General features: G+C 33.4%; 3 protein-coding genes across 9 annotated transcripts; all 3 read right to left on the reverse strand.

Annotated features, from left to right (window-relative positions):
• Positions 1–13,820: 13,820 nt before the first annotated feature.
• LOC112286074 (phosphatidylinositol:ceramide inositolphosphotransferase) lies at positions 13,821–16,553 on the reverse strand. Of its 3 annotated transcripts, XM_090252658.1 has the most exons (3): positions 15,681–16,553; positions 14,633–15,467; positions 13,821–14,365 (listed from the first exon to the last, which is right to left on the reverse strand). In XM_090252658.1, the coding sequence occupies exons 1-2, from the start codon at positions 15,885–15,887 to the stop codon at positions 14,991–14,993; spliced, it is 684 nt and encodes a 227-aa protein (XP_090108784.1). In that variant the 5' UTR covers positions 15,888–16,553; the 3' UTR covers positions 13,821–14,365; positions 14,633–14,990. The 3 variants fall into 3 exon arrangements, with proteins under 3 accessions (XP_090108784.1, XP_090108783.1, XP_024383382.1); XM_090252657.1 differs by having other exon boundaries at positions 14,662–16,553; XM_024527614.3 differs by having other exon boundaries at positions 14,633–16,553.
• A 1,228-nt stretch (positions 16,554–17,781) lies between these two features.
• LOC112286075 (uncharacterized) lies at positions 17,782–20,436 on the reverse strand. Of its 2 annotated transcripts, none has more exons than XM_024527617.3 (4): positions 20,102–20,436; positions 19,325–19,443; positions 18,582–19,000; positions 17,782–18,386 (listed from the first exon to the last, which is right to left on the reverse strand). In XM_024527617.3, the coding sequence occupies exons 2-4, from the start codon at positions 19,425–19,427 to the stop codon at positions 18,201–18,203; spliced, it is 708 nt and encodes a 235-aa protein (XP_024383385.1). In that variant the 5' UTR covers positions 19,428–19,443; positions 20,102–20,436; the 3' UTR covers positions 17,782–18,200. The 2 variants fall into 2 exon arrangements, with proteins under 2 accessions (XP_024383385.1, XP_073392040.1); XM_073535939.2 differs by lacking the exon at positions 20,102–20,436 and adding an exon at positions 19,713–19,846.
• Positions 20,437–21,783: 1,347 nt separating this feature from the next.
• LOC112286005 (gamma-tubulin complex component 2) lies at positions 21,784–33,009 on the reverse strand. Of its 4 annotated transcripts, none has more exons than XM_024527479.3 (26): positions 32,143–33,009; positions 31,439–31,530; positions 31,029–31,188; positions 30,629–30,770; positions 30,363–30,466; positions 30,136–30,206; positions 29,722–29,770; positions 29,419–29,556; positions 29,172–29,303; positions 28,776–28,859; positions 28,389–28,487; positions 28,003–28,094; positions 27,438–27,510; positions 27,116–27,268; positions 26,593–26,712; positions 26,054–26,107; positions 25,756–25,839; positions 25,532–25,606; positions 24,997–25,146; positions 24,629–24,754; positions 24,233–24,343; positions 24,023–24,085; positions 23,730–23,804; positions 23,292–23,503; positions 22,911–23,032; positions 21,784–22,451 (listed from the first exon to the last, which is right to left on the reverse strand). In XM_024527479.3, the coding sequence occupies exons 1-25, from the start codon at positions 32,293–32,295 to the stop codon at positions 22,915–22,917; spliced, it is 2,730 nt and encodes a 909-aa protein (XP_024383247.1). In that variant the 5' UTR covers positions 32,296–33,009; the 3' UTR covers positions 21,784–22,451; positions 22,911–22,914. The 4 variants fall into 4 exon arrangements, with proteins under 4 accessions (XP_024383247.1, XP_024383246.1, XP_024383245.1 ...); XM_024527478.3 differs by having other exon boundaries at positions 21,784–22,738; XM_024527477.3 differs by lacking the exon at positions 21,784–22,451 and having other exon boundaries at positions 22,840–23,032.
• Positions 33,010–72,089: the final 39,080 nt, after the last annotated feature.

Below are 72,089 nucleotides of genomic sequence, written 5' to 3' on the forward strand. Positions count from 1 at the left end.
GCTATCAAATGATGGCAGGTCCGTGATGAAGTCCATAGAAATTGAAGACCATGGTCGACGTGGAATCAGCAATGGCTGTAGGAGTCCATAAGGGCGATGCTGAGGATTCTTGGATCTTGAACAGATGTCGCAGGAGAGGACAAAATCTTTCACATCCTTCCACATTTGGGGCCACAAAAAATCTCGAGAAATAGACTCCAAGGTCTTGTTGAATCCAAAATGTCCCGCAGCTGGAAAATCGTGGCGAGATTGAAGAACTCGGAGTCATGCTGGTCCTTTTGGGATATATAACCGCTCTTCAAAGTATAAAAGATCTCCCTCCACCTTGAACTTGTCGTCATTGGCACGTTGCTTAATATCAATGGCTACTGAATCTTCAATGGTTACAGCACGTACCTGATTCTGAAAGTCAGCATCAATTCGCATAATAGTAGCGCAAAGCTGAAATTGCTCTGGCTTCAACAATGTCATACATTGTTGATCAAACGCTGCTTCTCCAGCCTTTGGTACAAGATACGATCTCCTCTGTAAGGCATCAGATAGTCCTTGCTGCTTTTCAGGTCGATAAGTGATAATAAAATCGAACCTAAATAGCAACATACTCCATCGAGCTTCACGTCGATTTAAAACTCGAGTCGATATGAAATACTCCAAATTCTTGTGATCTGTATATATGGTCACTGGATGTACAGCTCCTTCAAGAAAGTGACGCCACTCTTGGAAAGAATCCACTATAGCAAGAAGTTCCTTATCGTGGATCTCATAATTGATTTCAGCAGCAGAGAACTTTTGAGAATAGAATGCAACTGGATGGAGCTTCTTATCTTCTCCCATATGTGAAAGTACAGCTCCCAAAGCAAAATCCGAAGCATCAGTTTCTAAATAGAAGGCCTTTGTAAAGTCTGGATGTATCAAGATTGGAGCCATAGTAAATGCGGTTTTCAGGTTTTGAAATACCTTCTCTGCTAGAGGTCCCCATTCCAGCTTATCCTTGCATGTCAATTGAGTGAGAGGAGCAGCAACTTGAGAGTAATTCTTGATAAAGATCCAATAGAAGTTGGCAAAACCAAGAAAGCATTGTACATCTCTAACCGTCTTCGAAACCTCCCAGGACTTGATTGCTTCCACCTTCTTGGGGTCCATCTTCAAGCCTTTCGTAGTCGCAACGAACTCCAAAAACTCCATCTCTATTTGGTGAAATAAACACTTCTCCAACTTGGCATATAGTCCTCGCTCACGTAGTTTCTCCAATACCAAATGAACGTGTTTTTCATGCTCTTCCTCATTTTTGGAGAATATCAAAATATCATCCAAATAGATGACAACAAAATCGTCAAGGTACTCTCGGAAAATGTCATTCATCATATGTTGAAAGATTGCTGGAGCATTAGTAAGACCAAAGGGCATGACATTATATTCAAAATGGCCATACCTTGTACGGAACGCTATCTTCCACTCATCTCCTTCCTTGATTCGTACGAGGTTGTAAGCTCCCCTTAGATCAATTTTTGTAAAGATCCTTCCACGTCCAAGTTATTCTAAGAGACCAGAAATCAAGGGTAACGGGTAATGATTCTTCTTTGTTACCTTGTTGAGGCCTCGATAGTCCACGCACATCCGCAACGAGCCATCTTTCTTCTTCACAAATAAGATGGGTGCTCCAGCTCACGATTTTGAATGACAGATGAAGTTCTTGGCTAGATTCTCGTCGATGTACTTCCGCAACTCTGCCAACTCCATCTGCGATAGATTGTAGATTGGGCCAAAAGGCGGTTGTGCTCCTTCCTGTAAGTCTATGGCGCAATCATATGGTCTGTGTTTCGGTAGCATGTCGGCATTTTTCTTTTGAAACACGTCTTTAAAATCCTTATATTGCTCCGGTATACTTGCTGTCGAGATCTTCTCTCCGGTAGTTGGAGCCGCATAAATGACAAACAGTGTGCCTCCCTTAAACAATCTTATAAATGCTCTTGCTCCAATAAATAAGGATTTCTCTATTCGAGGTTTTCTACTAGGCTTGCTCTTAGGTGGTTTTGTAGGAAAGGTCATCTTCTGCAACTTCCAATCTATGGATGGGTTATGTTTTTTCAACCAGGAAAGACCAAGAATAATAGGATTTGATGGGATTCTAATAATATTGAAAATAATATGACTATTATGGTCCTTAAACGTCACTTCTATAGGTTCTGATTCATGGATGACACTACCAGACAATAAAGGTCGTCCATCTATGACCTCAACGTGAACAGGTTTGGATTTTTGTACTAAAGGGATCTTATGACGCTTTGCAAATTCTTCATCTAAAAAACAAGCAGATGCTCCTTAATCTAATAATGCTAAGGTTCTTAGTTTCTGAGGGCCAATAAGCAAAGAGATTGTAAAACAAAGGGCAGGTTGAGCGGAAAGAAAGGAACCTGGTTGTTGTTGCGATATTTCACTGTCCAGCGGCACGGTTCCTATTGTGGCTGGGCATCCTCGTTTTCCTGAATAAACGCATCCCTAGCCTTGATAATATGTCGATTTTGCTTCTTGGGGCAGTTTCCAACTTTGTGGCCTTCTTCACCACAATACAAGCATAGACCTTTCTCCATACGCCGCTTTTTTTCTTCTAGAGTAAGACATTTGACACGTACAGCATCAATTTGCATGTCTTTTACCTCTGAATGTGAATTCACGCTGCTTGCCGACATAGTTGGGGTGTGGCAAACCCTATGTTGTCTTGAACGTTGGTCTTGGCGACGTTGGAATAGGCGGTTATCGCACTTCACAGCTTGGCTAATAGCTTCGTTGAGCGTTTGCGGATCAAGAAGAGTTAACAGCAAATCCTTCACATCGTCCCTTAAACCCCAATAGAATTGACTCAACAACGCTTCTTCGTTCCAATTGATATCGCATGCTAATTGCCTAAAGTCCGATGCATAGACTGATGTAGAACGCATCCCTTGTCATAGTGACCGGATCTTTGTTGTAGCCCATCGAACCTTGTCATGTTCACCAAATGCTTCCGCAAATGCCTCCAAAAAGGTTTCAAAGTTGTTTAGTATGGACGATCGTTTCTCAAATAAAGGAGCAAACCATGATAGAGCTTGTCTTGTAAGTAAGGTTCCAACAAGCCCAACACGTGACTCCTCCGTTGGATAGCGTTCGGGCTGTAAAACTGTTATCAACCTGATTTGGTTGACGATTCCTCGAAACTTGAAACGTGTACCATCGAACTTGTCCGGAAGGCTAACTCGGGGTTCCTTATGTTGTAGAACCAGCGGTGCTTGTCGAACGTGAGGCAAAGTTGTTTTTCCAAGTGTAGAAGTTTGAGGCTGGTGCAACCTAGATTGTGCCATCCTAAATGCTCCATCATTATGAAGCCTTGCCACGACTCCTTCAATCTCTGCAGTTCTTTGTGATAACGTAGCGAGGGCATTCATGATAGCATCTAACTTGGACTCTAAACTTTCCGTCATACTAATGTCTTGGCCCCCGACCATTCTAAGAGAAGGACAGAAATGACTCTACAAAAAGACAATATTGGTTTAGAGGAGGGTACTCCGCAACCTCTAAAATGCCTTAAGAGCTTCAAAAAAATGGATAATCCACTCTCTCCAAGAAGAATAAGACTCCAATATTGTAATAAAAGAAGTATCAGTTTAGAGGAGAGTAATCCGCAACCTCTAAAGTGCTAGTACACTTCCAAGCAGAGGGGTAATCTACACTCTAACAAAGAAGAAACTAGCTCTGATATCTGAGGTGAATGAAGTCTCCACAAACTGTCACGGACACAGAATACAGACTTGATATCTACCAAGAAGTTCAAGAAGAACTGGCAAGAACTAGATTAATCACATGAATACAAGAACAACACCAGAGAGGTTAGCTAGAGCTCCAAGAGATGTGTTGTCGAGACTGAAGAACTCTTCAGTCTCGATCCCAATATATACTCTTATTTAGGAAGCTTCTCAAGCAACTTCTACCAACTAGGAAGCTTCTAAAAGATTCCAGAGACTTGCTTCTAGAAGATTCTAGAAACTTATCTCTAGAAGGTTCTAAAGACTATGTCCCTAACATCTTCTACCAACTAAGAAGCTTCTAGAAGGTTCCTGAGACTTGCTTCTAGAAGGTTCTAGAAGCTTGTCTCTAGAAGGTTCTAGAAACTTGTCTCTAGAAGGTTCTAAGGACTATGTCCCTAAGAGACACATATTGGAGATCCTAAAGAATATTGCTATCTAACTTCTAATTAGATAGCATATGTAGAGGTAGGATTAAAGCCTTCTTCACTCTTATTAATGTTTTTCTAGTCTTTAATCTTATCTTAAGAGTCTCTAATTTTCTTGTCTTTATTGTAACTATTCTAATTTAAAATTATATTATCTTGGAGTAATTACTAATACTTTTTTAATGACATAAGAATATATCAATCTTTTGATTTTTTGTAATTCATGTCCATGATATTGTGAAAAGACTATTAGGTGATTATTCTTATTTTTTAAAAAAAATGAAGTACCTCACTTTTTTTTGTTATGGTTTAAAAGTTGCAAACTACCCACTTTAAAATTAAAATTATAGTTTCTTAATTATATCTTTTTTCCTAAAAAAAGTCGATTATTTTTCTTTTTTTAAAAAAATATTTGATATTAGAGGTTGCAGATTATTCTCTTCTAATTTGACTTATAGTTTTTTTAAATTATCTATGGAAGAAAAAATTATGAATGCTATATTTGGTAAAATTAAAAATAAATTTGTAATTATTACAAATCTTCATGAGCTTGCCAACTCTCTTAGGATAGAAATTTCACATATTTCTAATATCAACCTATACTTATAGAAGAAGTCAAAAATAAAATTTAAAATCTATACTAAAAAGTTGTACAATTGAAAGAAACAAGTAGATCAATTTAAAAATTAATTTTAAAAAGTCTTACTATTATAAATATATAAGAAGTAATAATTAGCATGTTAGAGAAGTTTAATTGACAACATTAAAATTTCAAAGTTTTCTACAAGAAAAGAAGCTCTATCTAAAGTTGCATCCTTCTCAATATTTTAATAGATTTATTTAAGTTTCATTCATTGGTGCACTTCTTTTTAGAATTTTTTTTCTTTTTATTTGCACCTTTAATATAAAAATTAAAAATTAATTTTTTTTTTAAAAAAAAAATCACAACTTTTCAATGGCCTACAATTCTTCATAAAAATATTTTTGGCCACATTTGAAGAAAATAATCAAGAAAAGATAGTAGAGATCAAAATTTTATTTTTACAATAGAGATCACGTTCAACCACCAAATATACTATCAAATTTTAAAATCTTGTTTGCAATGTGGATTGAAATGATAAAGCCTTCATCAATCAATTTTGAAATGAATTGAAAGATAATGTCAAAGATTTATTGTTGACAATGCCAAGAGTGAACTTATTGGAATAGTTTATTGTTTAAGCCATTGCATGTATCAATCAACTTTTTGAAAGATGCTAAGAGCAAAGATTTGGTTGAAGAAGCATAAAACAAGTCATGGCAATAACATCCAAGTTTTCAGAAGCTTATTCATGAAGTTTGGAATCTATGCAAATTGATATGGTATGCTTCAAATCTCATTGAGTAAAAAAAAGGCTTGACATCATGAAGAGGATTTGTACTTATATTGTAGAGAATCTAAATACATTACTTAAAATTTTCTAAAGAAGTAATACAATCATAAAATAAAGAGCATGATTGCTAAAAAGGATAATATGTTAAAAAATGAATGTATATAATAATAATAAGAATTGTGCAACTAGAACCTTGTACAATATCTAATAAATTTCATATTTGTTTTTGAAATCCCTCATCTTAATTTATAATAGATGTTTGTTTTAGACTAAAAATTTCAAAGTCTTTGCTTTATTAGATTCAAGAGCCTAAGCTTATTTTACAAATATAGACTTTGTTAAAAAAACATGAAATATCTTTAATCAAAAAAACAAAATATATGCATGTGAAAATCATAAATGGTCATTTATTATCTTTTAGAGATGTTTGCATAAAATTGTTCTTTTAGATGTAATAACTAATGGTCATGATAGCTTAATTATAACTAATATTATTAATTCTCTTTTTAATCCAATTATTTTATGTTTATTGTGGCTAAAGAAGTATAATCCTAAAATAGATTAAATTTCTTATAATTTTGATTTTTATAAAAATATAACCTTAACTTTTATTATTGAGGTAGAAATTCATAATTTTAATAAAACTAAATCCTTATTGGTTGATACAAGAGCTTTCATATATGTTGCAAAAGAAAGGTCAATTTTTGTTATTTATGTAAAATCCATTTTTGATGGTGGAAAGACTTCAAGTAGCATTCCAAGCAAGTATCAAGATTATGAAGACATTTTGTAGAAGAAAAATGTAGATTTACTTTGAAGCATCTATAATTGTTCAATTGATCTTCAAGAAGGAATTTAATTGCCACTTTGACAATCTATAGCATATTTTACAACAAATTGGCTATACTAAAGGAATATATTAATGAGAACCTAATTAAAAACTTCATATATCATTTAAAATCTCTTATTAGAGCTCTTGTCTTATTTGTGAAGAAAAAATACAAGTCACTTTGGATCTACTTAGACTATTAAGGACTTAATAAGGTTACCATCAATAATAGGTAGCTTTTAGTTTTGATATCAAAACTACTTGATTAACTCAATATTAAAATAAATCTATGAAGAGAATACAATCTAGTCAATATTAAAAAAAAGAAGATGAATAAAAGACTGCATTTCAAATCAAGTATGGATATTTTAAATATAAAGTCATGCTTTTGAACTCACAAATGTACTAATTACTTTTTAATATCTTATGAATGATATTTTTTAAGAATTTCTAAATATATATATTTTTAATTTAGAAAATATCTTAATCTATTCTAAAAATATAAAAAAGCATAAATTTAATATTTTTCATATATTAAAAAAATTTAAAGAAGCATGACTATATGTAAAGCTAAAAAATGTATGTATTTTATATTACTTAATTTGACTTATAGTATATCATTTCAAATGATGGCCTTATGATGGATCTTAAAAAAAATTAAACTATCATAAATTTAAAGATTTCAAAGATATTAAAAAATATCTATTATTTTTTGAATTTTGTGAATTATTATGAAATATTTATCAAAAATATTTCTAAAGATGTAGCTTTGTTCATATGTTTGATTTGTAAAGACAAACTTTTATGGAATAAAGAAGAAAAAAGTGACATTTAAAGCTATGAAGATAGCTTTTATTTTTGTACTAATATTATATTGCGTCAATTTTTTGAAGGAATTTTTTATAAAAATAAAGAAATCAAGCTTTTCTTTGAATGCAATATTATCATAAATGGAAGAAAATAGAAAATTTAGCTAATAGCTTTCCATTCAAGAAATATTTTAATAGTTAAGTTCAATTACAAGATTCGTAACAAAGAGTTTTTTATAATTAAAGAATCAATTCAAGAATAGTGTTATTATTTAGAAAGAACTTCTAGTCCATTCAATGTATATATAGATCATAAGAACTTTAAGTATTTTATGTTATTATATGTTTTAAATAATTGCTAATCCAATTGGAGCATATCTTCGGTAAGATTTGATTTTAAGATTTTTTATTATTTAAATAAAGAATAAGATTTGTCAAACACTCATTTGAGACATTTTTATCTTATACCAAAAAAAAGATACAACTTTTGATTAACAAAGAATAATTTTCTTGAAGCCAAAGCAATTCCATCTTCAATCAATAAAATCAACATTAACTATTGTTTCAATCTTTTTCAAGTAAGTTCAATCAAATATATCTTCCAATCTTCTAGTTTATGATTTTAAGCATAGTTCTTTTAAGTTTTATAATACTTTTAAATTTGAATTTAAAAATAATTTATTCTATTTTAAATAAAAATTATTTGTTCTTAAAATGAAGTATGATTATAAGCTCTTGAAGCTCATCACAACTTTCCAATTACAAGACATTTTAGATACAATGAGACTTTAAAGCCAATATCTAGAGATTTTTAGTGGCCACAAATGTAGAAGTTATTTAAAAACTTTGTACAGGTATGTGATATTTTTTTAAGATCAAAATTCCTTATTATTGATCTTATGGACTTCTTTAGTCATTACTTACATGTAAATAATCATAATCTTTTGTTTCCATGGATTTTACTATGAATCTTTTGATCTCAAGTTCTTATAATTTTATATTTATGATAGTAAATCATTTCACTAAAATGGCATATTTTATATTATATATAAAATCTATCAAAGATAAAGAAACATCTATTTTTTTTATAATATCTATTCCTATCATAGATTGCTAAAAGTTATAATATGTCATAAAAGAATCTAATTTGTATTAAAGATTTGAAAATCTTTTTTAAGATTTTGAAGGTGGACATAAAATCGTCTTTAATTTTCTAATCTCAAAATGATGGAAAAACAAAATAGTTGAATCAAGTTTTTGAGTAATATTTGTAATGTATTATTAATTACCATCAAAATGATTATACAATTTTTTTACCATTGATAAAGTTTACTTATAATAACATGATACATTTTTTTACTTCATAAATTTTTTTCTAATTATAATTAATATCCATAATTTGATAATTTTGAGTTTTTTAAAATTAATAATCATAAAGATTTAGAAAATTATTCATTTAAGTTACATGCAATAATGAAGATGCATTTGAAAGTTTCTCAAGAATGACAATAGATCAATGAAAATTCCTATTGTAATGAACAACCTTAATTCTATATTGGTGATAAGGTATGATTACTTTGTTATAATATCAAGACTATTTGTCTTTATGACAAGTTGGATTATAGTAGACTTAGATTTTTTTTCATATGTAAATTGCTTAATCTAATTGCTTATTGATTATATCTATCAAAGTCTATAAATATTTTTCTTATTTTTCACATATCTCTTTTTGAGTTATGTAAGACATTAGATATACCAGAAAGAAGACAAATGTCACATCTTCATATAGAAGTGGACAATAATAAAAAAATAAAAAATCAAAGAAGTTTTAAATTCAAGGCAATGAAAAAATAGGTTAGAATAGAATTTAGAAGGTAAAATAGAATTTGCAACAATAATTGACAAAAAAAAGCTCCTAAAATTTTTGGATGTTAGCTGCTATCTTTTGTCAACCTAGTTGTTGATTTTTTAGTAGCAATTTTTCTTTATTAAATTTTTTAATTGCTATAAAAATTATCTAATGTATAAACATTTAAGTCAAATTTCTCTCACCAATTTTTTTTTAATTGAACTATTAGATTTTTTTGGATTGCAAAAACCCTCATTGATCCTAAATTTCAAAAATTTAAGTTCCAAATTCAATAAAAATTTCATATCTTTCAAAGTAATCATTCAATTAATATCAAATTTATCAAAAAAAAAACATAAAACAACCACAAAAATAAATTTATAAACTTTCATTTATAAATTTAATACCATATTCATATAATCTTTAAATTTATAAACCACTTTTTATTTTTTAAAATCAAAAACCTCTAAATACATCTTTCACTTTGAAAAGGCATGAAAAACTCAATATGTATTAAAATCACTTAAAATTAATGCTTAAATAATTCTTTTAAAGTCTTCTCTCTAATTATATTTGAATATTAATATCTTTGAATATTAATTCTTAGTTTCTAAAGGAAATTTTTAATAAAAATTATTCTTAATTTTTTTAAAATATCTATATTGATTATTTATTTTATATACATTTATTTTCTTTATTTATGGTTCTATAAAATAAGTAGAAGTTTTCTATATAATAAGGCAATATTAATACTTATTAATTTTTACTATCTCTTTATTTATTTTCTATATTTATAAGATAATTTTATAAAATATTTTTATTTAAGATCTTCTATAATATTATCTTTTTTTTCCCTCTTTTATTTAATGGTTATGTTACAATACAACAATGTATTACACATGTTGGCCACTTATGGTAAAATTTGTGATGTGGTACATATATAAAATTAATTTTGTAAATTTGACACATGTCTTATAAATGGAACATGTGTCAAAGATCCTATAGAACATTACTATATAGCTTTTAGCTAGCCAATATATATGGAAGCAAGACTAAAGCCTTCTTCACTCTTATCAATGCTTTTTTAGTCTTTAGTCTTGTCTCAAGAGTCTCTAGTTTTCTTGTCTTTGGTAGAATTTAAGGTTTGATTTAAGATTTAAGATTTTATTAATATTTTATTAAGATTTGAGTAAGATCTGATTAATTTTATTTAAAATTTGATTAAGATTTATTTATGATTTTATTATGATTATATTATTTTAGTTAAGATTTATTTAAATTTTATTAATATTTAATTAGAATTTGATTAAGATTATATTAATCTTAATTTGAAGCTTATTTAGAAATTGTTGCCACACTCAAATGCACCGAGAATCTTATTTTAACAACTTACAATACTATTCTTATTTCAAACTTCTATTCCGCAATTCCCCTCCTCTTCCCACATTTGCCATTTTCACATCTATCGTTTCCACCTCCATCTTTATATTCCAATCTTTTCAATCCATTATTCATGTGCTAATTTACTTAAATGGCAGCCCTATTTAACATGTTCTTTTATAGGACCATGTGTTTTTGTGCTTTCTTTAAGAATTAATGAGTAAATTGAGCTCCTCTTTCTTTTCTTCAAGTTGGTTTTAGACATGCCATTGACTTGATCAAAGGCTAATATGATACACACCTAAACAATTCATCATATCAAGCACAAATACAAGAAACTCATTTTGCAAAAAAAACCTTGAAAAATTCTATTACAATCACTCAAAACATTGGATAAAGCATTCAAGTAGATCCATAACATCAATCATGGCAAAGAAACATATTGACATAAATCCACAAGCTTTATTTTTAAAGAAATTTATGAAAAATAATAAAATTCTTAATACATTCTTATGTTAATTAAAAAGAGTAGATATTTACTTAAAAGTACTATAAAATTAAAACTAGATAAATAAAAGTAGGTAGATTTTATAAAATCTATTTGGTGAAGCTTTTTAGAAGATTCATAGATGTAAAGTAAGTAGATTTTTTGATAAAATCTACCTACTTTTATTTTCTACCAAATACTTTTTATCTTAGTAATTAAGTATGCATGTGATATACTTTTCATATTATCATATTTACAAGATAATCTAATGAATGTTATAAATCTACAAAAGAAGACTTTAAACACGACTCATCTCCTAAAGAAGTGGATGAAGAAGAAGAAGAGCTAAATTTACTTACTTATTCTTGGACAGAAAGTGAACATAAAAACTTATACTTCTACAGAAGAATAGATTAAATGGTACAACTGTTTGAAAGAATTTGGATGAGAATGGCAAATGGAGAAGTTTATGATATGGAGATGGGAGAATTGAAATGAGAAATGGAAGGTACAGTGATAGGTGGATCAATTTAACTTTTATTAGAATAAATTTTATATTATCCTATATTTATCATCAAAATTTATTATAAAATAATATAATCTTTTACATATATTTTTTAAATAATCAAATAATTTATATAAGAAATGTAATTAATTTAATTTAATTTTTTATTATAATTATAATTATAAATTTTTTAAAGATATTTATTAATTATAAAATTTATATTAAAATAATGATATATTTTTAAAGCTATATATCAATATTTTAAATTCAATATAAGATTTATAACAATCTCTTATATAACCATAAGATTTTTCTAATGATTTCATAACAACCTTCATATAATGCATTGAGAATGTTTTTTGATATAGTACCCAATTTTAATAATATCACCAACTTCAAAAACTTTTTTTAAGGTCTTAATTCTATATATATATATATATATATATATATATATATATATATATATATATATATATATATATATATATATATATATACTACTATTTATTTAATTATTAACATGTTTATTTTGTAAATATTTATATTTATTTTGAAAACATTTATTTTTTTAAATGAAAGAATTATTAAATTCTTTTAAATGTTTTAGTGTTTAGATTAATATGTAAAAACTCTAAATAGATTTAAAATTTCTAATATCAAAGAAAATATTATTAAAAATATTTAATAAAATAATAATACTAATAAAAAATATATTATGTGAGTGAGTATTTGTAACAAATTCAAGAAAATAGTTGAAAAAATTTAAGTATAAGCTATCTTTGTCTTTCTTCTAGCAACTTTATAATATTGCAATAACTCCAGCTATAAGTGTTTTTTTGTATAACTATAATATTCTTTCTTTGGCTTCATATAATATTTTTCAAAGCAATTGCTATTTAGTGAACTTTTACACAAAATTTGGATATTTAAAAAAAATTGTAGAAGTTAGCTAAATAATAAGATAATAATTAGAAATGTTTTTTTTTTCAAAGCTTACATCAATAGAAATATTTTTACAACTAATCTAAGCAAAAAATTGTGAAAAAAATTAAATAATTTTATTTAAATTTTTTTGTATTTACTTTATAGATTTTTCAAATTGGATTTTTTTATTGAAAAATAGAAAGTGGATATTATTAAGACTCAAAATGTTTAAGCAAATAATTGGATTTGAAACATTTTACATTTGGATAATATTTATACCATTTTTTGATATTTTAATAGTAACCAAATTTTGTAATATTTTACAAATTTATTTTTAGTTTTAACAATTTTTGATATTTTTTCCTGAGTAAAAATATATATATATATATATATATATATCCTAATAGGTAGATCATTCAAATAGTGCAACAAAGGTGTGAGATTCAAAATTATACACACAAAGCTTGCAAATTGGCTTTAACTCCACCTCCACCCAGAACATTTCATAGATGTGATGGGAAGGGTAGTTAGAGATATCCATTTCACAAATTCTCATGACAACTTCACTTGCAATAGAATTGCATAATTTAGGGTCTTGATGCTTTACCCTAAGAGATCGAGAGCGTCGTTGACTGTTGCTTTCAGTGTGATTAGTGCTAAGCTAAGGAAGAAGTCACTTGGGATACGTGATTATTTTGAGTTTATGGGCCCAGTGCAAGCTGAACGCACACTTTCAATGTATCTGGCGGTGATGCTCTCCAGGACGACATTGCTTCTTTCGTGTAGTTTGCCATGATGACTCACTGTTCTCAACTTACGGCACATTTTTCATTAACTTTGCACTGCATCTTGAGTCCACTGAAACACCTTCTGTGTTGCTTCTCCTTCATTTTTCACCATTTCTCGTAACTGTCAACATTCGAACTTTCAATTGAATGCCACAAACTGTAAGGCCCAGCAACGTGGATTTCGTCATTGGAAGGAGATTAAATTTGTCCAAACTGCTTTGGAGATAACCAAATGTAGGAATTTGAAGATCGATGGTGAATGCTTTTGACAAGTTCAGTGTTTGCCTTTCTAGAGCTGGGTATGACTTTCTCGGTCGCACGAAGGCATTAGCAAATTATCAATACTGTTAAGGTATTCTATACCGCGATTCAATTAGAATGAGTCGAAGATTAATCGTACTCTCATTTACCTTCTTGTAGGTTGCAACCAGTGGCATTACAACTGCTTGTTTCGAAATGTCTGCGTACTGTGTCGTTCATTTGTGAACGAAACAATTCTTAGTCGATGTGGGTTATTCACTACTATGTTACAAGTCAACTACAGATGTTAATTCAGCATGAGAATGAATGCATCTGGAACGCCATTGTTTCCATACCTATCCTCCAGGTTTACTGCCAAGATTAGGCTCAACTGACCCTTGCAATGGTAGGGAAACTGATAAGAAAATATGCACGTAAAAACTCTTCTCCCATTAAATCCTCTTTCCAAATGGAATACAGAATAAGGTTTCGTCCAAATTGCAAACAGCAGTTTGCTAAACCAGAAAATCGAGAGGTCACAGCACTACACAATCTAAAAGTATGAGCGCAACACTAATTCCATCCACAAATAGTGAAAATGTCCATCACAACAGTATTTCATAATGTGTGCTCGGAACTTTCTGATCATTCTTGATCGTGACAACCTTCAAAGGCTCTTTCTAGGATTCAAGATGACAAGAACTGCCCCAGTACTGATTACACCAAAAGAAGACCGTCGTTAACAACTAATCTCTACAAATCTTGTAAGCGCAGTCAATGTCCACCATCACAGTTCACATTGTCGCCAAATCGTCATGATTGAGCTCAGAAGAGAAATACATTGTAGATGAAGATCTGAGATTTGATTACCGATAAAAATAAAAATAAAAACAAACTCCACAGATCTCCCTTCATGGCGTTATAGGTGTCGAAGGCACATCGACTTGTGTATGGTTCTTCTTCCAAACCCCTAACTGCCAGATTCAAAAAATGTAGCTGTTAGAAGAACATTATCAGGTGAGTGGAAAAGGAAAATCAGAACCATGAGAACTCTCGTATATCGACCTGCACAGCTGTGCACAGAAATATTGACATGTTACACAAGCCCGTTCTCAAATAGAGAACACTGACTTAATAAAACGAACACTAGCGTGATACCAATACCACAGCTAGGGATTTGTTGGAGCTAGTGGTAAGAGCATTCTTAGACTGTCCGATTGGGATACAGGAACAAGACATACCTCAAAATGCAAGAACGAACGAAGATCACCTCAGGAGTAGTGATTTTCAGAAGGTTGGTTTGTCCTCATCCTATCGCCTTACACTGGCCTCTCCTCGTGATTAAACAAGGGAGGCCATGGCAGATCAGGAAGAATAGTCCTCTTGCCGGATTCCGCTGACTGAGAAGAAAAATCACCAACAATGGAGGACTGAACTACGCCAGTTTCACGTATACCTTCTGGGTTCTCCAAAAAGTGACAAATACACACAATCAAGGAGCAGTCAAAAACACTTCTTCTCACCACCACGCTCCTAAGGGAGCTCGGGTTACGACTACAAACACATCCGCTTATATCGAACCCTTGGTTTTGTCGATCATTATTCTTCAACACTTCCATTTTCGGCACTGCCGTTCAGCAACTTCTCCTCTTTATTGCGGCCATCCTTGCCAATCTTGACGACCATTGGCAGGAGGGGAGGTCCATTGCTTGTTGGTACACGCTCACCCATTACGGCATCAGCCAAGCGCCGATCCACGTAAAAAAACACAAAATACACGGTGAACCAAGCCACGACGATATCTACAGAGTAATGCTTGTGCGAGGCTATGATGAGAAGGCTCAAAGCAACCATCGTCAGAAATGCAACAAATTTCATCCATTGTCTCGTCCCGTACTTCACATAGGAGTGGAAGAACGTCAATGCGAATGTCATGTGTGAGGAGAATATTAAGTCTCCACATCCATATATCACTCCATATGGAAAATTCAAGAGTAATACATCTTTGACGTTCTTCGGGGGCGGCAAGATAGCCGTTGGCTGACCCTCGTGACAATGATAGTTTGGCCCAGGCAACTGCGTCACCATAAACGACGCCATTCTCAAACACTGGCAGATCACTAGACACATAAGCACTCTGACCCACAGCAGTGCAGTGTAAAATCGCTTATTGTAAAATACGAAAGGGTGGAATGACCACAGAAGAAAAGAAACAAAAACGAGAGTGAAAAGAGATTCGCTTATGTGCGCATTCTTTTTTCCAAGTTCCGGGAGGTACTCGAAACCAACATCGTGAAGCAACGGTCCCGGATGGTGTTGATAATGTGCGATACGTGCACCAACTCCATGTACATACTGAAACAGCAGCCCTCCAATAATCAACTTCCAATTCTCCAACAGTAGCAACCATTCCACTGAGAGCTCCATGATCCCTCTCTTCCATAATTTTGAAACTTCCCGTGTTACATAGGTTGGCAATCCCATAATCCCCATCATCTTTTCTACGAAACCAAACAATCGTCTGTTTGAATCGAGAATAGCTCCCCGTCCTCCCACAGAACCCTAACCCACACACATCGCAGTATTCACCGAGTCTATTCAAATCAAACCTCTATGCTATATTCCCTCTTTTCTTCACACATGACCGCGCAACTTTAAACGACTAAGGCATTCTCCATCATAGACTTGAGGGCTAAGTGTCTTAGCTTAAAGAACGAGGTCGCACATCGAAGTGTTGGCGTACGTAGAGCAAGCGATCCACATGGGTCGGTCTCTTTCTCGCACACGCAACTGACCCAAACCTCCACCAAAAACTCACACATCAAACAAACCACTTCCGTGTGATCCAACACGGCAAATCAACCACGGCTTACTGTTGCAGGAGGTCAAGCTATATACCTTGCAAAGAACTGGAGTTCTGTAAACTTTTTTATGGCGTTACAGCTTAACTTCGGGCTGTAAAAAGGGGGTCTCACGTTGGATTACCAGCAGTAACCTCAATCGGATTCAGGACGAGGGCTGCCGTTAAATTCTGAACAGGACGAAGAGTTCTGGGAAGCTGAAAGTTGAACAGTTATAAGGTCGGATTCACACTTGAGCTCTCCGCCTCCCAGAAAAAGAATCCTACTGTCCCAGCTTCATGGGGGCGGCAGGTTAGTTCGGCCCCTTACTCGGACAGTATCATGGCAACTCGTTCTGGACACCAACCTTCTGAAAGTTCGGCTAACGTTTGTGGCTTCCACTGGGACAGCTTGCAAGGACATCTGGGGCCAGGTTCTTTTTTTAATTAACTCGTCATTCGGAGGGAATGTTGCACTAAGAGGACAAACCTGGCAGTTGAAAGCAAGCCATGAATTGATGGTTTACTTTCCGAGTCTACTTTTTCTAAGTTTGAAACCATCTTCTATTGCTTTTATTAACCCTCATGCAATTCTCGCACAAAAACTCTAGGACAGTAAACTTTTCAAAGGCGCTTCAGATCTCAATTGGTCTAGGTCCTTCGCACCTACGGATTTATTCCTCGAGCGCAGGAAACGACTCGATGAAGTTCTTACTGCAGTCGCTGGAATACTGCAAGTGTTGCGAAAGGTCTGCAACGCATTGCTACAGACGGTTCCTACTAAAAGATGACATATTTGTATGATTTAACGGAAGTTTACCAAGTAGCGTCTAAGAACAAAGCAATGATCAGAGAGGGCGGGAACCTTCGGGGTGGTTAATGAGCTTAATCAGCCAGACATGGAGAGGGAGCTTCACAGCACGGTCAACCCCTCGTTTGAACAACACAAAGTTCTTCACAAAGGAGACGGCATCGTTGGGTCATGTCAATAATTTTGCTGTAACCATATTGAATGCTTTTAGTCACTGAAAGCAGATCGTGCCCTAGCACTTCTAGTCAATCATGATCGATTTGAGAAACATCTCGTACGAACAGCAGGCCACAAGTTTCCACATTAGGTTCCAACTCTCGAATGGCACGATCCGTCGTGATTGAGGGCTTACACAAATTTCAAACTCCTACAGCAACTCGAGTAGAAAACGACCGCTGAACAGTAGGCAGCTCCGCTTGCGTGCTGCAACATAACTCTAGTACGTAATATGCAATAAAAGTAGACTCTGTCAGACTCGGTAATGAACAACTGTCAGAAGAATACTGGAACTGGTAAAAACCACTAACTATTCGCAAATAGTGTACAATTTGGAGTAAGAACACATCTATGTGCAAACCTGTGATGACAAGACAAAATTTTGGCGATAGTGATGTGAGATGCACTGACATATTAACAGCTTAAAAAAGTGTATTCCAAGTCAGACTAAATACCCACTCTTTCAGGCAATTTAAGCTGACACCATTGGGCCCGCTAGGTACGAAACAAGGTCACTCAGACAATTCCAGGTAAGAAGAGCAGAAAAGTCATGTTGATATGTTTGAAATAAACAGTGAGTTAACAGTCATCTAAACACTGACATCAACGGCTCTTCGTGTTTACAAGTTAGGACTATCAACTGTGCTGTATTGCATAATATGTACATTAGAAGCACCTTCTTGATAGATTGATCGAAAGATAAATAAACATTAATCTAAGAGCTTAATGGATGGAAGCTTGTGGAATGACAGGCAATGGCTTATGAAGAGCAGAGAATAGCAGCAACCTGACCAGTGACAGTTGGTTACTTAACTTGGTAACCTGTTGACAATGTTAAAATTAAGTTCTGCTGAGATCCTAGGCAAAGCCCATCCTGGAATCATTATGTTCGCATCAGGCTCACTACGCACAGCATCCATTGCGATGGTGAAGCGAAGTACATTCAAAGCTCCTCAGCATTCTCTTTCTGATCTGTTACTGTGCTTCCTGTGACGAAGTCCTTGACTTCCAAAAGGATCAACTGACCTGCTTTGGCTATATCATAAGACATAAGCGCGATCCTGCTTCCAACCCAACTTCCTACTTGACTACCAATAAGATATCCAACTCGTCCCAGTTTATCCTCTCCCTGGACATGACAAAGAATTATCAGCCCTACTAATGATAACTACCCACACAAGAACCACAGACAAGAGAGAAAACTTAAGGTTTTACACAGGGTTTTTACTCAGCTTGAAGCACCAGGTTCTATATATATATATATATACATACTGAACATTGAATGGAAGCGAAAGTAAAGGCACATTACGATCATGATGATTACCAGTAAACCGCCCCACCAAGTCCCACAAAGCGTGCCAGTTGCCCGCATTACGACCTCCGCTATACTCCCCCCATAGTAAAGAACCTCTAAAGAATCCCAGGCAGCTGCGAAGAGAGGTCCAGAGATTCTTCGGGCTTGTCTGGACCTGTCCTTCGCAAAAGCTTTTGCAATACTTTCAGCTTTCCTCTTGGCTTCTGACATTCCCAATCCATCTGAAATTGCGGATTGCAAAGCAACATGGTATGCCTTTTGCTTTGATCGTTCAACTATACTTGTGCGAAGATTATTAGTGTAGAATTTTGAGCTTATTTTCACTGCACATGTTAACGAACCAAAGCCGAGGTTAAAGCAGTCTCCAAAATCATCCTTGCCGGTCTTCGAAGCAACCTCATCTCCAAATTCTCTTCGCGCTTCTTTGGCTGAGCACAAGAAACACCAAATGCCACTGAATGTAAGTTGTGCAGTAGAAACCTGCAACAGCTACCAGATCAATTTTCTACTCAAATAAGAGTCAACGAAGAGTCCAAAGCGTCATGAAACATGCAAGTGAGACAACTTGAAATAAAATAACGCATTTGATATACAACAACATTTTAACATCAACAAGCAATGGTGATAAAAGTCGAAAGCAGAGATTGCCTAGTCAGAGGTTCTACAGAAAAGGAATAACAAGGACCAAGTCTGCCTAGCTCATCTTAACAGCGCTGGAGTGAGGAGTATATTAAAAGGTAGCAGTTACACGCCTCCTAGGTGCAGAAGAATAAAACCAACAACAAACGCCAGCCCTAAACCAAAATTCCTCAACCGCTGTGGCTTGGCCTGCGTTTGAACGGGTGTCTGGGCCATGTTTCCTTCCTCCTCTCTGTGATAATAGCAGCAGCTTCGAACGTCAGAATATGGAGAAATGGTCTCTGGTGAAGTACAACTTGAAAATAATCCAAGCTCAGAAAAGAAGATCTATAGTGCTGATAAATAAAACCCCATTATTCGTGATTGGATCAGGAAAGAAATTCATGACAAATTAAAGTGACTCGTCACATAAATAAAAACCGAAAGGTTTATTTTTCTGAAGGGGACATGAAGCTGCCAAAATCCTTTAAGAGATTTATGCTGAAGAGCACAATCTGATACCAGTAATAGCTCAAATTACTAAGACCACAGACACGCCTCTGAATTGCTCCATTATGATACGCTTATGTTCATATAATTTTCGTGTAACATAAACCTTCGCCTGAGAAACCAACAACCAAGCATCTATCCAATCCTGCAACATGAAGATCAGGACTGTTTTGCAAGGTCCGACAAGGACGACCACGTATTAAGCCAAGAGAAATGCCAGCAGTGCGGAATTCTGGCTCCATTAAATCAACGTTAGTTAGTGACCGTTTCAGAACCAAGAATTCACGACTCTAGCACTGTCAATGAGCAGAAAACAACAATCATGTAACTAAAAACCACTCGTAGAGTTCAAAATCCCTAAGTATTCAGAAATTGAATCAAACACGAAACAAGAAACATACCAAAATCTCACAGATGATTTTTCGGTCCAGACGCCTTACGACATCAGCGCAATACCACCACAGAAACCTCCAACGTTCGCAGCTTCACCACGTAAAGCGCCGCTAGGATACGTTCCAAACACGCTGCAGAATTTTGCGGTTTTGGTCACAAACAGCACTTGAAATCATCATGGCCCAAACCTGCCCAAACAACACTAGCAAAACTCCTCCGTCGACCTCAAGCTCTCGGAAAATCGAATCGAGACATGAAAAGTCTCGAAAGAAATGAGGAGGACATTACGAATGCAGCATCGACGTGGCAATTGGTGCATGCGATGTGCAAATCGGAGCGGCGTGAATCCAAAATCGGCTGAGGAATGGCACCACCACAGCGTATTGGATGGACAGAATTATTGCGTATTGGATGGACAGAATTCTTGCAGGATTAATGTTTTGTCACTTTCATCCAAATAATAATCAACTCTTAATTATTATGTAAAGCAATCTTAGTGACTTCCTTCTTCATGTTTTGAGTAGAATTAAGGCTCTTTGCTTCGAGAGCAGTGTTTTCAAGGAAGTTGTTGATGTGTTATATAAGTATTTTTATATTGAAGAAAGAATTTATCAACACAAAAATTAAAATTGTTCTTAAATCTACAGTTGAGATTTTTGTTTTGTAATCCAATTATATTATTTTTAATTGCAATTTTTTTCTATTTTTATTAAAATGAGTATATTTTTTGTGTGCAAATCTTTCTCCTTTCATCAAAAATAATATTAACGATCTTTAATAAAGCATGTAATAGATGTTTTTTTTTATTCTTATTACAAATCTTCTACTTGTAAAATTTTTTTTATGTCAAAATCAACAACTCTCACTGTAAAATAAATAAAAAATAATAATAACAAAAAATTTTCAATTTTTTTTTTTGAAAGCTTATTTAAATTGATAACTAAAACACTATCAATGTTTGTGGTACCAAGAGTACTAGTTTTGATCATAAATTTGTTTTGTTTTGTTTTGTTTTTTTTTTTTTTTTTTTAAATAATTGAATGTCTCTTAATTTTAATATTCTTGTTAAAATCCTAAAAATTAGGACAAAAAATGCAAAATGTATTTTAATTACTTATTATAAATTAAACTTTGTATTTGAAATCAAGCAGATTTAAAAATAAATACTTTAAATCATTAGGGTTAGAATAAATAAGATTAACTAGTTTTGGAGATTGTTAATATATATGTGTATATATATATATATATATATAACTAAAATTATTTACATTCACTAACAATTTAAGTTCATCTTATACTCAAAATTACATTGGACTTGAACTTCAAAATTATACACAATTAAGTATATGCCAAGAATATTGGTATGTAGATTCAAATGTTAATGCAAGAATTAAGACTATAATAAATGAATTACTTTGACTAGTAAGCTTTTAAAATTGATAGTTTAAAAATATAATCATACAGTTGAATTTTGTGAAATTTGACTAAATTTTCAAGAGATAATATTAGTTTTTTATTTAAATTTTAATGTTAAATGTAAATATTGCCTTTATGCATTGTGTTCAACACTAAAAAGCACAATATAATCATAGAGAGATCTTCAAAATCATTTATCCATCTTCTTTATTAAGATGCAACTCCCATGCATTTGTGTAAATGTTGAATTAATAGAATTACATATCTCATTGACTTTAGTGTGCAATAAAAACGTGTAGATGCCTTTATTCAAACATTAACACATCAACAGTATTACATTCATATTTCTATAAAAACGGTATTTTTGAATTTTCCAAAACATTGCAAAATCACAATGATAGGAACAAAGTAGTCACCATTTTGAAAGCCCCGAGTCCTGAGGGCGTCAATACCGAAAGCTTTTGAAGAACCAGAACAACGTGGAGAATGAAACTCACCACCGTTGGAAACATCTCCACTGCCAATTTCAGAGCCAAGGTCAGAGCGAATCAGCCTGCCTTACATGCTGATACAAGATACGCGGATGATACTTGGGTGCATAGATATACATGGAGAATGGGCCAACACAAGGAGGAGTTCCACACCGTTTATAGAGAACCTCAATTTAGAAGGCTTCAAAACCTGTGAGGCCTACGATACACGCGAAACCCAACAGTTAAAACTGCCAGATGGGTTCTGCCTCGGACGACCGGAAACTGACTGTTGTAAGAAGTCGAAGGCACGTGCACACTCTGCGGATCTCAAGTTCTGACAACTTGAGGTTCTCAACGTGGGTTACAAAGTGGGATGCAGGCGCTCTTCTGAGAGGGACTCGACCCAAGTTGCTTGATGACTTGAACTGCAAGTTTGCACGATGACCGATGTCAAGTATTCTTGCAAGTCCTGGATGTGACGAACCACGCTCTTCAGAATATCACCATGTTTTACTGGACGTCACATATTGTGGAAGTGGACAAAAATGATTCAAATCTTTGGGTCTCGACTAGCTCGTATCATGATTTTACTTCGGCGGATGCGTCACTGTCGCGAGCTCCTAATATATCTAATTGGCAGAACCAAAGGACAAGCCGATTTGTTCTAAAAGCTCCGAGACATTGGTGCAAGTCTTTCCATGAGGAACTTCAAGTTAGCTGGGACTGCGACCAGTGGCTAGCCGTGCGAGAAAAGATCTAGAGCGGGAATTAGAGATCAAATCAGTCTCTACATTGAAAAATGCATATCTTGTTTGTTATCATAAAAGATTTACCATCTCATTCATGAAAGAAAAAAATAACTATCATAAAATGGAATCTGCATTGTATAAAGAAGTTTGTACATTTTCAAGTCATTCATTTGAAGTACCTAGTCATGCAACACCTTGCAAGCCTTGGGCAAGATGTGCTAAACACGGCTCACTTTGTGACACGTTGCTCAACAACACCACTAATAGTTTAAGTTCCTTGAAAAACTCTTCGTCGATTTTCCTGCACGAGTAAAGCATGCTCTTAAACTCAAACAACAACAACAACCAGCAGCTGATAGCCCCAAATTCGAGAAAACCATGAATGAAGGCATGGTAAAATTCTCTATCAAGTGCATGATTGTCTAATACGTGAATGATAAGCCTCCAACGTGCAGAATCTCCTTGAGTAAATTCTCATGAGTAGACCCAGCATTTGAAGTACAGTAAGCAAAATTGTTTATAAGATCACACAAATGATATCGAGGAACATGTCATCTTACCCTATTGTCATCTTGAAATTGCTGTCTTCAGCTGCTTGCCTAGCATGCATAGGATATTCAATTCTTCCTCGCCTCTCCTTGTAACCTTTCTTTGATTTATTGTTCGTGGAACTTGATTGCTGAAAATTTTCGTTCTGGCGGAATAGTGCTGGGATCAACCACTGAGTTGCAGTTGCATATTTCAGACAAATAAACTTCAGCTTGTCCACTTTCTGTAAATGAACACATAATTAGAGCAGTATCAACACACCAATACAAAGTAGTAGAAAGTTTCAAAAGCTTAAGAAAAAAGCTTCATATTTACAGAGTAGTGAACTCAGAAAGGGTTGAACTCAAGAATGTTGCTCGCGTTTCTCTTGAGGTTGCATTCTAACGCACAGTCGGCATTTATTGGATAGAAGGTAGCGTTAAAACAAATAGCACACTGAGGACACGCACCTTCAAGATCTGAGGCCATAAAAGTGTGCACTGTCTCAGACACTTCTCCAAGAATGCGTCATGATGCTGCATAACCTACAGCCAGAAAAAACACGTAAAAGGTTGGTATTCTACCTTGCACTCCAGATATTGATGTGTGTCAAGTTCCAAACCGTTCAAACCGAAGTCTTAAATAACAATATAAGTATACATCACAAAAAAAGTTTTACACTTGCGAAACTCAAGCCCATAAAAAATTTAGGTTGATCATCAGCATCTTTAACGTATAAAAACAGAGCACTTTGAACACTCACTTCATCAATACTTTTGGCATTTAAAAGCTGACCATGCATTATGTGCCAGTTCGGCTCCAGAACCTGCAATCAATCCAAAGTTTAGTGCTGGACATAATATGCATTGGAGAAAATACTGGACATGCGGTCACGTTGAAAACGATCTCTCTGCCCCGAGTCACATGATCATTCTCATAACTAGACCCAGTGTTAAATGATGGTTTCACACACCTCAAATGTCATGTAGTGCTGGAAAGTCTGCAGAAAGTGGAGCATCCGTTGACAAACGACATAGGATCGAGATATAGCAGTTCCCAAGGTATTGACTGTGCGCACTGTAGACTGATATAAAAGAACAACAAAAAGCCCAGATATTAATTCACAATTGCTACACTTGACAGCAGGTCCATCACTAGAGCCAGAGTCCACAAAACGAAAGCACGTCACTCTCAGGGAGGCCAAAATTCTCACTATATTTATCGAGTTTGATGCAGAAAAATTCTCAAGTACACAAATATCCTGGACACAGATAATCATGCAGCTGCCATATGCTTTCTTTTTATTTTAAAAATCAGCATAGGTTGTGCGGGGATATGCTAAGTGATTAAGATAATGAATGCTGACTACCTGGTGCTTTTGCCACGTTGCACACAACTGACGTTCCACATGCTTGCAATGAAAAATATGTCGAAATATGAGCTGATACTTTGTCAGTGCTTTTCTGGAGACGACTAATGACAAAGGCCATTTAACCTGCCAATCTCACGATACTTAGGCTCCTTTCTAAGGCTACAGAAAATAAGATAGATAAAGTTAAAAAAATATATAGATCTTGCGTATCTTCTTAGTCCTTGCAAGTCTCAATCTCATAGCTGCTAACAGATTGAACAAGAAGTTCTCAAATGCACCTGCCATTATTATTCTCTCTAGTGCACGCAGAGCGAAATAACAGATTATCGCTGGCTTGTGTGTTCCCAAGTGTGAAAGTAAGTTACCTTGTATTCTAGAGTGAATGTCTCTAATCCGGTCGTGCTTCCACTGGCGAGCCCTGGTGCGTTGGCACTTTCTGTAGGGCCTGTATGCTGAGAAGTGACCGTTCCATTGCGCACGATGTTATGCAGCTGCGTCATGAGACTTAACTCTTCCTGCAGTCACGAGAGTAACACCACAACAAATAAAATGCATGCACGGTTGCAAATTAATAATAGTGCATCGCATAGTGTCAAACCAGTTTTTGAGAAGATGGGAATGCCGTAAAGGCTTGTTTACTGGGTGTCTGGAGTCGCTTGGTGATGAAATAGTTTCCCTAGGGAAAGCAACGATAACAATCCTATTTAAGATCATAATCAGAATAACACATGCAGAGATACAAAGGGTTTCCAGATAGCAGGTTTGCACATTTTGTATACAATTCCCAACAGCAAGGTCGGACTTCAGTCTGAAGTCTTTTTAAGAGATAACGAGGCAGCAGGCACTTTCAGTCTAGGGCCAATATAAACAAGTCATATTAAAAGAGAGATATGATCTCACAATGCTGCATGTGAGGTCTTCATGATATGGATCTGAAGCCGCAACTGATGTTCGTAGAGCCAACTCCAACAGAGACTGTCCACCAAGTAAAACGATGTAATCTTAAGTAAGACGAAGTTAAGAACCAAAACCAAGGACAAAAAACAGACAAACTATGGCATGATAGTGATGATATTTCCTCTTAACGCTTATCACATTCAAGTTTAGAAGAATGAAGAGCACACCTGCAATTTCTCAACAGACATTGCTGATGGCTTCCTTGTAAGCTCATCTTTTGCTGTGTCCATAAAGTGAACAAGAAAGTCACCCTGCGCTTGAACAAATCCAATACAAATGCAAAGTTGTCAGTTGATGATTAATAAATGCAATAGGTACAAGCACAAGAGAGGAAGCTCCCCCTTGTAGAACAAACTTGAAAAAGAGTAAAACTCAATACAATATAAAAAGAAAAACGCATTTGCACGAGTCTTCGTGAAAATTCTAGAGCCGCTTTCACTAGGTTACGATGACTAATTTATGTACCTGATCAACAAAAAAGTAGTGTTTGATAGATCGAAGCCGTCCAATTAAGTCAAACTGCACGGAAAAGTCGTGTATAAGATCCAAAAGAAAGCTATCAAGCAAATAACGGAAAGGCCACTGGGGAAATTGCACTCTACTATAACTAACCAACACCAGACTACTCTAATCCATTTAAGAGGGTATTGAATTATGATCACTCATACAGGTACATACACAAGTGTAAACTCTAACTCTATCGAATTTGACAACTTCAAAAGGAAAACAAAACTTCAGCGATGTTTAAAAATAATTTAGTAATCTAGTAATTTGTTATCTGCAGCTGTTTCTAAAATCACTACGCAGAATTTTCCAATTAATGACACCCATATCAATATTTCATCGTCCATGTTGTTCTTTTTTTTTGAAATAAAATATAAGTTTTGGACTTGCCACCCATCTACTTCTACGCTGTTGAAGTTACCATGCAATAACTTTCAGAGTTCATTCTAATTCGGTAGTTTACTAAAACTACACGAATACTAAATGGACATTTTATGCACCTTATTTTTTATCAGGTTGAGAAGTTCTGCACTCGCAAAATCATGTGCGACATTTATACGTTCTAAGACTTGCTGCTGAGCATGCCCACTCGATGATGGGCCATTCTCTCCCGAAGGTACCTGCAGCATTTACTTTTTCAATATAAACTCATTCATACCACTTTTCATGATTGAACCGATGCAATCTTGTACCACGAGAAGCCATCCAAACCGACGGAGAGTACTCAATGGATTCTTATATGGTACTTAGGAATGATGCTACTAGCAAAAGTACCTACAATAGGACTCGAGCAGAAGACAATTGAACTGGTGGCGGTCCCACAGATCGCCTACCAATGCATCAAAGAACTACAGTATGGCTGACGAGCTTGGCAAGAAATAATCTAGACAATTCAGTACTATGTTAGTATGAAGAAAAGAGTCAAGAAAATTGTAAAAACCCTAGAACGTAAATTACGGGTGGAAAACCCTCATGGCCTCGTAGCATGTTGTTATATTGGTATGAGAGCGACAAGATAAAAACCTGAACAATGTGACCACACTCGCGCATGGCATTCAAGTATTTCCCAGTGGTAAGGATGGTTTTAGCATAGCTCGTAATGAATCCAGGAATCTCTTGCCGTAGACTATAACGCTGTTGCCAATATGTAGCATAGTAGTCCTGGCTTAAACTTTCCTGAAATTGCAACATTCACCAAGTAAAGCCTTGAATTACATCCTGTAAGGTTAGCAGATAAGAAAGCATATTTGGGGGAAATAAGATGCTCTAAGACAGCGCTGCAAGAACCGCTTCAACAGCTGTTAAGACTCCATTACTGTTTTGAACAGAATAAAAGCACGCAAACCTTCTGCAATGATTTATTTTCGTTGATCAAGAATTCACCATAGGGGTCATCAATCACGCCTTCGTAAACCCATCTACAATGTACCACCACATGAGGTTAGAAAACCACCAGATAAACATTTGCTACAAAAGTACACTAATTGTTAGGTTGTTTAGTACACAAGCCAATTGCATGATTTCTGCAAGACGAATTTCACGACATAGTGTACCCAAGCTAAGAAGATATACCGATGTGCTAACTTCACAATAGACTTCAAAGGACCGAGACTTTGTAATGTATACTCTTTTGGTCATTTTAAATTGACTCTTCAATACAACAATGTCAACAAATACCGTTCTTATTCTGGTACAGAAAGGTTAACTTAAAACCCTATTGGGGAGAGAGAGAGAGAGAGAGAGAGCAACTTCTCGGGTCCCTTCTAAAATCCCATGATGACGCTTGTGTAGAAAAATGAATTAGAGTAACCTTTGCTATTTTATGTGTTCCAATTAATACACATCATCACAAGTACTGTAGCCCAAAGTAACTACCAAAACTAATGTATTTTTGAACAAAGACACATTACCTTTCCAATATTCTGAAGTAAGGAGTGCTAGCTGCATGGATCAGCTTCTGAAGCAATGACCTAGCTGAGTTGTCGCCAGCCATGGCTATCGCCTGCTTCATGCCAAATATATAAGACACAAATAGACGCAAAGACACGCAGTCAGACAACTACAGCGATAATAGACAACCACTAACGATCTATCAGCACGTTTAAGTAGATGGACAAGAATCAGAATAAAAAGAGTGAAGAATTTCGTGACTATTGTATATACTTCAATTACCGTCATTTACATGTTATCACTCAAAATGTTTTACATCTTTGACCAAAAGAAAGATTATATATATATATGTATAGAGAGAGAGAGAGAGAGAGAGAGAGAATAAATGATTGAATGAAGACTTCACCTGCTTCTGCAGCAGATTGAGCATTGTTGCACCAGATGCATGCTGCACAATCGCTCTCTGGACTGCCGTAGAAAGAACTTGCATAGCAGCAACCATAGGCTGAAGAGAAATCATAGATTAAGTTAGAAGTCACTTCAAAACTTGTGTATTATTTAGATTACAGGGGTGTTGGCGTTGGAAATAATATGATCACAGCAAATCAGATAAGATTGCTATTTCTGAGGCAAACGTCGCGTTGTATAACTACATGAAATTCAAATTCCGGTTGATCTGATATAGCTTACACACTAACTCCGTGCGCTATATTAATGTAAAGATATCCCAGAAGAAAGAATAACCTATCATATAGTACACGTAATACTTGCTATGGTTAAAGTTAGCACTAACCTGACAGAAAAACCACAAGCCTTGAAGGGAAAGACGACCTAATCGATATTGATGCTCAAGCTGCGCGGTCATGGCGTGATAATCCTACAAATAAGGACATGAGTTGGTTAGTGTTGCATGACATCTCTCAACACAACAGCCCAATTCAAAAGGTTTAAGGTTTATGTAATAATGAACTGTACGAAACTGCCACATACTTCAGGATTTCATTCAGTGCTTTCATAAATTTGAGAACCTGAACTAATCAATATTTGGAAATTGGTCTCTTATCTACTGGAAGAAAAGGTTCTGCGTTTCACATACAAAACAAAATCCAATGATGAGAGTTAAGATTATTATTTCATGTCAGAAATTAACAAACATGCTTCAAAAGTGCAAGATGATCATGGTAGCAACCTGTAAGATAGCTCTTAGTGCCGCCGCAAATGCGTGATTGACCAATCCATGTTTGAAATGCGATCGAGCTTCTGCAAATTGGCTAACTACAACATAATTTTCACACAAGGGAAGAATCCTTTTGGCCAAATCCTGCACATCAATGGTATGAATATGTTATTAAATATACGTGCAACTGATAACAAAAAAGGAAACATTGGTACAACTCTTGCAGCAATAGTACGACGAAATTAGTGAGAGGTCTTACACTTAAAGAAGCATCCAAAGTTGGATCCAGTTGATAGGAAAAGGAGTTTCCTTCTTTGTGCCAACCCCTTCGCGCAAATACATATTTACCCTCAATCCCAACAATTGCAGAAAGCAAGTCCTCTATCACCAGTAGCTCCTGTCATATGAAAGAAAAAGAGTGTTATTCTTGTGGGACCGAAGTCAAGCATTTATAATCACTAAAATACTAAAGGAGTGATCGACCCACTCAATTTCTGAATATGAACCTGATCAACTAGAGAAAAAAATGGGTCTCTCCGATTTCTAATCCTATTACACTAACCTGGACATAGGGTGAAAAGCTGGAAAGCGGCTTGATTGTTTCCCTATGACTGCAACATACAAATAAATGTATCAGGAATGTACTACGATCAGGAAGATTTGATATAGAAAAAGTACTAACTGCATGTCAATGTACAAGATGCAAGAGTTATCTTGATGTCACTGCATCGAAACACAGATATGGTCTGCATTGAATATGCTGCCACATGCTGAGTAACAGCTCACAATAGAATTCACCTCGATTACTAGTGCAGATCGAAGGATAAAGAGACATTGATAAAATAAGTAAAATGTAATGAGCCCAATGCCATGCGCCTATTGCGTCGTATGTATTCACAACGTCATTCTCTTCCCTTTCTTCTCTACATGTCCTAACACGCTGTTATTTTTATGAGACCTAGGAGGAAGAAAGTACCTGTTTGCTTCTTTCTCGAGGTGAATAGACTTGGAAGTTGGACTCCGCCTTGTGCTATTCGGTGTACTGCTCTGTCAGAATTAAGAAAAAATATAATGAACATGAATCTACTGAGTCGAAAACCTGATGAAAATAAGTCAGAAAAGTAGGTCATTTCCGAGAAATACTACAATCGCCGTTGCATGTGAAAAGGTGAATGTGACCAAGCAAGATTGAGTAAACTATACCTGGGGAAATAGTTGACCAGTAAGATAAGGTCTATCAATATTCCACCTAGGAGTAGCTGGATAGGATACGCCCTCTATAAGTGACTTCGGTACATCGAGAATTTCTGCAGACACATCATCTCAACTGACTTCATACTTTGCACATCCTCTTAGCTTCATGGGTTTTGACGGGTTGCACTTATTGGTATCAACATGTTAAGAACAGGAATATAAACCAGCACTAAAAACAAAGGCAAAAAATCGACTGTCAATGTGATGCAACATACTTTCAGATCGTATAGAAATCCAGCTGGCAGATCCAGCCTGACCGCCATCGTCAATGCTCAGCCTCCGCTGACTAGAACCAGGGACAGACTTAAATATGTTCTCAGCTTCTCTCATTTTCTTTGACGGCAAGCTCTCATCAAGCTGAAAATTGGGTGCATATGAATGAGAGAAAACGACCTTGATAAGTTAGAAACAAAAGCACGCATCGACGGAAAGTGCACAAAAATGAAGTTGTATTTTCAAACAAATTAATCCAAGGTTTCGCAACCATTGCAAGCCAGCCATCCATATCCAAGCATCTGCAGACACAACATAAGTAGCAAAAGTTTGCCCATGGGCTTTCAAATTCAATATCGATCGGAAAAAGAATTCAATGAAAAGCACGTTCGTGATTATTACCTCCGATGATGCATATCCAGAAAAATCCGGAGTACGAGGTTCGGCAATATCTTGATCCAAGGAGGGTTCTGGACCCTGATCTTTTGACAGAAGCTCCTTCAAAGAGGGCTCTGAAATAATCTGACCAACCAGCCAAATGTACCTATCAATACCCTGCACCCTGAAGATGAAAAAAGAGAGGATCAAAGAGAGCAGTTAAAAAAGCATTTAGAGGGAATGTTCAAGCTACTTACTCAGGTATGTAAAACCATTTGTACTAGATAGAGCTGAAGTAGAGAAAGAATGTCACAATTATCAAACAATGAAATCCATGTCTCTATGACCTCAAAGCAGACTCCACAGCACCCATAGAGTCCTGGCATAACCCCCCGAAATATCATCCTGCTAATTGAAGAGATAGCAAACAATACCCAGCATCCTTTAGTTCCTCGATCTTCTGAATTAACCTCTGCGGGTGTTGGGATGAAGCCAGAAGTATTCTTTGCTCTTGCAAAAGCTGAAGCTGCGATAACAAACCAACCCACGTTAAGAGGCAACAAACATTGACTTTCTCTCCAACCTAACTGCTATACCAGCTGCTTCTGGGGACAAGATAAACAGGCAACACCATAAGGAAAATTAAATAAAACGAAACCTCATTCACTAGCCCTATCAAATTAATCGTGCGAAATACACACAAACGTTTGCAATCCAGGACAGTAATGACTAGACGTGTTGGATTTTCTCCCGGCTTCCAGTACTATATCCCTATTCCCTTGATATAATTTATAATCACGCATTTGCTTCCCACAGTGTCGCGTTGGGCAAGGTGACGTGATCGCAAGCATCATGATACAACTCCGACAATTCAATCGAAGTCTCCAATGGAAATAACTATTTTATTCACACACAAATTAAAATAAGGATTATACAGCGGGTGGTAGCTAACATGAACTGGACTTCAGACAGTGTTCAACAAGAAGCTTCAATATCATATGAAAAAAAGAGACCCCATTCATGCTCTGAAAACAATAGATTTTAGTTTTTTTTAATTTTTAATTTTTAATTTATTCTTTTAATCAAATAACACGGAATGAGTTCATCATGAATGCAGGTGAACGGAGTCGAATAAAACCTTAGGCAAAGAATGCGACGACGCGCCCTGCAATGTGGGCCAAAGGTCCTGCAGATTGTCATGGAATAATGCCGCCGTCCGTGACCTATCTTTGCAAACTCGGACGAGCTCCTCCAGTAGCTCAATCGGTTTCTTTGACTCGCCTTGATCCATATTGATTGCCACTCCCGCACTCTTTCTAAGCTTACGCCCTCCTCACCCCGTCACTTCGAACTGCACTCTCAACAAAATCCCGCCCTCACACAGCATCGTCTTTCTCCATACCTCCGAAATTCAACCTAACCAAGACAGAGATATGACACAATACTCAAATCTCACTCATTCCACTCCAACAGATTCTTGCCCTCCACTAGTTACTCCACATCACGAATCCTCATAAATAACGATTCTTCTTTCGGCCAAGAATTCAACGTGCTTATCACCATCCAACATCTCCCAACTGGCGAAAACCTTAATGCACCTCAACTTAAGGCTCACAGAAACCCGAAGAATCAACCTCACGATACCCTTCACCGCCAGAAATTTCTTCACAAACACCCTTCACAAACATCCTAATAAGCCACACCAAATTAATCGACGCAGCTAGATTACAGTCGCCGGGGAAACAAATCTTCTCGTGAACTTGGAAACACCACGCCGACTGGGAACACTACTTCCGCAAGCATTGACGGAATTTCCGGATGCAAAATTCAAAAAATAAAGTACGATAAAATAAGAACTAAACTGCAGCCTTCTCCGATGACTTGAACAAACGCTTAAATTGAACAGAAGACTCAGAGATGGTAGTGTGACTCAATTCTTCGCTGCGAGATCTGGCAATCGCTCTGCTACTCACTCCGAGAACTGAAAAAAACAACAAATGTGTCCTCCGTTTGTTTCAACTTGGATGAATCCCCTCCTTCGTTCAACACACTTTTTACGACATTCGTTCAACTCAGTGAAGTCGTATAGAGCGCGGTCGTAGAAGTCGTGGTAATGGAGCCACATAAATGTGGCAGTTACCAGCTCATTAGCCGATCAATTTGATGCTGGTTTGAAGCGTCGTGCAGATTCGGCCGATAGAACAGAAGTTTGGGCGGTGCATGAGATTTTATCGACTTCATAGCCGATTTTGGGTCTGTACCTTGGGAGGTTAATTTTTCGACTTGGTCTCGAAGAAGAAGACAGTCGGAGTTTTGAAAAGTTACAACGAACTTTGCTCGCTTGTCCTGCGAAGTGCATAAGCAGATTACGATCTAAACCTCCACTTGGAAATTTCCTTTTGATTTTAGGACCATGATTAGATCGTCTCGACTCTGTTGTGATCAGAATACTCTTGTATTTCTAGTGTGAAGGCCAGAACACCGTGCGTGAAGTAAATAATTGTCATTTTCATCCAGAGTTCTGTTTTGAGATGGCTCCCTTCTATTAGAACTTAGGTATGTAGGGTTTGTAAATATAACGTAAGCTCTATTCAAGTAAATAAAAAGCATAAATTGTGCATATTAAAAATATGTTTGATACATGAGGTTTTATTGTATGTATTAAAAATGTATTTGATATATGAGGTTTTAAGTCGTCAAGTCGGGTGCACCTAGGGCAGTTGCACCTTTTTAGATGAACATGCCATTTTGTTCTATAAAAACCATCAGTTTAAGTTAACTACTTTTTCTAATATGCCCAATTAAATTGATTGTGGTGCAAGACTAGTTCTTCTCCAAGCATGCCAATCAATGATAATTGAAGGATGAATTTTGGTCTTGTCAACGGCTTTGTAAAAATATCAACCTTATGTCAATAATAGAACAATATTTAAAGGAGATTTTTTGGATTTTAGTAAGTTGTTGAATGTCATAGTAGAATAATATTTGAAGGAATTTTTTTGGCTTTTAGTGAGTTATTGAATGAAATGATAAAAAATAGCAATGTGTTTTGTGTGAGAGAGAAATTTTGTAGTGCTAATGAGAACCAAAGCAAATTGATTATCATAAAGGATTACAGTTGTGGAATTAAGGTGAGTATGTTGCTGAATATTATGAAGCAGGTAGCAAAGCTAGATAGCTTTCAAAGGCAAAAGTGGCCATGGCTATGTATTTTGCCTCTATGTTGGAAAGCACAACCAATCGTTGGTACATTGAGCACTTATTGATTATATCTTTAGAGAACAAGAAAATATAATCCAAAGTAGATTGACATTTATCTACTTTTCTAACCTAATCTGTATCAATATATCCAAAGAGAGGTTTTGGCAAAGCATTAATATAATGATATTTTAGGATATAAGTGAGTGTGCTACAAATTTATTAAAATGAATGCTTGTAGACTTAAATGAGTGGCTCATCTAAGTTGTGCATATACTAAGATAATATGCTAATCACAAAAAATAGATTGAAATGAGTATAAATACTTGCCTAATTAATAGAACTAACAACATTGGCATAAAGAAAAGATAGAAGTTGAGCTATAACAATAGTTTGGAATAGGCAGTCTATTGCATAGAGTTTTATTCTTAGAGCAAGAAAAGTGGATAGTAGCCAAGCATCTATAAAGTCAAACTCAATAAGTATTTAGGTCAAGTACAAACTTTGACAAATGCATAATCAATCTTAAGTGATATTTTGAGTGACTTGTAAGCTTAAAATATGATAAACATTACTTAAATCTAAAAATAAAACTCTAAAATGGAATTGAACTTTGATAAATTTTAGCAATTTAAGATTATTGCTTGCATGCATAGTATTACAAATATAAATATTTATCCTATCACTTACTTATATGATTAAATAAAAGTAAATAAAATTAGATTTATTTCAATATATTTTCTAAAGCAGCTTTCTAAAAGCTTCATAGATGCTGCTTTGACTTTACATGTATTTATAGTTGATTGGTAAGTTAGAAACTTGGTCAATAAGTTAACTATGTATTAGTAGCTTGTGAAATAAGCTAATTATATAGTATATATATATAAAACTTGCTTTGTAAGTGTCAAGGACAAGAACTCGATGAAAGCTAAAGAGTAAGTGAGACTTTTCTCAAAAAGAAATAGGACAAAATAGAAATATGTATATTAAGAAAGAAACTGGAATGGCTATTGCCAAAATACAAGAAAACTAGAGACCCTTGAAACTAGACTAGAAGCAAGAAAGGAGTTGACAAGAGTGAAGAGGGCTTCACTCTTGCCTCTATATATACTATCTAACTAGAAGCCACATGGCGATGTTCTATAAGACCTCCAATATATGTTGACTTTCTAGGCCACATGCCTTTGCTTACAAGGCAAGTTTTCTATGGATGGACCACGTAGTTAGCTTGTTCTTTAAGCTTCCAACATGTGTGGCACATGGCTAACTTGTTGACCAAGTTTCTAGCCTAAAAGTCAACTATAGACTCCTATAAAGTCAAAGCAGCGTCTATGAAGCTTCTAAGAAGCTTCTCTAGAAGATATTACACAATTAACCTACTTTTATCTACTTTTACATACTTTTATCTATTCATATAGGTAATTATATGTATGTTCGTGACATTACCCCCCCTTCTAGGGACGAGTTCCACGAGGAGCGGTGATTATATATTGAGAAAATCTAATATGCGGCGAATTGTATTTGCTACATACTCTGATCTTTGTTCTCTTCGAAGATAGTTGATGGGTCCTCTTAGCCATCGATAGTGTCCCATTCCAGGGCGAGAAGACCACCCTGTTATTTGATCACTGTTGAGGCCTTCATAACTTCCTTCAAATAATATATTTGAAACACCATCAGGAGTCGTTCCTATCTCCAATAATATCACCAAACATCGAGAATCTCTTCTAAGGTCGTGATACCAAATGCGTTGTATCTCACCATCTATTCGAGGAAGAACATGTCGTTCTTGAGGATCTTCATCTCGGTTGCGTCGTCTTGAAGGTTGTGACAATCGCAATGTCTCATCCGGTAAGTCAGCAAACGAAGGTTCTTGAGTTGAATCCGCTGGTTGTTGGCTCTCCATCTAATTAGCGTCACAAATGCAAAGAAGTTACAAACAAGGATAGGAAATTGAATGTTATCTTGCCTCAATCTTGTCTCTTTTATAAGAGAGGTTTTCATCTTGGTTTTGATGGATGTCGTTGATGAAAAACTTTGACTTTAGCTGATGCATTTGCTAGATTCCTGGATGGCTCCCATGTGCGCTCACTAATATCATATCCGCGCCAATGAACAAGATATTCCAGCTTATTTCGGCGCCGCCTTGAGTCTAATATCTCTTCCACCTCAAATTCTTCATTATTATCTACTTCTATAGGAGGCGGTGGCATTTGTCTTCTTCCTTGTATATCCACTGTCTTATATGGTTCAAGAAGAGACACGTGGAATACAGGATGGATCTTCATTGACTCCGGTAGATGTAACCGATATGCAATTGGGTTGATCTGTTCAGAAACAGAAAAAGGGCCAAGCCTACGATAGTCCAATTTGTCACAAGGTCGAGTGGTCTTGATATTGCGACGAAGTAGCCATACCTTATCACCCACGTTGAGTTGTGGTTGCTCTTTACGATATACATCTGCATTTATCTTTTGTCGTTCTTGAGCTTTCTTCAACTGCGCCTTCATTATTGCATGTAACTTTGACAACCGATTTGCCATATCTTCTGCTGCAGGATTATCAACTTTTGAAAAATCAAAAGTATCAAGTCGTGGATGATAGCCATAATTGGCAAAGAAAGGTGTTTGTTGCGTGGAAGAATGTACTGTATTATTATAAGCAAACTCTGCCAATGGCAGAAAGATTGTCCAATCATCTTGTTGGTAGTTGATGGTACACCTTAAATATTGTTCCAAGACTTGGTTTACGCGCTCTGTTTGTCCATCAGTTTGAGGATGGAAAGCTGAAAATAGCTTTATGTCCACTTTTAAAATCTTGAAAAGAGTCCTCCAGAATCTCGACACAAATTGAGTTCCCCTATCCGATATGATATCTTTAGGTAATCCATGATAGCGATAGATATTATCAATGAAAAGCTTAGCTGTTTCTTCACCTGTGATAGATTTTGTACATGGCATAAAATGTGCCATCTTGGTGAAACGATCTACTATTACAAATATAGAATCATAAGATCTTGAGTTTGGAAGATCTGTGATGAAATCCATAGAAACAGAAGACCATGGTTGTTCTGGTATAGGTAATGGCTGAAGAAGTCCGTAAGGTCGATGTCGAGGAATTTTTGATCTTGAACAAATATCACATGATTGTACAAAGTCTTTGACTGACTTCCACATTTGTGGCCACCAAAAATCTCTTGATATGAGTTCCAGAGTCTTATTATATCCAAAGTGACCTGCTGCTGGAAAGTCATGACGTGCTTGAAGAACACACAAACGTGCTTTTCCTTCTGGAACATATAGGCGTCCTTCAAAATATAATAGATTATTCTTGAACTCGAACTTAGAAGAATCATGAGACTTGGAAGAATTATTCTCGATATCATGAACAAGAGGGTCTGAGGACATACTGGACTGGATTTGCTTGAGAAAAGTTGAATCAACAGTCAGTGTTGATTTCACTGCTCGGAGATGAAATTGCTCCGGTTTCAAGAGGACCGTTCTTTGTTGCTCAAAAGCTGCATCTCCTTCTTTTGGTACAAAATAAGAACGTCTAGACAGGGCATCGGACAAACCTTGTTGTTTTCCTGGCCGATAAGTGATAATGAACTCGAATCTTGACAAAGACATACTCCAACGAGCTTGACGACGATTCAACACGCGTGCTGACATGAAATACTCGAGGTTCTTGTGATCTGTATACACAGTGACTGGACTAGAAGCACCTTCTAGATAATGACGCCATTCTTGAAAAGAATCCACGATTGCAAGAAGTTCTTTATCGTGGATCTCATAATTGATCTCGGCTGCTGAGAATTTTCTTGAATGAAAAGCTATCGGATGAAGTTTGTCATCTGTTCCCATTTGTGATAAAACTGCACCCAAGGCAAAATCCGATGCGTCTGTTTCCATAAAAAATACCTTGGAAAAGTCAACACCATATAAGACTGGTGCAGAGACAAACGATGTCTTCAAGGCTTCAAATGCTGCTTCCGCTTCTTGATTCCATTGGAATTTATCTTTACTAGTCAAGCATGTAAGTGGAGCTGCAACTCGTGAGAAGTCTTTGATGAAGATCCGATAGTAATTGGCAAATCCCAAGAAACATTGGACATCTCTTACAGTCTTTGGAATCTTCCAATCCATGATTGTTTGGACTTTCTTAGAATCCATCATAAGACCATCATTTGAAATGATGTATCCTAAAAAGTCAACTTGAGTAGTGTGAAATACACACTTTTCTATCTTGGCGTACAATCCTGCATCTCTAAGTTTTTGTAATACTTGACGAACATGTATTTCATGTTCTTCAACATTCTTAGAATAAATCAGGATATCGTCTAGGTAGCAGACGACAAAATTGTCTAAGAATTCACGAAATACATCATTCATGAGATGTTGAAAAGCAGCTTGTGCATTCGTGAGTCCAAAAGGCATGACATTGTATTCAAAGTGTCCGTACCTGGTTCAAAACGCAGTCTTCCATTCATCTCCTTCTTTGATCCGTACTAGATTATATGCTCCTCTTAGATCTATTTTTGTATAGATCTTAGCTTGATTTAACTGGTCAAGGAGTCCTGATATCAAAGGTAATGGATACCTGTTCTTGATTGTGATCTTGTTGAGTCCTCGATAGTCAACACACATTCGTAAAGATCCATCTTTTTTCTTTACGAATAAAATTGGAGCTCCTCCTGGAGATTTTGAATGGCGTATGAAATTCTTTGCTAAATTCTCGTCAATATATGTCTTGAGTTCAGCCAACTCATCTTGCGATAAACTGTAAATTGGTCCAAATGGTGGCTGAGTTCCTTCCTTGAGATCGATTGAACAATCGTATGGACGATGCTCAGGAAGTATATCTGCATTCTTTTTCTCAAAAACGTCTTGATAATCCTGATATTGACTTGGAATGCCACTTGAAGTCTTTACGCTTTCAGAAATAGGTGCAGTATAAATAGCAAAAGTTGATCCTTCTTTTGATGCGTGTATAAATGCTTTTGTACCTATAAGTGCGGGTTTTACTATACTAGACTCATGGTTTTTTACTTGATTAATAGAACTGTTACTAATGCTCTGAGGAAAATCAAGTTTACGAGAAATCCAATCTATTTGAGGATTATACTTTTCTAACCATGATAAGCCTAAAATTACTGGATTAGAGGGAGATCTAATTATATTAAAAATTACGCAACTACTATGACCATTTATTACTACATCTACAGGAAGTGTTTCGTGAGTTACATCTCCAGAAGACAACGGACGACCATCTATGACTTCTACGTGTACAGGTTTAGTTTTTTGTATTAATGATATTCTATGACATCTAGCAAATTCTTCATCTAAAAAACAAGCTGAGGCTCCTGAATCTATCAAGGCAGAGGCTTTGTAATTATTAGGTCCTAAACGCACATCTATTATAAAACAAGGAGATGGTTCTGAGGAGAGGATAGGACCTTCATTAGAAGTTGTACAAGATTCCAGCCGCACGGTCCCTATTGTAGCTGGACGTACTCGTTTTCCGACATACTGTCTTCTTTGACAGCCGTACTCCTCATTTTGTAGTTACGTCGCTTCTTTGGACAATGTTGAGCAGTGTGCTTAGGTTCTCCACAATATAAGCACAATCCTTCTTGTCGACGACAAGACTTTTCTTGCTTAGTAAGAGGTTTGAAACGTACCGCATCAATTTGCATATCCTCTACTTCTGAAGGTATGTGTTGAGGAGACGTCGATGTTGCCATTGAATTGTAGTAACGTTGAGGCCCACTTGTGCGACTCTCGGATCAAAATTCAAAAAGTCGATTGTCGCACTTCACAGCAAAGTCAATTGCTTGACTCAATGTTTGAGGATCAGGTAAATTAAGCATCAATTTCTTTACCTCATATTGTAATCCGTAGAGAAATTGACTCACAAGTGCGGCATCATCCCACTTGATATCAGTTGCAAGTTGTCGAAATTACGAAGCATATAATGTTACTGATCGATTGCCTTGTCGCAAAATACGGATCTTGTTGGTTGCAACACGAATTGCATCATGTTCTCCAAACATGGATCGAAACTCCGCCAAAAAAGCCTCCAGATTATCCAATATTGGATCTCGTCGTTCAAGAAAAGATGAAAACCATGACAATGCTGAACCTGAAAGAAGTGTACCAATGAATCTAACTTGTGACCCTGGAGTTAGATAGCTCTAGGGTTGAAGTTCAATCACTAATTGGACCTGATTGATGAATCCTCGAAACTTGGATCTGGTACCATCAAACTTCTCGGGCAAGGCCACTCTCGGTTCTCTAACACTCGAAGGGTGTTCCATTCTGGGAGAAGGGACATGGTTTGGTGCAGATGTTGAAGCAGCCCCAATCATCTCTATATCTTCACTTCCTACCATTCTTGTTACTCCTTGTGGTGGTAAATTGAGTTGATGCATCGCAAGCATTAACTCCCTCAATTGTTCTTGCATCTGTGCCATTGCACTCTTCATTTCAACAAGCTCTGCCATAGTAGCACTTAGAAAAGAGAAGATGTCTAATAACGCTCAAAACAAATAGAAGAGAGGAATTGATAACAAAGAAAATACTAAGAACAATATCAGTTTAAAAGAGGGTAATCCGCAACTTCTAATGCGCTTATGTCTTATCAAGAAAAAAGGGTAATCCACTCTTAATCAAGAAAAGACAAAGCTCTGATATTGTAAGTGTACTCTTGTCAATCTGTCAAGGACAAGAACTCGATGAAAGCTAAAGAGTAAGTGAGACTTTTCTCAAAAAAAAATAGGACAAAATAGAAATATGTATATTAAGAAAGAAACTGGAATGGCTATTGCCAAAATACAAGAAAACTAGAGACCCTTGAAACTAGACTAGAAGCAAGAAAGGAGTTGACAAGAGTGAAGAGGGCTTCACTCTTGCCTCTATATATACTATCTAACTAGAAGCCACATGGCGATGTTCTATAAGACCTCCAATATATGTTGACTTTCTAGGCCACATGCCTTTGCTTACAAGGCAAGTTTTTTATGGATGGACCACGTAGTTAGCTTGTTCTTTAAGCTTCCAACATGTGTGGTACATGGCTAACTTGTTGACCAAGTTTCTAGCCTAAAAGTCAACTATAGACTCCTATAAAGTCAAAGCAGCGTCTATGAAGCTTCTAAGAAGCTTCTCTAGAAGATATTACACAATTAACCTACTTTTATCTACTTTTACATACTTTTATCTATTCATATAGGTAATTATATGTATGTCCGTGACAGTAAGTTAAGATACGTGTCTTGCAAAGTCAACTCATTTTGAAGGTCCTATAGGACATCGCCACATAATTCCTACTTAAGAGTATATATGGAGGCAAGAGTGAAGCCTTCTTTACTCTTGTCAATGTATTTTTAGTCCTTAGTCTTATTTCAAGACTTTCTAGTCTTTTTGAGTATTATAAGAGTGTATTGGCATTTTAGTTTTTTGAAGTTTATGACTTTGATAATTTGATAAGAATGCTAATTTATTATTCTTATCTTATTTTAGAAGTGAGTGGACTATCCTACTTCTATTATTGTATTTTAAAGCTTGAAGATTATCCACTTTTAAATAAACTATTGAGTTTTCTAATATTATTTTTTTTTTCGAAAAAAACAAATTATGCCACTTTGTGGAAATTTTCATTTTATATTAGAGGTTGTAGATTATTCTCTTCTAATTTGACTTGTGGATTTATTAAGATATTTGAAATAGAAGGAAAAATCATAGATGCTACACTCAATAGAAATAAGAATAAATTTAAAACTATTATAGATCTTCACAAACTTGTCAACACTCTTAAAGTGGAAATTTCATGCATTAGTAGCACCAACCATATAAACACTAATCCTATGCCTATGGATGAAGTTCAAAATTTAAGTTAAGAAATTATGTAGTTGAAAGAAGCAAGTTGATTGACTTCACAACCAAATCCAAAAAGTTTTGCTTCTATAAGTATGACAAGGATACAGATTAGTATGACTAGTAAGTTTGATAGAATGAGATGAAAATTTCAAGGAATTTTACAACAAGTAAATTTCTATTTAAGCTTGTATCCCTTCCAATATCCTAATAGATTTACTCAAGCTAAATTCATAGGTATATTTTTATTTAAAAGTACTCTTTCTTGATTTGTACCATTAATAGAAAAAAATTCATAATTCTTTTATGATTTGAATTCATTCCTAAAAGTATTTATAGCTACATTTGGTGATAGTAATTGAAAAAGAATAGTGGAAATCAAGCTCTTATCTTTATGATAAGGATCACAGTTAGCTACCACATATGTTGCTAAATTCTAAAATCTTGCTTGCAACATGGATTAGAATAATAAAGCCCTCATTAATTAATTTTGATATAGATTGAAGGATAAGGTTAAAGATTTTTTTATTAATATTATCAAAAGCATAAACTTTGGAAGAATTTATTGTTCAAGCCATTACATGCAAAAATCAATTATTTAAAAGATATCAAAAATAAAATTTTGGCTAGAAAAATACAAGCAAAGTAATGATATTAACTTTCAAGTTTTCATGAATATATATGTCAAGGTTGAAACCAATGTAAATTAATACAATACATTTTAAATCTCTTACTAAGGAAAAAAAGATTTGACGTTATTAAGAAGATTTGTGCTTATATTGTAAAAAAACTAAGAATATTACTCAATATTATCCAAAGAAGCAATACAATTACAAAATAACAAGCACAATTATTAAAGAAGACAATATGCCAAAAAACAAGTTTCTTTAGCTACAATAGTAATCGTACTACTGAAATCATATACAACATTTAGTAAAGGTCTTATCTTCTTCTCACATTCTTCACCTTGTTTTATAATAGATGTATGTTTAGGACATAAAAAATTATAAAATCTTTACATTATTAGATTCAAGAGCCTCAGCATATTTTATAATTAAAGACTTTGTCAAAAAATAAGAAATATTTTTAGACAAGAATTCTAAATTTGTACATATAAAAGTCATAGATGATCATTTTTTATCTTCTAAACATGTTACTCATGAGATTATTTCTTTAGATGTAACAATTAAAGATCATAATACTACAATAATATTCAATATGATTAGATCTCCTTGTAATCCAATTATTTTAGCATTATTGTGGTTAAAAAAGTATAATCCTCAAATAGATTGGATTTGTTACAACTTTAATTTTTTTTTATAATTTGATCTAAAATTTTGATAGTGAAGTAGAAATAAATAAGCCTAGTATATCCAAACCATTACAAGTAGGTGCAAGAGCTTTCATGCATACAGTAAAAGAAAGGTCATCTTTTGCTATATGTATTACATCCATTTTTTATTGATAAAAGACATCAAGTGGTATTCCTAGCCAATATGAAGATTTTTAGGATGTTTTTGAAAAGAAAAATACAAATATTCTTCCTAAGCATCAATCCTATGATTCTTCAATTGATTTATAAGAAAGAGCTCAACAACCATTCAAATTGATCTACAGCTTCTTCCGAAATGAATTGGTTGCATTAAAGGAGTACATTAATATGAATTTGGCTAAAAACTGCATAGTCTATTTGAAATCTCCGGTAACAACTTCTATCTTATTTATTAAGAAAAAAGATGGATTATGGCGGATATGTGTAGACTAATGAAGACTTAACAAGATCACCATCAAGAATAGATATCCCTTACCTTTGATTTTAAGACTTTCTGACCACTTCAATTAAGCAAAGGTCTATATAAAAACAGATATATGAAGAGCATACAATGTGGTCTGTATCAAAAAAAGAAATGAATAGAAGATTGGTTTTTAAACTAGGTATAGACATATTGAATATAATATAATGTCTTTTGGATTCACAAATGCATCAATTACTTTTCAACATCTTATGAATGTTGTCTTTATGAATTGCTTGATGATTTTATTGTTAGTTATTTAGACGACATTCTAATCTACTCTAAAAATATAAAAGAACATGTATTTCATGTTTGTTGTATATTACAAAAACTTAGAGATGTAAGATTATAGAAAAAACTAAAAAGTATTTATTCCATATTACTTAAGTTGATTTTTTAGGATACATTATTTTCAATAAAATATTAATGATGGATCGTAAGAAAGATCATACTATCATAGATTGGAAGGTCCCAAAAATAGTTAGAGATATACAATATTTTTTTGGATTTGCCAATTATTATCAAATCTTCATTAAGAAATTTTTTTAAGTTGTAATTTCTTTTATATACTTAACATGTAATATCATGGATATATATATTTATTCTAATATTTATCTATATGATTAAGTAGAAGTAGATAAAACTATATTTATTTCAATATATTAATTGAAAGAGCTTCCTAGAAGCTTTATAGATGTTGCTTTGACTTTATATATATTTATAATTGATTGGTAGATTAGATACTTGATCAATAAGTCAACCACATATTAATAGCTTACAAAATAAGCTAACTATATGGCATACATATAAAAAACTTGCATTATAAGTTAAGATATGTATCTTTCAAAGTCAACATGTTTTGGAGGTCCTATAAAACATTGCCATGTAGTTCTTAATTAAGAGTATATATGGAGGCAAGAGTAAAGCTATCTTCACCCTTGTCAATGCCTTTCTAGTTCTTAGTCTTATTTAAAGATTTTTTAGTTTTCTTATGTTTGGTAATTGTCATTCTAATTTAATACTATATCATCTTTGAGTGATTTTTTAGTTCTTTTGAATAACACTAGAGTGTATTGAAGTTTTATTTTTTCAAGATCCATATCCTTGATAGTTTGATAAAAGTGCTAATTTATTATTTCTATCTTATTTGAATAGTGAGTTGATTATTCTACTTCTATTATTATATTTTGAAGGTTGCAAATTATCCACTTCTAAAAAAACAATCTTATTTTTTAATACTAATTTTTTCTTTAAAGAAAGTGGATTATCTCTTTTTGTGGGAATTTTCATTTGATAATAGAGGTTGCAAATTATCCTCTTCTAATTTAACTTTTGAATTTGTTTGAGTTACCTATGGAAGGAAAGATTATAGATGCTACTTTCAATAGAAGTAAGAATAAATTTGCAACTATTATAGATCTTCATGAGCTTGTTAACTCTCTAAGAGTAGAAATCTTGTGTATTTCTAATATGAATCATGGATGTACTATTCTTATGCTTATAAAAAAAAATCCAAATCTGCGTCAAGAAATTATGTACTTAAAAAAAGCAAGTAGATCAATCTCACAACAAAATTTAAGAAGTTTTCTTTTATAAGTATGATAGGAACAAGGATTAATATGTTTGAAAAGTTTGATAGAACAAGATCAAAATTTTGAAGATTTTTGCAATAAGTCAAGTTGTATTTAAAGTTACATTTCTTCCAATACCTTGATGGATTTATTCAAGTAGGATTTATAGGTGCATTTCTATTAGAAAGTATTTTTTCTTAGTTTGTACCTTTAATAGAAAGGATTCATTACTTATTTATGATTTAAATTCATTTCAAGAATTATTTATGGCTATATTTGAAAAAAATGATTAAAAAAGAGTAACAAAGATCAAACTTTTATTTTACGACAAAGATCACAATCAACCACCATATATGCTGCTGAATTCCAAAACCTAATTTGCAATATGGACTAGAATAGAAAAGCCTTATTAATCAATTGCAATATGGATTGAAGGATAATGTCAAAGATTTTTTTATTGACAATGTCAAAAGAAAAATCTCTAGAACAATTTATTGCTCAAGCCATTGTATACAACAATCAATTATTTGAAAGATGTCAAGAACAAATATTTTTTTAAAGAGGAATAAATCAAATAATGATGGTAGCTCTCAATTTTTTGGTAACTTATTTATTAAGGCTAGAATCAAAGTAAATTGATACGATATATTTTAAATTTTTCATAGAGCAAAAAAAGACTCAACAACATAAAAATGACTTATTCTTATATTGTAGAGAAACTAAATACATTGCTTGAAATTATCCAAAAAAATAATATAATTATAAAATATGAAGCATAGTTGCCAAAAAAGATGATGTGTCGCATAATGAGTTTCTCCAACTACAATTGGAACCACACGGCTAGAATCTTCAATAATTCCTAGTAAAGGTCCTATTCTTTTTTGAGACTCTTTACTTTGTTTTAGAATAGAAGTTTATTTAAGACAAAAAAATCACAAGATGTTAATTTTTTTAGATTCAAGAGCCTAAGCCTGTTTTATAAACAAAGAATTTATCAAAAAAAAAGATGTTTTATTAATCAAGAAAATTAAATCCGTTCATATATAACTCATAGATGATCATTTACTATCTTTGGAAGATATTATGCATGAGACTATTTCTTTATATGTAGCAATTAAAGATCATAATAGTATAATAATATTTAATATAATAAGATCTTTATTCAATTTGATTATTTAAGAATTATCTTGGTTAAAAAAATATAATCCTTAGATTGAATGGATTTCTTATAATCTTAATTTTTCTAATAGTTTAATCCAAAATCTTATTAGTCAAGTAAAAATATATAAGTCTAGTATATCTAAACACTTATTGGTAGGTATAAGAGCTTTTATGTATGCCACAAAAGAAGAGTCATCTTTTACTATATATGCCACGCTTATTTTTGATGGTGAAAATATATTAAGTAGTATTCTTAGCTAGTATCAATATTTCTAAGATGTTTTTGAAAAAAAGAATGTAGATATTCTTTCAAAGCAACGTCCTTATGATTGTTCCATTGATCTTCAAGGAGGAACTCAACCACCATTTGGACCAATCTATAACTTATTACAAAATGAATCCCACTCAAAGAATAAATTGATGAGAATTTGGCTAAGAATTTCATATGTGATTCTAAATCTCATATTGGGGCTCTTATCTTATTTGTAAAGAAAAAAAAAATGATCTCTACAAATATGTGTAGATTATCAAAGACTCAATAAGATTAATATAAAAAATAAGTATCTTCTATCTTTGATTTCAAGACTTCTTTATCAACTCAATTCAGCAAAGATCTATATAAAAATAGATCTACAAAAAATATATAATCTAGTATGTATTAAAGAATGAGATAAATAAAAAACTATGTTTTGAATCAAGTATGGATATTTTAAATATAATGTCATGCCTTTTGGACTTACAAATGCACTAGCTACTTTTTAATATCTAATGAATGATATCTTTTGTGAATTTTTTGATAATTTTATCATTTATTATTTTGATTACATCTTTATCTACTATAAGAATACAAAAAAAGAAGAAGTTTATATTTGATGTATATTACAAAACTTAAAGATGTAAGATTATGTACTAAATTAAAAAAGTGTGTCTTCTCCACTACTCAAGTTGACTTCCTATAATACATTATTTTCAATAAAAGACTATTATTGAATCTGAAAAAAGTCCAGACTATTATGGATTTGAAGATTCTAAGAACAATAAGAGATGTAATATGATTTTTGAACTTTACCCATTACTATTGAATCTTTATCAAGATTTTTTTTTCAAATTGTAGCTCCACTTACACGTTTGACTTGTAAAAACAAACTTGAGTCAAGTAAAGAAGCCAAAACAATGTTTCATATATCAAAATTGAAGTTTATTTTTGTATCAATTATATATCAATTCAACTTCTTCAAGGCATTTTTTTATAAAAATAGATGCATTAGACTTTTCTTTGAGTACAATATTCTTACAAATGAAAAAAAATAACAAATTCTATCTAATAGTTTTCTATTTTAAATAATTTTTAATATCCAAGATTAATTATGAGATCCATGATAAAGAGTTCTTTCTAATTATGGCTTCATTTCAAGATATTATTCTCTAGAAGGTACCTTGAGTTGAGTCACCATGCATATAGATCATAAGAATCTCAAATATTTCATATTGGCATGTGTTTTGAATCGTCACTAAGCTCATTGGAGCATGTCTTTATCGAGATTTGATTTCAAGATCATTTATCAATCCAAAAAATAACAAGGTTTGTTAAACATCTTTTTTAGATATTCTTATTTTGTACCAAAAGAAGGAGATGCATCTTTTGTTTAATAAAGAATGATCTTCTTAAAGTCGAAGCATTTTTACCTTTGAATAATAAAATTAACATTGATTGTTGATTCAACCTTTGTAAAGTAAATTCAATTAAGTATGTTTGCTAATCCTCTAGTCTATAATATCAAAAATAATTCTTTTAAGTCTTATGATATTTTCAAATTTAAGTTCAAAAATAAACTACTCTACTTGGAGGGATGATTATATATTTCAAAAGGTGAAGTATAATTACATGTTTTTTAAGCTCATCATGACTTTCTAACAACCAGATATTTTGGATATAGCATGATTTTGGTACTAATATGTAGAAATTTTTTGTCGCCTCGAATATAGAAGATATTCAAAGACTTTGTATAATCATGTAATACTTGTTGAAGATCCAAAATTCCTTGCCATTGATTTGATGGACTTTATTAACTATTATCTATATTAAAACAATTATAATATTTTATTTCTATGGATTTTATTACAGATCTTTTAATTTTAGGTTTGTATGATTTTATATTTGTGATAGTAGATTGTTTTACTAAAATGGCACATTTTGTATAATATACAAAATCTATCGCATGCAAAAAAATAGATAAGATTTTTCTTGATAAAATCTATTGTTATTATGGATTGCTCAAAGATATTGTCACGGCCATAATCATGTAAGCTAATAATTATACATAGAAATAGGTAGAAGTAAGTAAAAGTAGGTAAAAGTAAGTTAATTCTATAGTATTTAATATGAAAGCTTCCTAGAAACTTCCTAGACGTTGTTTTGACTTCATAGGTGTCTTTAATTGACTTTTTGGATTAGAAACGTGGTCAACAAGTTGGCCATGTGCCATACATGTTGTTAACTTGAAGACCAAGCTAACTATGTGGCCCACACGTAGAAAAACTTGTCTTGTAAGTCAAGGCATGTGCCCTACAAAGTCAACACATATTGGAGGTCCTATAGAACGTCGCCACGTAGCCTCTAGTTAGAGAGTATATATAGAGATAAGAGTGAAGGCTTCTTCACTCTTGTCAACTCCTTTCTTCCTTCTAGTCTAGTTTCAAGGGTCTCTAGTTTTCTTGTCTTTTGGCAATAGCCATTCCAGTTCCTCTTTCAATATATATACTTGTTTATATATATTTTGTTACCTCTCTTTCAGTGAAGGCTTACTTGTTTGAATTGTTTTTTCATCAAGTTCTTGTCCTTGACAGATTGACAAGAGTACACCTACAATATCAAAGCTTTATCTAATCTTGATTAAGAGTGGATTACCCCTTTTTCTTGATAAGTTATAAGCGTATTAGAAGTTGCGAATTACCCTCTTCTAAGCTGATATTGTCCTTAGTATTTTCTTTGTCCGCAAGTCCTCTCTTCTATTTGTCTTGAGCGATATTAGACATCTTCTCTCTTCTAAGTATTATCATAGCAGAACTTCTTGAAATGAAGAGTGCAATGGCACAAATGCAAAAGCAATTGAGGGAGTTAATGCTTGGAATGCATCAACTCAATTTACCACCACAAGGAGCAACAAGATTGGCAAGAAGTGAAGATATAGAAATGGTTGGAGCTGCTTCAACATCTGCACCAAACCATGTCCTTTTCCCTATGGTGGAACGTCCTTCAAATGTTAGAGAACCAAGAATTACCCTACCCAAGAAGTTTGATGGCACCGGATCCAAGTTTTGAGGATTTATCAATCAAGTGCAACTTGTAATTGAACTTCAATCCCAAAGCTATCCAACTCCAGGATCACAAGTTAGATTCATTGGTACGCTTCTTTGAGGTTCGGCACTATCGTGGTTTTCATCTTTTCTTGAACGACGAGATCCAATATTGGATAATCTAGAGGCTTTTTTGGCAGAGTTTCGATCCATGTATGGAGAACATGATGCAATTCGTGTTGCAACTAATAAGATCCGTATTTTATGACAAGGCAATCGATCAGTAACGTTATATGCTTCACAATTTCGATAACTTACAACTGATATCAAGTGGGATGATGCTGCACTTATTAGCCAATTTCTCTATGGATTACAATATGAGGTAAAAAAATTAATGCTCAACTTACCTGATCCTCAAACATTGAGTCAAGCAATTGACTTTGCCGTGAAGTGCGACAATCGCCTTTTTGAATTTCGATTTGAGAACCGTACAAGTGGACCTCAACGTTACTATAATTCAATGGCAACACCAAAACCTCTTCAACACATACATTCCGAAGTAGAGGATATGCAAATTAATGCAGTACGTTTCAAACCTCTTACTAAGCAAGAAAAGACTCGTCGTCGTCAAGAAGGATTATGTTTATATTGCGGAGAACCAAAGCACACTGCTCAACATTGTCCAAAGAAACGACGCAATCACAAAATGAGGAGTATGGCTATGAAAGAAGATAATATGTCGGAAAACGAATTTGTCCAGCTACAATAGGGACCGTGCGGCTCGAACCTTGCACAACTTCTAGTAAAGGTCTTATTCTCTCCTCAGAGCCCTCTCCTTGTTTTACATTAAATATTATTTTAGGACCTAAACATTACAAAGTCTCTGCCTTGTTAGATTCAGGAGCCTTAGCGTGTTTTTTAGATGAAGAATTTACTAAAAGACATAGCATATCTTTAGTACAGAAAACCAAACCTGTTCATGTAGAAGTCATAGATGGTCGTCCATTGTCTTCTAGAGATATTACTCACGAAACCCTTCCTATAGAAGTAATAATCAATGGTCATAATAGTTTTGTAGTATTTAATATCATTAGATCTCCATCTAATCCAATCATCTTAGGTTTATCGTGGTTAGAAAAATACAACCCTCAAATAGACTGGATTTTCCGAACTCTTACTTTCTCTAAAAGTATAACTAACAGTGTAATTAAGCAAGTAGAGAGTCATAAATCCAGTTCAATTAAACCCGTATTTATAGGTGCAAAAGCTTTCTTGCATGCTGCTATGAAAGAATCACCATACATTATTTATGCTACACCCGTTTCTACTGGTGAAAAGACTTCAAGTGGCATTCCAAGCCAATATCAAGAATTTCAAGATGTATTTGAAAAAAAGAATGCGGATACACTCCCGAAACATCGTCCCTATGATTGCTCAATTGACTTTCAAGAAGGAGCACAACTGCCATTCGGACCAATCTATAGTTTATCACAAAATGAGTTGGCTGAACTCAAGGAGTCTATTGAAGAAAATCTAGCCAAGAATTTCATACGCCATTCTAAATCTCCAGCAGGAGCTCCAATTCTATTTGTGAAGAAAAAAGATGGATCATTGCGGATGTGTGTTGATTATCGAGGACTCAACAAGATTACCATCAAAAATAGGTATCTACTACCTTTAATATCCGAACTTCTTGATCAGCTGAATCAAGCTAAGATCTATAAAAAAATAGATCTTCAGGGAGCATACAATCTAGTATGCATCAAAGAAGGAGATGAATGCAAGATTGCGTTTCAAACTAGATATGGACATTTTGAATACAATGTCATGCCTTTTGGACTTACAAATGCACCAGCAGCTTTTCAACATCTAATGAATGATGTTTTTCGAGAGTTTTTGGACGATTTTGTGGTATGTTATCTAGACGACATCTTGATCTATTCTAAGAATCCAGAAGAACATGAACTTCATGTTTGTCATGTATTACAAAAATTAAGAGATGCAGGACTCTATGCCAAGATAGAAAAGTGTATATTCCACACTACTCAAGTTGATTTCTTAGGTTACATCATTTCAAATGATGGACTTATGATGGATCCTAAGAAAGTTCAAACTATTATAGATTGGAAGACCCCAAAAACGGTAAGAGATGTCCAATATTTTTTGGGATTTGCCAACTACTATCGGATCTTCATCAAAGACTTCTCTCGAGTTGCAGCTCCACTTACACATTTGACTTGTAAAGACAAACTCCAATGGAATGAAGAAGTAGAAGTTGCTTTTGAAGCTTTAAAGACAACGTTTGTTTCTGCACCAATCTTATATCGTGTTGATTTTTCCAAAGCATTCTTTATGGAAACAGATGCATCGAACTTTGCTCTGGGTGCGGTTTTATCACAAATGGGAACAGATGACAAACTTCATCCAGTAGCCTTTCATTCAAAAAAATTCTCACTAGTAGAAATCAATTATGAGATCCACGATAAAGAACTTCTTGCAATTGTGGATTCTTTTCAAGAATGGCATCATTATTTAGAAGGCACTTCTAATCCAGTCACCGTGTATACGGATCACAAGAACCTCGAATATTTTATGTCAGCATGCGTATTGAATTGTCGCCAAGCTCGTTGGAGCATGTCTTTATCAAGATTCGAGTTTATCATCACTTATCGGCTAGAAAAACAACAAGGTTTATCCGATGCCTTGTCTAGACGTTCTTATCTTGTACCAAAAGAAGGAGATGCAGCTTTTGAGCAGCAAAGAACGGTTCTCTTGAATTCAAGAACAACCTACTCTATTTCGAAGGACGCCTATATGTTCCAGAAGGAGAAGCACGTTTACGTGTTCTTCAAGCTCGTCACGACTTTCCAGCAGTAGGATATTTCGGATATAATAAGACTTTGGAGCTGATATCTAGGGATTTTTGGTGGCCTCAAATGTGGAAGGCAGTCAAAGATTTTGTACAATCATGTGATGTTTGCTCAAGATCGAAAATTCCTCGTCATCGACCTTTTGGACTTCTTCAGCCATTACCTATTCCAGAAAAACCATGGTCTTCTGTTTTTATGGACTTCATCACAGATCTTCCAATCTCACGTTCTTATGACTCTATATTCGTGATAGTAGATCGTTTTACCAAGATGGCACATTTTGTACCATGTACAAAATCTATCACAGGTGAAGAAACAGCTAAGCTCTTTCTTGACAATATCTATCGCTATCATGGATTACCCAAGGATATTATATCAGATAGGAGAACTCAATTTGTATCAAGATTTTGGTGGACTCTTTTCAAGATTCTTAAAGTGGATATAAAACTATCTTCGGCATTCCATACTCAAACTGATGGACAAACGGAGCGTGTTAATCAAGTTTTTGAGTAATATTTAAGATGTACCATTAATTACCAATAAGATGATTGGACAACTCTTTTGCCATTGGCAAAGTTTGCTTACAATAATACGGTACACTCTTCTACAAAGCAAACACCTTTCTTTGCTAATTATGGTTATCATCCACGACTTGATACTTTTGACTTTTCAAAAGTTGATAATCCTTCTGCAAAAGATTTGGCAATTCATTTATCAGAGCTACATGCAATGATGAAGGCGTAGTTAAAAGAGGCTCAAGAACAACAAAAGGCCAATGCGGATGTCTATCGAAAGGAACAACCATCATTCGTCTTGGGTGATAAGGTATGGCTACTTCGTCGCAATATCAAGACCACTCGTCCTTGTGATAAGTTGGACTATCGAAGGCTCGGACCATTTTCTATTTCTGTACAAATCAATCTAGTTGCATATCGTTTAGATCTACCAGAGTCAATGAAAATCCACCCAGTATTACACGTATCTCTTCTTGAACCATACAAGACTGTGGACATACCAAGAAGATGACAAGCTCCACCTCCTCCTATAGAAGTGGACAATAATGAAGAATTTGAAGTAGAAGAAGTCTTAGATTCAAGGCGACACCAAAATAAATTAGAATATCTTGTCCATTGGCACGGATATGGTATTAGTGAATGCACATGGGAGCCAATAAAGAAGCTTACAAATGCAACAAAGGCGATGGAGGCTTTTCATCGACGACATCCATCAAAATCAAGATGAAAACTTTCTTTATAAAAGAAACAACATCTAGGCAAGATAACATTTTTCTTTCAATTCTTATTCGTAGCTTCGTTGTAGTAGTGGCGCTCAGGAGATGGAGAACCAACAAGCAGCGGATTCAACTTAAGAGCCTTCATTTGCTGAACTGCCGGACGAGACATTACGATTGTCACAACCTTCAAGACGATGCAATCGAGATGAAGATCTTTAAGAACGACATGTTCTTCCTCGAATAGATGGTGAGATACAACGCGTTTGGTATCACGATTTGGGAAGGGACTTCCGATGTTTGGTGATTTTGCTAGAGGTAGGAACAACTCTTAATGGTGTTCCAAATATTCTATTCGAAGGAAGTTACGAAGGCCTCAACAATGATCAAATAACTGGGTGGTCTTCCCGCCCTGGTATGGGACACTACCGATGGTTGAGAGGCCCTATCAATCATCTTCGAAGAGAACAGAGATCAGAGTATGTGGCGAATACAATTCGTCGCATCATAGATTTCCTCAACATATGAAGACCGCTCCTCGTGGAACTCGTCCCTAGAAGGGGGGGTAATGTCACGGCCATAATCATGTAAGCTAATAATTATACATAGAAATAGGTAGAAGTATGTAAAAGTAGGTAAAAGTAAGTTAATTCTATAGTATTTAATATAGAAGCTTCCTAGAAACTTCCTAGATGCTGTTTTGACTTCATAGGTGTTTTTAATTGAATTTTTGGATTAGAAACGTGGTCAACAAGTTGGCCACGTGCCATACATGTTTTTAGCTTGAAGATGAAGCTAACTATGTGGCCCACACGTAGAAAAACTTGCCTTGTAAGTCAAGGCATGTGCCCTACAAAGTCAACACATATTGGAGGTCCTATAGAACGTCGCCACATAGCCCTTAGTTAGAGAGTATATATAGAGACAAGAGTGAAGGCTTCTTCATTCTTGTCAACTCCTTTCTTGCTTCTAGTCTAGTTTCAAGGGTCTCTAATTTTCTTGTCTTTTGGTAATAGCCATTCCAGTTCCTCTTTCAATATATATATTTGTTTATATATATTTTGTTACCTCTCTTTGAGTGAAGGCTTACTTATCTGAATTGTTTTTTCATCGAGTTCTTGTCCTTGACTGATATTATATCATATCATATGAAAAAGACTTAATTTATATCAAGATTTTGGAGATTTTTTTAAAGATTTTTAAAGTAGACATAAAGTTCTCTTTGGCTTTGTATCCTCAAACTGATAGGCAAACAAAATAGATGAATCTAGTTTTGGAACAGTATTTTTGGTATACCATCAATTATCATCAAGATGATTACACAACTCTTTTTTCATTGGTAGAGTTTGCATATATTAATTTAATATATCCTTTTATTCAAAAGATACCTTTCTTTCTTAATTATAATTATCATCTACAACTTCATACTTTTGACTTTTTAAAAGTTGATAATCATGTGATAGAAGATTTGGCAAATCGTTTTTCAAAGTTACATGTAACAATGAAGGTTCAATTTAAGGGAGGTCAAGAATGACAAAAGATCAATGCAGATGCCTATTACAAGGAATAATTACAATTCAATGTCGATGATAAGGTATGATTATTCTATCATAATATCAACACTACTTATCTTTGTGATAAATTAGAATATTGTAGGCTTGAACCTTTTTTTACTTGCAAACAAGTCAATCCTATTGCTTATTGATTATATCTATTAGAGTCTATGAAGATCCATGCCATATTTCACGTATCTCTTCTTGAGCCATATAAAATAGTGAATATCTCAAAAAAAAAAGACACATGCCACTTTTTCCTATAAAAGTGGATAATAAACAAGAATTTGAAGTAGAAAAAGTCTTAGATTCAAGGAAATGTCGAAATAGGTTGAAATAACTTATTCATTAGCATAGATATGATATAAATGAATGTACATGGAAGTGAACATAAAATATTACAAATGTAGTAAAGAAAATTGAAGCTTTTCATTGACATCCATCAAAATCAAGATAAAGAATAAAAAATCTTCATTATAAAAAGAAATAAGATCTAAAAAAAAAATATTCTACCTTCTATCTTTATTTGTAACTTCTATGTATTTGTAATATTAAAGAGATAAAGAACCAATAATTAATAGATTTAATTCAAAAGCTTTCAATTGTTGACTTATCAGATAAGACATTGGAATTGTTACAACCTTTAAGACTGCATAATTAAAATGAAGTTCCTCAAGAATGACATATCTTATCTTGAAAAGATGGCAAAATATAACATGTTTGATATCACGACTTTAGAAGACACTCTCGATGTTTGGTGATTTTATTAGAAGTAGAAACAACTCTTAATAGTCTTTCAAATGTTTTATTAAAAGGAAGTTATAAAGGCCTCAATAACAATCAAATAATAGGATAGTCTTGCTACCTTTATTTGAGACATTATCCATGGTTGAGAGGACCTATCAACTATCTTTAAAAAAAACAAAGATCAGAATACGTGGTAAATACAATTCATCACATCTTACATTTCTTCAATAAATGAAGATTGCTTCTCATGGAACTCGTCCATGGAAGAGGGGATAATAATATTGACATATATATTTACTCTAATATTTACTTATACGATTAAATAGAAATAGATTAAATTAGATTTATTTTAGTATATTTTCTAGAATAGCTTTCTAGAAGCTTTATAAATGCTACATTGACTTTACATATGTTTGTAGTTGATTGATAGGTTAGAAACTTAGTCAACAAGTCCATTACAAGTTGGTAGCTTATAGAATAAGCTTATTATGTGGAATACATTGAGAAAACTTATCTTGCAAATTAAGATATGTGTCTGTCATAGACATATTCATAATTACATATACAAATATGTAGAAATAAGTAAAAGTAAATAAAAGTAAGTTAATTCTATAGTATTTGATATGGAAGCTTCTTAGAAGCTTTATAGATGCTACTTTGACTTTAAAGATGTCTTTAATTGACTTTTTGGATTAAAAACGTAGTCAACAAGTTAGCCATGTGCCACATATGTTGTTAGCTTGAAGACAAAGCTAACTATGTGGCCCACACGTACAAAAACTTTTCTTGTAAGTCAAGGCATGTGTCCTACAAAGTCAACACATATTGGAGGTCCTATAGAACGTCGCCACGTTGTCCCTAGTTAGATAGTATATATAGAGACAAGAATGAAGCTTTCTTCACTCTTGTCAACTCCTTTCTTGCTTCCAATCTAGTTTCAAGGGTCTCTAGTTTCTTTGTCTTTTGGCAATAGCCATTCCAATTTCTCTTTCAATATAAAAACTTGCTTATTTATACTTTGTTACCTTTCTTTGAGTGAAGGCTCACTTAACTGAATTGCTTTTTCATCGAGTTCTTGTCGTTAACAGTGTCTTGCAAAGTGAATATGTTTTGGAGGTCTTATAGGATATTACCATGTAATTTCTAGTTAAGAATATATATATGGAGGCAAGACTAAAGCCTTCTTTACTCTTGTTAATGCCTTTTTAGTCCTCAATTTTATTTTTAGACTTTCTAATCTTCTTGTCTTTTATAATAGCTATTCTAATTTAATACTATATCATCTTTAAGTGATTTTTTAGTCTTTTTTAGTATTTTAAGAGTGTATTGATAATTTAGGTCTTTGAGGTTCATATCCTTGATACATAGTATTATCAACGTAGAATGTGAGAATTATAAAATATAAGTTGTGGCAAAAGAAATACACATTACAATCTGCTTTGGAATTTACAAATCCGATGGTTGCAAGAAAAGAATCAATTACTTGGAAATACTATCAAAGATACTACTTCAAATCATATAAAGTTCTTTGAAGTTGACAAACAAGGCCAAGATAAGAAGGAGAGATGCCATAAAAAAAAAAAAAAAACCATGTATATTTCTTCTTATAGAATTCTATTCAAAAAAGAGGTTTTTATGTTGATCTAACAGATGTGAAGATTGTATTACTCAATCAAGGCTAAGATTAGATATATGGATTACATATAGACTAACAAAGAAAATATTTTGATATAATTAAGGTTATATATTTTATTAAATCTTGTTGTATCCAATTAAGCTTTGTAATAATTAATAGAAGTAGAATTGTTCAACTTAATCTTAAATATCCACTAACTAACAATGAAATGATGATTATATAGAAGCTTTGTATATACCTAAGTACTATTGATAGCATAGAAATTAAACTTATTAGTAATAAAAATATTCCAATGATAAGCTTTGAAAAAATTGATAGTTTATTTATAAGTTTTGAATTCCATAAAAGCTATGAAAATTATAAATAAGGCTTTCTTATATAATGGAATCTTGCAAAAAGAAGATTAGTGCTTTGAAAAGTTAGTATCATAATTTTGAGCCTGATTTCATAATATTAGAACTTTTTAATTTATACAAGTTGAATTACAACATAAAAAAGGTGCTATTAAACTTTATTAAATAATGTTAGCAAAGTCATTGCCAAGATTGAGTAGAGAATCACATTGAAGTTGAAATTATCAAGATAGAAGAGTATGATGGCTTATATAAGGCATGAATTTCAATCTCAATCTAATATTTAGAAAATAGCTAAAATTAAAGCTATAATTGAAAAGAGAGAGATTGAGAAGATGGTTGATTAGCTTAGAATTTTTAGAGACAAGAAGTACTAAAGAGATGTAAGTTGAAAAAGAGATGTATGGACTTATAGAGTCAAAAGCTATAAGATCTAGCAAATTGAGAAGAGTGAGAGAAGCATAATGTGGAGACATTGAAATGGGAGTAGAATCATTCAGTAGTAGAGTTGGATCTAGAACATTGATGGCAGTAGAAGTGGATTTAAAAAAATCCACTAAGCTAAAAAAGAAGAATGCAACAAGCACTGAGGCAGTGTTATAGACATACTATCATGAAAATACATACAAATTCTAGTAACTACCTGTATAATTAGGTAGAAATAAGTAAAAATAAAATAATAGATTAATTTTATAATATCTTCTAAAATAGCTTCATAGAAACTTTATAGATATGATTTTGACTTTATGTGTCTTTATAATTGACTTTTAGGTTAGAAACTTTGTCAATAAGTTAGCTACATATTATATATGTGGATAGCTTGTAGAATAAGCTAATTATAAGATGCACAAATAGAAAATTTTCCTTGTAAATTAAGACATAAAGCTTGTAAAGTGAATACATCTTAGAAGTCTTATAAAATGTTGCCATGTAGTTTTTAGGTGGATAGTATATATAGAGGCAAGAGTGAAGCTTTCTTTATTCTTAACAACACCTTTCTTGCTTTAGACTAGATTCAAGAGTCTTTAATTTTTTGATTTTTTATTAGTAGCCATTTTAATTTTTTTAATATACATATATCCTTATTTTTATTTTATTATACTTTTTGAAGAAAAGTCTCACTTGATTATTTACTTTCATAAGGTTCTTTTTCTTAATAGATTAACAAGAGGATACTTATAATATCAAAGTTTTATCTTTTATTAATTAAAAATAGATTATTCATTTTTTATAAGATATAATTATATTAAAAGTTGTAGATGACCTTCTTTTAAATTAATATTATTTTTAATATTTTATTTATTTTCAATCCTCTTTTCTATTTATTTTGAGTGATATTAGACATCTTTTCTTCTTTAAGTATTATCATAGCAAAGCTTCTTGAAATGAAGAGTACAATGGGACAAATGTAAGAGCAATTGAAGAAATTAATGCTTGCAATGCATCAACTCAATTTATTGCCACAAGAAGAAACAAAAATGGTAGGGAGCTAAGATATAGAGATGATTAAAGTTGATTCAATATCTGTACCAAATCATATTCTTTTTCCTATGATAGAACACTCTTCTAGTATTAGAGAACCAAAGGTTGTAATTCTTAAGAAGTTAAATAGTATAAAATCCTAATTTGAAAGATTTATTAATCAAGTATACCTTGTGATTGAACTTTAACCTCAATGATATCTAGCTCCAAAATTATAAGTTAGATTTATAGGTACACTTCTTTTAAATTCAACATTATCATAGTTTTTATCTTTTTTTGAATAATGAAATCCAATATTGGATAATACAGAGGCTTTTTTGATAGAGTTTTGATCCATGTATGGAGAACATGATGCAATTTGTGTTGCAATCAACAAGATCCATATTTTGTGACAAGGAAATCAATCAATGATGTCATATGCTTCATAATTTTTACAATTAATAACTCATATTAAGTAGGATAATGCTATACTTGTTAGCTAATTTCTCTACAAATTATAATATGAGGTTAAATAATTAATGCTCAACTTACGTGATCCTTAAACATTGAATTAAGCGATTGATTTTATTGTGAAGTCAAATAATTGACTTTTTAAATTTTAGTTTGAGAGTTTTATAAGAACACCTTAACATTGTCGTATTGCGTAAAGTCTTCCTTGACAATGTACCAAGCACCAAGCTATAGAAAGTAGAATAGAAATTACAACAATAAAATCCTAGTTCTAATAGAATATTAAATAAATTATAATTAAATTTTAATAATATTAAGCAAGCTTTAATCAAATTCAAAAGAAATCTTAATAAAATAATAAAAAATAATATAAAATTTTAAACAAATTATAAAGAAATTCATAATAAATCTTAAAAGAATTGTTAAGAAATCTTAAAGAAATATTAAAATAATCACAAATATATATAAAAAAAAATTTAATTAAATCCTAATTTAATCCTAGTTGAAATCCTAATGGACTTCGATCAAATCCTAGACCAAATCCTAAATCCTAAATAAATCCAAAATCCTAAATTTTAACCAAATCCTAAATCCTAAATTATAAAAAAATCCTAAATCCTAATCCAAATCTAAATCCTAACCAAATCATAAATCTTAGTCCAACCTTAAATTCTAATCAAATCCTACATCTTAATTCAACCCTACTCTAAACCAAACCTTAACCAAAACCTAAGGAACTCAACTTAATCCTAGCACAATTTAGAACCTCAATATTTATTGATTAAACTATTGATCTTACTTAAAATTTTATACTCTTTTCAACAACTAAGTTTGCAATATGCACACAAAATTTTTAGAGAATTCAACTTACTACATAGAAGAAAAATATAAAAATCCGCTTAGGTGTCAACTAGCCTCCTTCAATCTTGATGCTGGACTTTTAGTGCTAATATCTCCTTCTCACATCATTTAATTATTCTCAAAATTTACATATATATAGAAAATTAAATCTATTATTCTTGTATATAAATTTCACTTCAATCCAATTAATAGATTGTTGAAGATCTTAGAAATCCTAAATATCCATCAAAGTCCAATTTCTAAGGCTTCAACTTACTTGAAATTTAATAATCTTCAATTTAACCATTTAATCAAGCTCAACTTATAGTATATTTTTTAGATCACTATTTTCAAAATTATTCGAAATTTAAATAATACATCTACTACCAAACTTACAAAATTTCTAAAACATAATATCCTTTATTTTCACAAATTTAAAAATCATCCAAATCAACTCTGACTTTGTAAAGCTCTTATAAAGTCATTATACAGTCAAATCATTCAAAATCAATGCACAAAGAAATTCTTTCAAATCTACTTTCAAATCCTACTCTTTAATCTCTAAAATAACCTTAGAGTTGCTGTAGGTGCCCAATTTTGTGCCTTGGGGTCTGATTTTGACCCAAGTTGATAATTAGTCGTCTTTGGATATCAAATTTTACTTTTTTGAATTAAATTTTCTTAAAATAAACTCTTAACTTCTTTCTACATATGTTCATATTCTTTATTTTTCTAATCTATCTTATTTTATCTTATTTATGGCCTTATAAAATAAATAGAAGCCTACTTTGTAAAAAAATAGCATTTGTATTTTTAATTTAATTTTTTTAGATTACTGTCTATTTTCTAAGATAATTTTATATGATATTTGAAATAATATCTTCTATAATATAAGGATTTCTTCACCTTTTTTGCCTATTAGTCATGTTATATCATGACAATATTACTATAATTCAATGGCAATACCTATATCTTTTTAATACATGTATTTGAAATAAAAGATATGCAAATTGATGTAGTAGTGACCTACTACATCAATGTAGTAAATTTATCTAATTATAATAGGTTCCTATTGTAGCTAGACCTTCACTAGGTATTGATGTTTCAAACTTTTTATTAAGTAAAAAAAGACATATCATCTTTAGAAAGAATTAAGCTTATATTATAAGGAACCTAAGTACACTACTCAATATTATCTAATAAAATAATACAATAACAAAGTAAAGAGTACAATTTTCAAAAATGATATTATGTTAGAAAATAAGTTTGTCAAGCTACAATAAGGACCATAAGATTGGAATCTTATTTGATATCTAATGAAGGTCCTATTCTTGCCTCAAAATCCTCTCTTTGTTTTATAATAAATATTATTTTAGTATTTAAACATTATAAAGCCTTTGCTTTTTTAGATTTAGGAGCCTCAATATGTTTCTTAAATAAAGAATTTATTTAAAAATATAGCATAAATTTAGTAAAGAGAATTAAATATGTTCTTGTAGAAGTCTCACATGGTCATCCATTATCTTTAAGAGATGTTACTCATAAAATCCTTCCTATAGAAGTAATAACTAATGGGCATAGTAGCTTTGTAATATTTAATATTATTAGATCTTCTTTTAATCTATTCATTTTAAGTTTAATATGGCCAAAAAAATATAATCTTAAAATAAATTGGATTTCTTATAGTCTTGATTTTTTTGAAAGTATAACTAAGAGTGTAGTTAATCAAGTAGAAATTCATATGTCTAGTATAACTAAACTTATATTTATAGATGCAAGAGCTTTCTTACATACTACAAAAAAAAGATTATCTTGTGTCAATAATGTTATACTTATTTCTAATGGAAGAAAGATTTGAAGTAGCATTCCAAGCTAATATCAAGGATATGAATCTAAAAAAAAGAAAATCCTCAACATACTCTTATATCACTAAAAAGAACTGGAAAGTCACTTAAAGATGATATAATATTGAACTAGAATGGCTATTGCCAAAAATAAGAAAATTAGAAAGTCTTGAAATAAGACTAAAGACTAGAAAGATGTTGACAAGAGTAAAGAAGGCTTCACTCTTGCCTCCATATATACTCTTTAATTAAGAGCTATGTGGCGATATTCTATAGGACCTCCAATACATGTTGACTTTGCTATCCACATGTCTTAACTTGTAAGGCAAGTTATCTATGTATGTACAATATATTTTGTTTGTTCGACAAGCTATTACATAGAGTTAACTTGTTCTATAAGCTATTACATGGAGTTAACTTATTCCACAAGCTACCAACATGTGGTTAACTTGTTGGCCAAGTTTCTATCCTACAAATACATCTAAAGTCAAAACTACATCTATGAAGCTTTTATGAAGCTTCTTTAGAAGAATTTATAAAATTAATATATGTTTATCTTTTTCTATTTAATCATATAAGTAACTATTAAGATAAATGTATATATCCATGATATTACCTTTCTTTCTAGGGATGAGTTCTATAAGGAGTGGTCATCATCTGTCATGGATCTTTACAATTCTTCATCTTAATTTTGATAGATGTCATTGATGAAAGGCCTCAACTTTCTTTGTTGTATTTTGAAGTTTCTTTTTTGGCTCTCATATGCATTTGCTAATATCATATCCATACCAATGAACAAAATATTCTAACCTATTTAGGGGCCATTGTCGTATGGCGTGATTTGCTATCTGGGAATACATTGGTTATCTAGCTTTAGAGAGTATAGCTTAAACCTTGATATTAATCTTATCTTAGCTTCCAAAACTCCTTTATTTTGCATAAAACTCAAAATATAACAAAATCCCTTCAAAACATATTTTTTCCGCAAAGATTTTTTTTTTCTTGAACTTTAGAAATTCATAACTCTTGATCTAACCATTCAGTTTGTCTCAAATTTATAGGATAGGTATAATTCACCCTTAACTTTAATCACAAAAGAAATCTAACTATAAATTCACTTCCGATCTTTTGGCATCTAAGAAACCCTAGTAGACACTCTAAATCCTAATTTATAAGTACCTGAGCACTATTTTCTTAATATCTCAAGAATCCAATGCTCAAATATCATAAAACTTATATACAAAGTTTATTAACATGAATTTATATATTCCTTGAAATTTTGAGCCAAAACCTTGTCAAATTGTTCAAGATATAGTTCAAGACACAACCACTAATAAATCAGGTCACTTACTACCCTAAGATTGCATGCACTGACTTCAAAATCTAATAATTCCTTCACTTCAACTTAGAATCCAATAAGCAGTATGTGAAAGTGTAGCCGCAAAAGTGTTCTCTCTAATTGCAGTCACTAAACCTCAATTGTTATTTCTATGCATGCGTTATGCCAAAAAAAGTGACAGTAGCTCCCAAATCCATACCTTAATTTTGAGCGCCTATATTTCCTTCATATAAACTCCAAACTATACAAAACTTGTACCAAAACCATAGCCAAAAACCTCAACTTGCTGACTGTAGAATAAATAAATAAACTTTGCGGTAAGTTACTGGTTGGTTATTGACAACCTTGAGAATTAGACTGATGGTTAGGCAGCTTAGTTGGTAACAGTAGGTTGTTAGTGGAATAAATGGTTAAGAATTCAAAGAGTCATAACCTTTGGAATCCGCTGGCCGACGGATCATCTTTTTGATAGGATAAATAGGTTGAAGAAAGAGAAAACGAAAGCCAGACTAAGAGTTGTAAGCCGAGAGCCAAACTGAGAGTTGTAAGCCGAGAGCCAGATTGAGAGTTGTAAGCTGAGAGCCAGATTGAGAGTCGTAAGCTGAGAGCCAGATTGAGAGTCATAAGCTGAGAGCCAGACTGAGAGTCCTGAGCTGAGGTAAGCTTGGTGCTACATTTTTTTTTTCTTTATTATTTACTTATGAAGAATTATGATTGAGAGAAGTATTGTTGAATTGATAATTGTAGAATAGATTTTGGGTTGAATTAAGACGAAAGTAGTAAGCCTTGGTATTTTGTAGTTTGATAATTGATTTCAGATAGCCAGAATACAGTCAATTGTGATACTAACAGATCCAATTCATATAACTAGTCTTTTCTCGAGTTCGAATCCACCTCTATTAGTTCAATTGCTTTGGTATACTGAAGCTTGAACGCAACGAGAACAATATTTTGGTACCACTGTCGGAGAAATGATAACAATATAAAATGTTAGAAATTGATTATATGGGAGATGGAATTATATGTTGAAAAGTACTAGTTTACGGATTACAAATAGATGAGTTATAATTCAAGGCAATATTGATTTTGTAAAGAAGAATAAAAGTTTATGAGTGATAATCATGGAGGGAGAGGATTATCAAAGAATTAATCGACAAACAAAAGAAAGACTAGAACAATTATCCATAAGAAATAGCCTACGGGAATAACAAAAAAGAATTGCAGGTCCAAGAAAAACCAAAGGAAGAAAAATTTAGATTCAAATAGTAAGGAGACTAGTGATAACACTAATGGCCGTGGGAGTGCCAGAAGTACCAATTGCAGTACAAATGGGAGCAGTAAGAGACCAAACTACAAGTGTGGCACCATTACCTACTTTTAGTGGTTGGCTGGGCTCTGATCTCGATCACCATATATCTCAATTTTTGAGAGTCTGCCTGGCTAATAATGGTAGAGCTGAAGACATTTGATTGAGATGGTTGCCAGTAACTTTAAAAGATACAGCTTTTGAATGGTATATTTGGCAACCAGTGGATAAATTTCCAAATTGGGAGGCCTTGAGGAATGCCTTCTTAATCCATTTTAGACCAATAGGATTTGAAGATCGGCTTCAAGAAAGTTTTATGAATAATAAAATATTTACAAGGGAATCTATAGAGTCCTATTATGGCCAGATCATGAATATACTTCATAAATGGTGAAATAATCAGATGCTAGATGCGTTTATATTGTCGATATTAATTAACGGTTTGCATCCACCAAAATTAAAAATGTTTGTAAAAGAGGCTTGACCAGCTACAGTAGATGCATCATTGGTACGAGCAAAGGTGTAGAAAGAATGTCATTATGACCAATTGTTAACAGTGGAGGCGACAATGATTCCAAGTTCAAGAAGCCAACAAATACAACTGAAAAATGTGTCGATGGATAATTATTCACAAATGGCTGCCTCTAATGTAAAGAATGTTATGTTGCAACAACCAATTAATGCTATACCTTTATAAGCAATAGTACCAATAACAATGATACCTTATTTTACATTGCCAACCTATCAACAACCGAAGTTGTTCACAAATGTAACTGTTAAAGATCCAAATGAAGCCTTGTTATTAAATCTAACAAAGAAGATGGAAGAATTGGCCGTGAATTTGATTAAAGATAAGAAGAAACGACATAAGCCTTCTAATATAAGACCTAATGTATGGTGTAATAATTATAAGGGACAAGGTCATTTTGATACGGAATTTCCATCACCCAGACAAACGGATGTTCAATATACATTTTGTGGAGGAAAGTACCCTACCCAAAACTGTTGGCATTTACAAAGACAACAACAATTCAGTAATCAGACCATGATCCTACCGACTCAGTGGGAAGTCAATCAAGTTCAAACAAGAAATACGTATGGATGGAATAGAAATCGATCTAATTGTCAAAATTGAACATTCAATAATTTTCAAAGTTCCAATTCTAATCAAGAGTCTACATCAAATTCCTAGAACTATGGAAAGGAGCAACAGAGGTATCAACAATATGCTCCATCGATGTCATCGAATCAAGTACCCTCCGTATAAATAGGACAACCAGGATCATTTTCTAATCCTACATGGAACAAGCCTAGTAGGTATATATCAATAGAGACACCCAATATGCCGGATGAGGGTACAAGAAGACTACTTTGTTGTTTACGTTACAGACAGATTGGTCATTATGCCAGTGAATGTCCCAATCTCAGAGCTAATGATGATTATGCACCAGTATGTGTGAATTACAAGTAGTCAGGACATACTTATCAGCAATGTAATGCTCCATTCAATTTCAATAATCGAGATCAGCAGATTCAAAGCCAAGAAAAAATGGATGAGATAAATCAAGGTCCTCAAGATTCACCAGTTCATCGGATAGAAGTAGTCCAAGCTGTCCTTACAAGAAGTCAACAAAAAGAAAAAGGACCAATTCAATATTTGGGTGATCCTGAAGCAAAGGGCCAATTGGACCCAATTACGAGGACATCCAATCCACGTCATGACATGGGCCCTTTACTCAATATAAGACCTGAATCAGTTGTGCATCCTAAAGAGGTACCAATTACGGATGCTTCGGTTTTTTGTCAAGCTGTTTTATTCTCTATATAGTTTTGGGAAACATCCTTTCTGTTGAAAGATCCTCTAAGAGGCATGAATTCCAAAGAACCAATATCAGCCTAATTAGGAGAACAATCTTACCCATTGAAAGGATCAATTTTATAGACTCCATCAAATTCAATTCTAGTAGCTTTACCAATTTTCAATATAGAGAAAACCAATTTACCTGCGTCGGTGTCTAGAATTGGGAAGAAGAAACGGATATTGGAAATTACTACTAATACAGAACCATATAATATTCTAAAAGATTTAGACACCATACATCCTACGATCTCTATGAAGCAACTATTGGTGGTAGGACCTGAGTGCCGAACTATCTTGAATTCTTCATTAATTTTTCATAGATCTCAAAATAAAGAAATTCAAGAAGTAAGTTTGAATCCCGATCCGAATGCACCTACGATTGATGTCTCAATTCATGGAATATTATTATCGGGAGTGCAAGTAGACGGAGGATCTAATGTTAATCTTATGAATACCGCTACAATGAAGGAGCTAGATTTAGATCACTTATTACCTACTACAATAGTTTTGACAATGGTTGACTCTAGTCGAGTTAAATCTATGAGTATTTTATGAAGTATTGATACAATAATTGAGGAAATTACCTACAAAATTGATTATATTGTTTTTCGATTGCAAAGCTCTATATTATCATACCCAATTTTATTGAGGTGATGGTGGTTGTATCAAGCTAAAGCTCAAAATGACTGAGGTCATGGTACATTGACAATTAGAAAAGGTAATGATAAAATTGTGCTTCAAATGTACTCTGTCTAATATCACAGAAAAACTCAAGTTGTAAGTTCAGAATTCACGTCGGATTGTGAAGATGAGTCTATAGAAGAAGAAATTGGTGTACCTGACCTAATTTATGTTGATCCAAGACAAGTTGTCGAGCACACTAGAATGAACTACCAATACACGGGACCAGGAGAGTACTTAGTTCCTATAGATGTTTTTGACGATTTTGATCATATGATTGCATATTGGATGAATAGACAAAATGTTAATCACGTTAGTGCTATGGAACTGGAGTTGGAAAGTTCTAATGTGTCAAATTTTATGAAAGATTTTGGAATTGAGTAGAACATTAGTCCAGGGACTCCTGAAATTCCACGATGTCAACCAATTAATTTAGGTACAAGGGAGGCTCTCCAAATCATTCAGATTTACGACGATATAAAAGGCAAGGAAAAAGAAATTTGGGTGGATTAATTTTTAATGCATAAAATTGCTTTTGCATGGTTGTGTGCAGATTTGAAAGGAATTCCAGCTGAAGTTTGTGAGCATTGAATTATATTGGAGGAGAACGCTACACGAGTACGCCAAAGATAACATCGACTTAATCTAAAATACTCACTTATGGTAAAAGAAGAACTAGATAAACTCTTAGAAGTTGGATTTATCTATCCAATTCCTTTCAATGAATAGATTTCACTAATTGTTATAGTGCCGAAAAGAATGGAAAAGTTTGCATCTGTCAAGATTTCTAAAAATTAAATGCGGCTATCAAGAAGGATTATTTTCTTTTACTATTCATGGATAGTATATTGAATGTCGTTGCTAGACATGAATGTTATTCATTTCTTGATGGATTCTCTAATAATAATTAAGTTAAGATTGCAAAAAAAGATCAGTTAAAAACTACTTTTATTATGGATTGGGGGACCTTTGCCTATAAGGTTATGCCGTTTAGGCTTTGTAATGCAGTAGCTACATTTCAAAGGGTAATGATGCAAGTATTTCAAGATTCTCTATAAATTTCTATGGAAATATTTCTACATGATTTCTGTACATTTAGTACGAGAGCCAGGCATCTAGAATGTCTAGATCAATGTTTGAATCAATGTACCAAATATGGAATTTCTTTAAATTCAAAAAAAGTACTAATTTGGTGTACCTTTTGGTAAACTGTTGAGTCATATAGTTTCTATGGCAGGCATTGCTACAGATCTGGATAAAGTAAAGATTATAGTAGAATTAAAGCAACTAGACACTGTTATGAGTGTTTGAGCATTTGTTGGCCATGTCAGTTATTATTGGTGATTTATCTATCTATTCACAATTATATGCCTTCTCTTGACAAATCTCTTGAAGAAACCACCAACCAATAGGACCAATCTATTTTGGACAAATGAATATACAATTGCATTCGAAACATTGAAATAGAAATTGGTTTCAGCACCAATATTGGTGGCACCTTGTTGGACAAAACCATTCCAAGTTTATGTGGATGCATCTAATGTCGCAATTGATTTTGTACTAAGCTAGAAAGATGATTGGAATTTTGATCATCCTATTTATTATACAAGTCGTCAATTGGTAGCAGCTGAAAGAAATTATGCAATAACCAAAAGAGAAGTATTGAGAATCATTGATTCCATACAAAAGTTTTGACATTATCTTCTTGGTTATAAATTTATTTTCCACGTCGACCATGATGCTTTAAAATATATGATTAATAAGCCTCAATTGAGTGGTCGTATTGCACGATGGGTTTTATTCTTGTAGGAATTTGACTTTACTATTTAGGTAAGACTAAAAAAATCAAATTCCAATATGGACTATTTATCTCGATTATCCAATATATTAGATAATGAACCCATTAATGATGCACTACCCAAGGTGGAACTGTTTGCAATAGATGTAATTACTCCAAAGTATAGTGAAATAATTCAATACTTGATATTTTAATCCTTCCCACGTAATTTTAATGAAAAGCTTAAACGACGCTTAATATTAAAATGTGTACCTTATACAATGATTGGTAAAGTTTTATATAAATAAGGCAAGGATGGAGTTTTGTGACGCTGTATTTATCAGACTAAAGTGTGTACTATATTGGAAGATTGCTACTTAGACAGTTGTGGTGGACATTTTGCGGAGGACAGCACGGCTTGTAAAGCTTTATAGGCTGGTTATTGGTGGCCAACACTATTTGCATATGCCCACCAATTTGTCCATCATTGTGACCTATGTTAGAGAACGGATCAACCTACTGGAACTTCATCAATGCCATTGGTACCAATCTTGGCTCAAGCGCCTTTTGAAAAATGGAGAATTGATTTTGTGAGACTAATTGCACCAATTTCGAGAAATGGACAAAAATGGTATATACTGATAGCAACGGATTACGTAACAAAATGGGCTGAAGCCGTACCTACGAAAACTGATAGTGCAAGTAAATTAGCAACCTTTTTATATGAAAATATTATTACATGATTCGATTGTCCATAAAAATTAGTTAGTTTTCGAGGAACTCATTTTATAAATAGTACAATCGAAGCACTCATGGCTAAATATGAGATAAAAAATCAAAAGACTACACCGTATCATCCTAAAGCCAATGGACAAATGGAAAAGACTAATGGAATTTTATGTAAAATCTTAACAAAAACAGTTTCAAGAGTGGAAACAGATTGGGACACTAAGTTGTTCGTAGCTTTTTGGACATATTGTACTGCGTATAAAGTTACTACCAATGCTATCCCTTTCTAATTGGTTTATGGCTAAGAAGTAATATTACCTATTGAATTGGAAGTCCAAAGTTTATGAATTCCTATAGATATTAGATTGGGAGATCAAGATTCATTACGGCACCGTTTAGAAGAATTAGAAAAATTGGATGAAACTAGAGCCAATGCATTAATGATAATGGAAACTACACAAAAATAAAGAAAGACTTATTATGATAGTAAGCTTAGATCAAAGGCTTTTATGCCAAATAATTTGGTAATTCTTTATGATAGTCGATTTAAATATTTTCCAAGAAAATTTCAAGTTCGATGGCATGGGCCATATCGAGTTATTGAAGGATTTCCAAATGATTCAGTATAATATTTTATAGGTACTAAATTTATGACACGGATCAATAGCAATCGACTTAAACTTTACTATGCATAAATCTGGGATGGATTTTTTGTTACAAAATGGAAAGTCGACCCAATTGATTAGACCATAGTAAGAAGTAAGAGGGGAGCTCTTGATAAGCATCGTATTTTTTTTTGTTGTTAAGGAGAAGATAGTGAACATGGTGTCTCAGAAAGTAAGGATGAAGACTGATTGGAAGGAATGGCAAGAACGGCTGCAGGTAGAGGTTGCGATGTTATAGACTAAACTAACCACATTAACGAAGGAGGCTAATAATTTAGTGTGGACCAATATGCCAGTTTTAGCGACAACACCTTCGGAGATACCTTTAAAACCGACAAAAGAATGGCAAAAGATGTTGGAAGAGCATGACAATCAAATTACCTGATGTGTCATAAGCTGAGAGTCATAAGCCGGGAGCCAGACTGAGAGTCATATATTGAGAGCCAAATTGAGAGTCGTAAGTCGGGAGCCAGATTGAGAGTCGTAAGCCGAGAGCAAGACTAAGAATCGTAAGCCGAGAGCCAGACTGAGAGTCGTAAGCTGGGGTAAGCTTAATGCTACCTCTTTATTTTTTTTATTATTTACTTATGAAGAATTGTGATTGAGAGAAGTATTGTTGAATTGATAATCGTAGAATGGATTATGGATTGAATTAAGACAGAAGTAGTAAGCCTTGATATTTTATAGTTTGATAATTGATTTCAAATAGCCAAAATATAGTCAATTGTGACACTAATACACCTAATTCATATAAACAGTCTTTTTCCATGTTCAAATCTACCTCTTTTAGTTCAATTACTTTACTATATTGAAGTTTGAACGCAACG

Source organism: Physcomitrium patens, chromosome 8, assembly GCF_059467195.1.
Source record: "Physcomitrium patens ecotype Gransden chromosome 8, ASM5946719v1, whole genome shotgun sequence".
In the NCBI taxonomy this organism is placed as follows: domain Eukaryota; kingdom Viridiplantae; phylum Streptophyta; class Bryopsida; order Funariales; family Funariaceae; genus Physcomitrium; species Physcomitrium patens.

Bases quoted from the DNA above. Each gene is read 5' to 3' on its own strand.
- LOC112286074 (XM_090252657.1), bottom strand. From the start codon at position 15,887: ATGATGGGGATTATGGGATTGCCAACCTATGTAACACGGGAAGTTTCA.
- LOC112286075 (XM_024527617.3), bottom strand. From the start codon at position 19,427: ATGGCCCAGACACCCGTTCAAACGCAGGCCAAGCCACAGCGGTTGAGG. The intron at 19,001-19,324 runs GCGTGTAACTGC...TCTTGTGCTCAG, and splicing joins TATTCTTCTGCACCTAGGAG to CCAAAGAAGCGCGAAGAGAA. The intron at 18,387-18,581 runs GTAATCATCATG...TGTCATGTCCAG, and splicing joins CTTGGTGGGGCGGTTTACTG to GGAGAGGATAAACTGGGACG.
- LOC112286005 (XM_024527479.3), bottom strand. From the start codon at position 32,295: ATGGATCAAGGCGAGTCAAAGAAACCGATTGAGCTACTGGAGGAGCTC. The intron at 27,511-28,002 runs GTAATGTGTCTT...GGTACATTGTAG, and splicing joins TACTTCAGAATATTGGAAAG to ATGGGTTTACGAAGGCGTGA. The intron at 23,504-23,729 runs GTGCGTGTCCTC...GTTCATTTACAG, and splicing joins TATGGCCTCAGATCTTGAAG to AAAGTGGACAAGCTGAAGTT.